Source organism: Macaca thibetana, chromosome X, assembly GCF_024542745.1.
Source record: "Macaca thibetana thibetana isolate TM-01 chromosome X, ASM2454274v1, whole genome shotgun sequence".
NCBI lineage: Eukaryota > Metazoa > Chordata > Mammalia > Primates > Cercopithecidae > Macaca > Macaca thibetana.
The window spans coordinates 12,854,384-12,926,472 of record NC_065598.1 but is presented as its reverse complement, the minus strand read 5'-3'; the positions used below and the strand labels follow the sequence as shown (position 1 = coordinate 12,926,472).

The following is a 72,089-nucleotide window of genomic DNA, read 5'->3' as shown; positions in this document are numbered from 1 at the left end:
AAGAAACTCATATTACCTTGAGAAAATATTAGTGGTACACATCAAAACTGGGGAAGGGGATCTGATGGAGATTGGGAAGGGAGATAAAGTTCACTCCTTTTTAGTGTTCCCACCGGCACCCGTGGCAGTGCTATTGAGTCCCTTGGATTCCTAACCCAAGTGATTTTGAGTAGGCCTAGAATTTGCCCAGATGTTTTGCAGTGGTAAGTTCTCATTTGAGTGAAGACTTGAATAGTGATGGAAGTAGAAAAAAAATATGCTACAGAGGGTAACAGGTGCCATTAGTAATTTTGCTCAGACTTTTCTAGAAGACTCACTTTTTGTTCTCTGCTTAGTCAAGGCCCATCTTTCCTACTCACTTGTGTCTTAACCTCAAAGCATTCCATAACTGCCCCAGGCCCCAGTAATTAGCCTTCTTCAGACCTTCATATTTGTTCCTTAAATGAAAACAGCTGCTCTATTTAGAGGTGCCATGAAGACACTGGCCTATGTATTCTGATTTTCCTCCTGGGATAATCCCTGAAGCACTTTCATGAAACTCCCAGGGCTCTAAAACAACAAATTTGAAAAATCTTTGACCCCTACCATTTTCCTAGTATGTAGCATAAGATACCTTGTGTTGTGTTTTATCTATTGATTTTCTATTTTACAGAAGTAGTATATATTTACCAGTATTTGGAAGATACAGGTATATGAAAAGAAAAAAATGAAAATGGTTGTCATCCCAGACTCTGAGATGAACACTAGCAACATTTTGGACTTTTCCATTTTGATCATTAATCTATGAATTTGTATGGGTATCTATGCTCATAAATATTGATTTAAAGCTAGCGTTTTATTTCAACCTAATACTTTAACATGAATAATTTTAATGTCATTAATTATTTTTATCCAAGGTTATTTTTCATCTTTAACAAACTTACTGAGGTATAATTGGCAAAAAGTAAGCCACACATAGTTAAGGGGTATATTTTGGTAAGTTTTAACCTATGCATATACCCATGAAACCAACACTGCAATCAAGATAATGAACATGTCCATCTCCCCTAAAAGTTTTCTTGTGCCTCTTTGTAATCCCACTTTCTTCTTTCTGTCTGCACCCACCCCAACCCCTACCCCAGGTAACCACTGAAATGCTTTCTGTCAGTATAGATTAGTTTTCATTAGAATTTTATATAAATGGGCCAGGCACAATGGCTCACGTCTGTAATCCCAGCACTATGGGAGGCCGAGGCAGGTGGATCACCTGAGATCAGCAGTTTGAGACCAACCTGGCCAACATGGTGACACCCTGTCTCTACTATAAATACAAAAATTAACTGGGCGTGGTGGCAGGTGCCTGTAATCCCAGCTACTCAGGAGGCTGAGGCAGGAGAACCACTTGAACCCAGGAAGTGGGGGTTGCAGTGAGTCGAGATTATGCCACTGCACTTCAGTCTGGGTGACACAGCAAGACTCCATCTTAAACAACAAAAAAGAATTTTATATAAATGGAATATTATACTAGGCATTCTTTGTGTCTGTATTCTTTCACTCAGCATACTTATTTGGAGGTTCATATTGTTGCCTGTATCAATAGTTCAATCCCTTTTATCACTGAAGAATATTCCATTGTATGGATATACCACAATTTATTTATCCACTCACATGCAAATAGGGACATTTGTATTGTTTCCAGTTTTGGGGGCTATTCGAAATACATCTTCTTTTAACATTTATGTACACATGTTTGTGAGGCCATATGCTTTCTTTTTCCTTGGATCTGAGGTAATTTTAATGGCTGCATTATATTCCATTGTATGAATGTACCCTTGTTAATCTAACCCCTATTTCTGATGTTTAGATTGACTCATGATTCCCTTGAAAGTAACGTCTGAGATCTAAGACAAGGATTTGCACGTAATTTATATGAGAGCAGTAGAAGAGAGGGGTGGGGAGAGTAAGTCAAGGAAAGGAGCAAAGCCACAAAGCTGTGTTAGTGAGCTACTGATCACTGTGGGGAACTGAAGCTCAATCCCATGGGGTCCCTTGGAGGAATCATGTAGAATAGTCCTCAAAATGGTCTCTGGATGGAGAGGTTGGAGCATTCATCCTCCATTTTTTTCTCTCATTGGTGGACTGTGGTCCCCTGGGAATATTAACTACCCCACTTTTCTGTGCCACATCCAACACAGGCAAAATGGCCTTCTGTGGCATCCAAGAAAACTCTGAAGCAGAAAAGCCTTGAGACAGCAAGGTAAGCCCACAGTGAAAGGCTGGGACCATGCATGAAACTGTCCACCATAGGTGTACTAAGAGCAAGGGACTGAGGGCAGTGGCGTGAAGAATCTATCTTGCTTCAGTGGTGTCGTATTTGCACTTAGACTTTTCTTTTTCTTTTCTTTTTTTTTTTTTTTTTTTTTTTGAGACAAGATCTCACTCTGTGTCTCCCAGGCTGAAATGCAGTGGTGCAATCACAACTCACTGCAGCCTTGACCTTCCGGGCTCAAGCACTCCTTCTGCCTCAGCCTGCTGAGTAGCTGGGACTATAGGTGTACGCTACCATGCCTGGCTAAATTTTTTTTTTTCCATGTGTTTTGTAGAGAGGCAGTCTCACTTTGTTGGCCAGGCTGGTCTCGATCTCCTGAGCTTAAGCAATCCTCCTCCTCAGCCTCCGAAAGTGTTGGGATTACAGCCGTGAGCCACCGCATCCAGCCTGCACTTAAACTATTATATATATGTTATGTTTATAGAAATGGAGTTGCTACATTAACAGATATGTGCGTTGAAAGGGTTTTAATTCTAGTCACCACATTACTCCTTGGAAAGGCCTCAGTTTACCTCTCATATGTTGTATACAACGACACCTGTTTCTCTGTTGTTTTGCCAATACTGAGCATTTTCATTAAATGAACAAAGAGAAACCTTGCTAATGGTCAAAATGATTTACTATTTTATATTCCACTTAATTACAGGCCCCCACATATCAAGAGACCACACCTTATTCATCAGACACTGGATTCACAAATGAGCATATTTAAAGCAACCATCAAAATTTGTCCATGGTGATGGGACTTTGGGCCTGTAAAAAGTAGCCTATGGACAGACTGTGTAACACCCTAGTTCCTGAGCTGTCTTTCCCAGTTAACCCCTTCTGATGTGACTTCTGGATTTGTCAGGTGATTTCTGCTCTGCTGCTGAACAGAACTGGGCCCTGCTCAGTGTCTCACTTAACCTGTGCCTTGCTGGTTTGATGCTGGGTGCATGCTTGCCCTCACAACTGACCTCTGTCCTTTATGTCTCTGCAAAAATACTGTGTCTCACCTAACAGCTTGTCTTCACTGGAGCCTGCCTTGTAGTTAGGACATGTGGGACTTTTTGACCTTTCATAATACTGGAAGTCAGGCCAACGACCCTGGCTGTAGACCTTATTATGTCTGATGGGACTCAAGAGGCTGCCCCAAGACCCCAAATCTTAACTAATTAAGATACATGAGGAAGAGATCTTTTGAGAATAGAGAGAGAGAAACACTTGCTGGCATTTCATTTTGGGCACAAGGCATGACTGTGCATCCCAGGCTGTGACCCAAATGTCTGCCTCAGAGCTTCTGGGCTCTTCTCTGTTTTGGGCTTTCGCCTGTTGGGTTGGCACTGCCTGTGGCCCCACACGTGGCTCCTTTCTGACAGCTGTGCTCCAGCAGGTGGTGTGAGCCACCCTCATCACCTGCTGTCTGCACTGACATTTGATCACTTGAAGCTGTTCCTTTGCTTCCATGTGCACATTTTGCTCTCCGTCAGCTTGCCAGCCAGCAGTACTTTTTAAATCTGTGACATGCATGTCCAACTTCCTAGGGCTGACCACAATCATCCCCCACTTCAACACCCACAGATGGCTGTATTTCAGGGCTTCATTTGACCTGCCATTTGGCTTAAGAGAAAGGGTGTGGAGAAAAGTCCCGGACAAAGGATTGGAACAGCGCCAAATCAGAAAGCCTCTGAAGAGACCGGACAGCATTATTGTTTGAGAGAATCAACAGTCCCGATATCAGAGACTGACCCTACGGGAATCTGAACAATTTCCTTTTCTAAATAACCTCGACTTAATGAACAGCAATTTTTCAGTTTTAAACTGTGTTTTGCTTTGTTTTATTTTGTTTTTGCTTTGTTTCATTTTGTTTTTTTGACCACCATACAGACTATGATGACAGGTCAACCGACTATGGACCATGATGTGCATTACTGACAGAATTGAAATTGTTTATAAAGGCATGTCCAGTAAATATGGTATTGCTGTGAGGAAATAATAGAAGAGAAAGAGGTATGGAGAAAGAGAAAATTGTATACCCTAAAAAACTACTATTAGCAATAAGAGAGTGCAAAAGAAAGACAACAATATAAAAAACTATAGCTGTATCATTAAACCAGCAGTGCCCAATAAGAAAATATTATGAAGCCTAGAGGAGAGGCCAATTCTTCACGCTCTCAACACTAAGAATTTATTGGGTAAAGTATAACAAAATTACTTCTGAAATAATAGAGGAGTTCAAATATAAGAATGTGACATCCACAGATACCAGAAAAAAAAGAAAAATCTCCAAGCCAATAAAAAATAGTACAAAGGATATAAGTAAGAAGAAGAAACCCAAATAACCAGTAAAGATACGGACATCATTACTAATCACAGAAATTCACATCAAAACAACAGTGAGAGTGTTTATCACCAACAGATTATAAAACAAACACTTTAGTTTTTGACAATATGAGCTAGAGGTGAGGATTTAGAAAAGAAAATGGAAACTCCCTTTGACTGCTCATGGAAGCAGTGCTTCCCAATTATTCATGGTGCAGAATCAGGTCCTTTTATTTTTTCTTCTGATAAGAAATTATTATATAACTGGTCATACCCCATATCCAGCTCCAAATGCACCATATTGTTTTCAACATCATATTTTAAAAATAACTTTTTTTTTCATTTATTCCTCATATGTCTTCTAAGACACTACTCCTAAAATATATTGATTTTCGCAGTGAAAAGCTTTTGGCATCACTTAACCCATATTGTCCAAATAGGCCTTTTCCACAATTTGTTTTAGCATTACTATTGTTGATTGTTGTTATTTTAAAATAATCAGGTTTTTTTTTTTTTTAGTCCGATGCTTTTGTAAAATATAAAAATCACGTTTGGATATCATAGAAATATCAAATTATGATAAATACTTCTAAACACTTAATCTTAATGTCTGTACTTATCATAGACCAATAAGTCATGGTTCATGGACCAGACTCTAAATTTTTATGGTCAAAGAATGAATTGAAAGTATGCTAAAATTAAGCTAAATTTAAAAAAAAAGTTTACCTTATACTTCGACAACCTACTTCTAGAAATCTATCCTAAATAAATGTTGGTTTAAGACACAAGGAAACAAACTAGAAATATATATTAATAGGAGAAAGGATGATTATAGTCTAGCCATATGGTGGCATATATAACTGTTAAAACGAATAAACAATATTTACATAAAATTGGAAAGAAGTTACACAAATGGGCTCACATTATTCAAACATGCATATGTTTGAAAAGCATAGAACACACATCTAGAAATGCATGTATTTATGTGTACAAGGGCGCATAAACACAAACCCTAAATTGTTAGTGGTGTTTACCTCTGGCGATGGGATTGGTGGGAAATTTGCATGTGCTATTTTATAACGAGTAAGTATTTCTGTTTAGAATCTCTTTATTTTCTGTTTAGAATCTCTCAGTTTGTCAATACTGGAACCCTACTGACATAATTGCTGCAATTTCCATTTATTCCTGAGTATGTGGTCAACAACAGACAGTAGCCTGTGAGGGAAACCCAAGTGTCTGCTCAAAGCTGGAATAGGAACCCCAGACTTCTAGGAGAGCAGATGTTTCTAAACACAAGGCCACATCCAGAAAGCAGCAGTGCAGATCTTTTAGGGCCTCCCAAGAATCTAGCATAAGACACATTCTTTCAGGCCCTAGTCAAGTTCCCTGCTGGGTGCCAGGAGCTGCAGAGACCAGACACAGAGTATCAAACATGTTAGAACAGGATGGGCTGTCTTCACAAGGAGCTTACCAGCTGCCTGGAGAATAATCCAGACAAAACACAAAGGAAGTCCTTTAATGAGCACCCACACTACAGGACAAAGAACCAAAATAGAAACAGGATCCCATAAAATCAGAAAGAAAACAAAGATCCTTACTGCCATTGTATTAGTTAATACAATTCTAAAACAGATATAGGGACATGGCTATTGGAAATGAGAAAACAAAAAGTATTATTAGAGATGATATAATTGCCTACTGAGAAGCCCCAAGATAATTAAAAAGTGGCTATCTTTATGGGAGTTTAGTAAAATGGCTGGTTAAAGATAAGTGAACAAAAGTAACCAGCTCTCCTGCTCTCCCTGAAGTAACTAACCAAGATACATGAGGTGTTGGGGGGAAACAACACTCCACCCTAAAATGTCTAGACATAATGTTAATTTTAAAACTGAATCTGTGTGAGGAAAATTACAAACTGCTACTGAGAGAGTTAAAAGAAAACATGAATAAATGAATATAGAATAAGATGATTGAATGAATACAGAATAAGAAGACTGAATATTATCGAGGTAAATTTTTCCCAAATTAGCATATTGGTTTAACACACTCCAAGAGTAATTAATTGAGCTGCTCTGATTAAAGCATAATATAAATTTTGAAAAATTATGTGAGAGGACCCTGGTTCAATACTTTTTATTTTTTTTAGAGATGCGACCTCAGGCGAGGTGTGGTGGCTCACGCCTGTAATCCCAGCATTTTGGGAGGCTGAGGCAGGCGGATTGTTTGAGGTCAGGAGTCCGAGACCAGCCTGGCCAACATGGTGAAACCCCGTTTCTACTAAAAATATAAAAATTAGCCAGGCATGGTGGTGCACCTGTAATCCCAGCTACTCAGAAGGCTGAGACAGGAGAATCGCTTGAACCTGGGAGGCGGAAGTTGCAGTGAGCAGAGATCACACCACTGCACTCCAGCCTGGGCAACAGAATGAGACTCAGGCTCAAAAAAAAAAAAAAAAAGAAAAGAAAAAGAAAAAAAAAGAAAGCATGAGATGGGACGTGAATGTGCTGAATGTGTTTCTCAGTTTGGAGTATAGTGGCTATTCACAGGTGCAATCATAGTAGCACACTGCAGTCTCAAACTCCTGGGCTCTCAAGCTTCCTGCCTCTTAATACTTCTTTTAGAAAGAGACACATTATTTCATTGTTCTACATTTTGTGTTTACGTATACACACACAAACACACACAGACACATTAAAAACTACAGAAATGAGATCATATACTGGCATGGAAATGAATATATATCATCAACGAAAAGAAAGTGATTGTAGAAAAAGAGTCCTGATATGTGAGAAGATAACAGATAATAAAGGAAGACTCACAAACCAATGGGTCAAGAGATTGTTGTCAAAGAGTTGAAAATAATTGACTCTGGGGGAAAGGGTTACATTCAGATCTCACATCATGCAAAGAATAAAATACAACTTTTAAGAATTAGGTATAAAACATAAAAGCAGGCTGGGCATGGTGGCTCACACCTGTTATCCCAGCACTTTGGGAGGCTGAGGCAGGCGGATCACCTGAGGTCGGGAGTTCGAGACCAGCCTGACCAACATGGAGAAACCCCGTCTCTACTAAAAATACAAAATTAGCTGGGTGTGTAATCCCAGCTATTCTGGAGGCTGAGGCAGGGGAATCGCTTGAACCCGGGAGGTGGAGGTTGTGGTGAGTCAAGATCGCGCCATTGCACTCCAGCCTGGGCAACAAGAGCGAAGCTGCATCTCAAAAAAAAAAAAAAAAAAAAAAAAAAGAATTAGGTATAAAACATAAAAGCAAAAATAGTGGAGAAAATGTTGATAGGCATAAAATAGTGGAGAAAATGTTGCTAGGCATAGAAAATATTTTAGAATAAAGTTCTCATTTACCATCGTTATATGATCTGTAATATGCCTAAGAATACATTTATACAAGGTATGCAAAATCTTTTATGGAGAAAAATACAAAAGAGTACTAAAAGATATGTAAGATGGCCTAAATATATGCAGAAATACAGCAAGTTCATGAAAGGAAAGAGAAGATCGGGAAGATGATGCTTTTCAAACTAATCTACAATTGCAATGTAATTCAAATCAAAATCTAGACAGGATTTTCTGTGGAAACTGATGAGCTGACCTTAACATTCATATAGATGAAAAAGAGACCATAATAGCTAAGACACATGAAACTTGCCCGACCAAATATCAAGACTTATTTTTTTAAATATAGTAATTTAGATAGCATGCTATTTGTGCAGAGTTGGACAAAACAGATCCAGGCATATATAGAGATTTGATGTGTGACAGAGAAGATCTTACAAATCAGTGGGGAAAGTATAAACCATTCAACAAACAAGTCTGGGAAATTAGTTATTGTTCTGAAAAGAAAATTAAGTCACTAGCTTATACCACACAAAGATAAATTCCAGACAAAGATTTAAATGTCAAAAGAAACCATGTAAACTTCTGGAATAAAATAAAGGAGAATATCTTTACAATCTTAACTCTTCCACAGACAAGCACAAGAAAACAAAACCCTTAATTAAGGAAAAGATATACAAATATAACTACACTAAAATTATAAACTTAAATACAAGAAAAAAGGACCTTAAAATTAAAAGGAATTATAGACAGGAAGAAGATATTTGCAATGCATATAATCAACAAATGGTAGTATCCAAAATATGTAAAAAAATGTTTACAATTCAGCAAGAAAAAGACAAATACCCCAAATGGGCAAAATACATGAAAAAGCAAATTCACAGAAGGAAACTTGAATGCTAAATAAATGGAATGTTGCTCTATTTCTCTAGTTTTTAGGAAATGCAAACTAAACAAGAATATGCCATTTCACAGACAACAGATTTGCAAAATGAAGGAAAAGAAACTTTCATACACTGGTGGTATAAGTTGATAAATCATGCTGGAATGAAATTTCTCACTCCACCTTTGTGAATCTGTAACCTACAGAGGTTATCTGACATGTGCACAGGGAATCACACACCAGATTGGTTTTTGCAGCATGTTTGTAATGGTGAAAAATGGAAGTAACTTAAATGTTCATCAACCGAACAATAGATATGTAGATTGTACTATATTCAGTGATGGAATATTACAGAGCAAATCAAACGAGGGAACTAGAGCAACATAGGTAAGATTCATCAAAACCAGTGAAAAGGCAAGCTCCTCATAATGCCTGATAGGATGCCATTTTCAAAACTAGAGTCTTACTGTGGATACATGCTTTTATGGTAATAGCGCAAAATATGGAGAAGATTGATCCAGATGGGGGTCATCTCTACAGCAAGAGGAAGCGTATAAACCAGGAAGAGGGACTGGGGAATGTCAAAATGTTAACATCTGATACATCTGAGTGTTGAGCACATGGTTATCTGTTATATCACTCTGTATGTTAATACGTTTAAAACATCTTACAATAAAAATGGGGAAATTGTTGATTGTACTTTATACATTTTATTTTTTTTAGAGACAGGGGTTTTGTTCTGTCACCCGGGTTGGAGTGTAGTGGCATGAACACAGCTCACTGCAGCTCAGACCTCCCTGGGCCCAGGTGATCCTCCCGCCACTGCCTCCCGAGTAGCTGGGACCACAGTAGCGTGTCACCACACCTGGGTAGTATTTTCTATTTTTTATAGAGATGAAGTTTCATCATGTTACCCAGGCTGGTCTCGAACTCCTGAGCTCAAGCGATCCACCCACCTGGCTTCCCAAAGTGCTAGGATTACAGGCATGAGCCACCATGCCCAGTCTCTATAAGCTGGTGGGAGGTTTATGTAGGAATCTTATTTCTCTTAGTACCTCTTCCATTACCTTTGCTCCATAGCAATAGCTATTCCCTGACTTCTTAGTCTATGATAAGGATGACTGGCATTTTTTCAATCTTACAGACAGTAAAAATTTTAAAAAATCTTTAGAAAATTTTGCTATTCTTTTTTACCATTATATAAATTCTAAACTAAAAACTGTGTATTTGCTGTGCAAACACAGTTTCAAATATGTGTGCCATCCCTTCCCCACCCCCTAGCTCCAAATATATTGTAGCTTCTAAGTCTATCCTGGATAGAAATTCTGAGGCCAGCAGTGTGCACAGCTTTCCAAACATCAAGGAGGCATGTGATTGGGAAGTTCTGGAGTTGCCCTTCTCCATCAATGGCCAGAATTATAAGTGGAGAACTATGAACTCAACAGTGCACGGAACAAAGCTATTCCATATATGTTGTGAGCATGAAACATCTTGGACATGGCTAATGTGTAGCTTCCATCTGGCATTTTCGGTATTATGTAAAATTGTTATGTCAGCAACAGATGGCAAAGCTAAGTGTTAGGAGATATTACTTATGCCCAGTTATCAGGTTTGCAAATCTGAACCTGAAACAGTTCATGGGTCTGTGGAAATGCATTGCAGTGCTAGATTTTCTTCTGTTGAGCTGCTTTTCAGAGTATTACTTTCTTGCCTGTTTCTCTTTTCCTCATTACTAACAAACCTTGATTTTGTTCTGATATCCTCATCAGAGCTCCTGAGGTGACTTCCCCACCGTTAGTCCATCAAGTCCTTGGCCCATGTTTTTTGCAAACTGAGGAAGGACTTACAACTTGCGTGTGGGTGAAATGTTTGTATCTCCTCTCTCTTGTGTGTAGCTTCTAGATGTGATTTCTTCCAGCAGCCATTTAGTGACCGTGAGGAAAACTGCTTTAGGGGGAAGCTGATGCTGAGGAAGGTAGAAAGGAGGGTCTGAGAAAGTCTGAGTTTTTGCCATTAATGAGCTGTTGATGGTCTATAGACTACTTGACCACTGGACATGGCGTTTTAGTAGATGAAATACATCCTTATTGCTCAAGTCTGTGTGAGAAAGGGTTTCTTTTTTCTTCTTTTCTTTTTTGTTGAGATGGAGTCTTGCTCTGTTGCCCAGGCTGGAGTGCAGTGGTGTGATCTTGGCTCACTGCAACCTCTGTCTCCCAGTTTCAAGCAATTCTCCTGTCAGCCTCCTAAGTAGCTGGGATTACAGGCGCCTGCGACCACACCAGTCTAATTTTTGCATTTTTAGCATAGATGGGGTTTCGCCATGTTGGCCAGGCTGGTCTCGAACTCCCGACCTCAGGTGATCCACCCTCCTTGGCCTCCCAGTGTTGGGATTACAGGCAAGAGCCACTGTGCCCAGCTGAGCCAGGGTTTCTTTTACTTAGAGACCAAAGTATCTTGACAGAAGGAGAAACTTCAATATTTGTTAATGTGAAAGTCTCCTTCTATAAAGTTTATGGAATATGATGAAAAGGAACCACAGACAGCAATCAAGAGCATTTGACTTCCTGTTTCCCCACTTGGAGGTAACGCTATTCATGTTTGACAAGGCAGGAGCTCTGAAATCCAGTTCAGCCAGGAAAGCACACTGATTACATATCTTACATTTGTTTAACACTTTACAGTTTAAAAAAATATACACATATATGTAAGAGTATGTATGTGTGTGTGTATATATATATATTTATATATTTCCCATTTAATTGTCTCATCAACCACGTGAGGTGAGCTGTTTTGGCGTTTTTTAAAAAACTGGAAGTTCAGAGACATTATCAAAGGCAAGCAGGTTAGAAACAGGTCTCCTAAATTTAGGACCACTGAATTTTCTGCTGAGTTCTGATTACTTTTCAAATACTCTGTATTATGAATAGATGTTTTCTGTAGAAATACCGTATCAATACTTAATTATGAGATGATAAATGTTTTGGAAATTGTAATGGTCAGGCTGGCACAGGTTATCCTCTGGTAAAAAATGCCCCCAAATCTTAGTGCTTTTAAAACAGCAAAGGGCTATTTCCAATCATGGGGTGGCAACAGCTCTCCTCCATATTTTCCTCACTCCAGGCCCCAGGCTGATGAAGCTATTTCTGTTTGAACCATGGTTGGTCATGATAGCAGAGGGAAATGCTCATGGTGAACCATGTGCTGGCTCAAAATCTTCTGCCTAGAAGTCCCACACGTCGTGTCCACTCTCATATTTTGGCCAAAGCAAGTCATGTAGCCAAATCAAACATCAATAGAGTGGGGAAGAATGATCCTCCCCTAGAGAGTACTAGTGACAAGCTGGGTACAGGGGCTTATACCTGTAATCCCAGCACCTTAGAAGGCCAAGGAGGAAGGATTGCTTGAGCCTAGGAACTCGAGACCAGCCTGGGCAACATAATGAGATCTCCATCTCTACCAAAAAAAAAAAAAATTAGCTAGGCATGGTGGCACACATCTGTAGTCCCAGCTACTAGGGAAGATTGTTTGAGCCCAGGAGTTCAAGGCTGCAGTGAGCTATGATCGTGGCACTGGACTCCAGCCTGGGAGACAGAGCAAGACACTGTCTCAAAAAGCAACAAAAACCAACAATAATAATGACAACAACAAAACCAAAAAAGAGAACATTAGTGACTATTTATGAGCACGAGATACGTTCCATATTTCAATTGAGCTTCTATTCTAATTCTGTGTCCCTAGATGCAATACCACTCAGCCTTGAGAATGACCAGGTTAAGGGGCTGTGGTATCACTTACGATTGAATGTAACCCACAGTTGACCTAGGAAAGTTTCTCAAAGCATGTCCTCAAGAATACTAGCTGTGTCAAACATCCCTAAAAATGGGTTATGTGGTCTTTCGATTTGCGAAAGTGCTATATCCCAAACTCTTGAATTGCAGTGATAATAATACATTCATGTCTCCAAGAAGTCCTGTAAAATACTGGACTTTGTTTAATTGGAAACTTTCCAAATTTTTTTGATCCTGAAGCCTTTAATGTCTTCCATAATTTTATTTATTATTTGCTTTGCATAACACTTATTGGCATCCCACAGTACCACTGTTCCCTGATCACAGTTTGGGCCAATTTGCTGCAGTAAGACTGGGCTTGCGGTCAGGTCCCTAGGGTTTTAGCTTCACCTCTTTCACCAAATAGTGTGAACTTGGTATATCATTCATAATTCTGTTTTAATTTCTACATTTCTTAAACAGAATTAGTGTTATCCTCTGAGCTCCTAATGAGATCATTAATGTGAAGACGACTTAAATAATATAGTGCTTTATATATGCAAAGAATCAGCCTTGGACAAATATTTCAAAAAGACCCACCTTTTTATCAGAGTCCTGACTCTTCTCCTTGCACTTCCCACAAGCCCGGGTTTTTGGGCCTGTGTCAGAATAGGATGAACTGACAAATATGCTTGACCTGAACTCATCTTCATGGCTGAGCGGTAAACATGGAACCCTCCTCTCTTTGATGTTTCACAGCCAGCTGGGCTCTGGCTTGAAAAAGTAAAACTAATCACTGCAGGCTGTTGGTACAGCAGTAATAGTATTTTGGTCTTCTAGATGTGCCTGGATGAATGGGACTACTGAGGTGAAGGGAGACTTGAGGGACCATACATCTACCATAGGTGGGGCAGAGACAGAGCCTGAATTCTCATTTCCCATAGTAAATGCACCAGGGCCATGCAATGAAGATTAGGGGAGGTCCCAAGACCCTCGCCCACCCTCCTCAGCTTATTCTACACATGCGGAAATTGAGCTCTTGGAAGAATTCCCTTGCTGTGAGTCCACAGAAAGTTGGTGACGTGGTAGAACTAGCAGTCTGGATTTCTCCCTTGCAGCAGACTTCTTGTTCTAGCCACTTCCTTTCCCTGTTCACTGTGCATGAGGATAGCTTGTAACAAGATTTCCTACTTCTGAAAGATTTATTTGAATATACTTGTAGTGGATCAGGAATTTTCCACAAGTTGAAATGACCTATATGTCATTTTGCCGATAAACACAAAATGAAACAAAAAAACTGTAATCTACTGTGGAATTAGGAATACTGTCTCCAAGGCATCTGTGGAAACCAGTTCTTTGGGAGTGGGGCTTGGTTAAGAGTCTACGGGAGTCTACGGAGCAGTTAGAGGGTCTAGAATGAAGGAAGGAGGAAGGCGAGAGAAGGGAAATAATTCAGGGTGATGGGATTCTCTGGCAATGTGCAGAGCCCTGGGGAGATAGATGTGCTGTTGATGAAGTTTGTGAAATGGTAAGATGTGAGCTGTCTCTACACATCAGTGAGTTCTGACTGGCATGGAGTGCATAGTAAGACAATCCATGACCTTAGAGATTTAGCTTCAAGCCCTGGATTTTTTGGCAGCCAGATTCAGCTTTCCCAAATAAGATTTTGTAGGTGATCTCTGTTAAAGCCAGAGAGAAAAGCAACAGCAGTTCTGTAACTGTTGATAGGGAGGCTTTGTGCTTCGGTCTTTCTCCTTCTATCTGCATCTCCCCAAGTGGATATAAAAGGAAGCCTGGCTGGGCAAGGTGGCTCATGCCTGTAATCCCAGCACTTTGGGAGGCCAAGGCGGGCGGATCACAAGGTCAGGAGATCGAGACTATCCCGGTTAACACGGTGAAACCGTCTCAACTAAAAACACAAAAAATTAGCCTAGCCTGGTGGCATGCCCCTGCAGTCCCAGCTACTCGGGAGGTTGAAGCAGAATTGCTTGAACCCGGGAGGCGGAGATTGCAGTGAGCCAAGATCGCACCACTGCATTTCAGCCTGGGCGATAGAGCAACACTCTGTCTCAAAAAAAAAAAAAAAAAAAAAGGTGTGAATGTGTGCTTTGAAAGGGAACATGTATCTTTTTATGAATAATGTCACCTAATTCTTAAGCTACTTGGGGAGCATAATACACTATCTGATCAATTTGTGCATTCAGGACTAAGTCCTTTATAAGGGTGGTGGTAAATTTGCTTTCAGATGTATTCCATTGAGGATATAATTAGCCTTTGATAATGAATGGAAAAATCCATTCAAAATAAAGATATCACTCAGAAGGGTTCCAACATATGGCCTGAACTTCACATACTTAAATTAATCTACCTCAACCTGCATTTCTAAGGTCTTCCTCTCCCTCTCTTCCCTCTTCACTTTTGGCTATAGTCATGTGACTTTTCAAATATACACAAAGATATTACCAAATATGTTCCCAGACATGTAGAGGCAGCATGTTGTAGTAATTAAGACTACGAACTCTGGACCTAGGCTCTTGGATTCAAAGCCCAGCTTTGACAATTACTGTTCCTTTGGGCAAGTTACTATTTCTGTGCCTCAATTTATCTGCAAAATAAAGATGGCATTAATAGTATTTATCTCACAGGGATGTTGTTAGGATAAAATGAAGTAATATTTATACAACTCTTGGAACATTGCCTCATAGATGGTAAGTCCTGTGGGCATATTAAACAAAATGTCTCTATTTCTTTGCATGTGCTTTTCCTTCTGCTCAGAATGCTTATCTACCACTTCTTTAGCCCTCACTGTACTCCCAACACTTTTTAAACAGCTCTACGGAGGTATCATTGACACACAGTAAACTGCACATATTTAAAGTTTTGACATATGTACACATTCATGAACACATCACTCACAAAAGGTTTCTCATGTCCCTTATACTTCTTTTCTCCCTCTGTGTCCTCCCACTTGGCAATCACTGATCTGCTTTCTGTCACTGTAGACTTCTTTGAATTATCTGGATTTTTATATAAATGCAATCATACAATATGTAGTCTTTGGTGTCACTCTTTTCACTTAGCATAAACTTTTTGAGTTTCATCCATGTTGTATGTATCAGTAATTAGTTCTTTTTTATTGCTGAATAATATTCCATTCTATGGATATACTACAATTTGCTTATTCAATTACCTGTTGATAGATATTGGGACTTTATCTATTTTGTTACAGTTGTTTTCCTAGTGCCTCAAACAGTGCCTGACATGTAGTAAGTACTCAATAAATAGTACTTTAAAATAAGTGAATTAAAGAATTCCTTCTGGTGTGCTTCACCTTGTCCTTAAAACAATTATTGTTGCTATGAACAATATGCAGCCATTACAAACCATGCCTTCAAAGAATACTGTATCATATGTAAGAACACAAATTGTTGCAGATAATAGGTCAGGTGAAAAAGACAAAGCCCTAGAGCATATAAAGGCCTAGAATGCATGGAGCAGTCTATTATATATATATATATAAAATAAACATAAGTAATCTCTTTGACTTTATTTTTACTACTTCCCATAGTTTCCACATTTTTGACAATGAAAGATTAAACTTTTTTTTTTTTTCAAAAATGCAATTATATTTTTAAGAACAATCTGGCTGGGTCCAGTGGCTGATGCCTATAATGCCTGTAATGCCAGCAATTTGGGAGGTCAAGGCGGGAGGACTGTTTGAGCCCAGGAGTTCAAGACCAGCCTAGGCAACATGGTGAAACCCCGTCTCTGCAAAAAAATACAAATACTATCCAGGTGTGGTGTCCCATGCCTGTAGTCCCCTTTATCCTGCACAGGTGTTTCTCCCAATACATCTCTAGCACACCCAATTTCTCTCTCTTCTCTTTTTTTAAATTTTTTTGAGACAGGGTCTCAGTCTGTTGCCCAGGCTGGAGTGCAGTGGTACAATCATGGCTCACTGCAGCCTTGATCTCCTGGGCTGAAGTGATTCTCCCATCTTAGCCTCTTGAGTAGCTGGAATGACAGGCATGCACCACCACACCCAGCTAACTGTGTGTGTGTTTTGTTTTTATAGAGACAGGGTTTTGCTATGTTGCCCAGGTTAGTCTTCAAATCCTAGGCTCATGTGTTCCTCCCACCTCGGCCTCCCATTGTGCTGGGATTACAGGTGTGAGCCACTGAGCCCAGCTGCACGTTCAATTTCTAGTTTCATCTTGGTGTCTGCTTCTTGGAGCCAGACTGAGACACTGAAAATTAAGTGCCTAGTAGAGTGCCTAAGAAAAAGTAGAAACTCAATACATTTTGTTTTTAAAAGATTATTTCTCTTATTTACTCAAGATCTTTAACGTGTATCTCATCTATAGCTGTTGTCACACTTCACAGATAGTTGAAGGTTTTCTGATTTTAGAAATTGTGATAAAATATGTGCAACATAAAACTTGTGATTTTAACCATTTTTAAGTGTACAACTCAGTGGCCTTAGTTACATTCACAAAGTTGTAAAACCATCACCATGATCTGTTTCCAAAGCTTTTTCATCACCCCAAATACTCTATTACTAAGCAATAACTCTTCCCCCCTCTTCCAGTCCCTGGTAACCTTCATTATACTTCCTGTCTGAGTTGTTTTATTACTTATTTCCCATGGTTAACTGAACTCAAAGGCAGCACTTTTGTCCTAGTTGTCTTTGTATTTTAGGTTGTGTACTAAATCTTAATGGAAATGAAATGAAAAATACAAACAGGGATGTACACTACTCAAGTGATGAATGCACCAGATCGTTTAACTTGATTGTAATTTTTATTGAAGTTACTATCTCTCAATATTTTTGCTTCATAGTAAAACTTGTAAAGAAAAAAGGGGGTTTCTATGCATGCAGTTTAAGTTATATCTATCTTTTTTCCCTGGTGACCCCTTTCTCTCCTCTACTGCATTTTCTAAAGATCACCACACATGATCATTTAAGCAGAACGCAGGTTGTAGGTCAACAGATGATTTTGTAACAAGGGGCAAAGGAAAAAATGCAAAGCTTCCCCTTTCTCAACATTAGTTAGCATGGGAAAGTTAACATGATATGCTTCAGAGGGTTCATTAGAGGGGGCTTTCCTTTATGCGGCATTTGACTTTGTTTCTACTCAAATAAAATGAACTGGCAAAATATTTGAGCAGAAACGTATATGCCTTTCTGAATAAAAGGAGCCTGGAGGTTGCCGTTTCACCTTGTTGACTGTTTCGTTTGCTGTGCAGAAGCTTTTTAGTTTGATGTGGTCTCACGTGTTCATTGCTTATGTTGCTTGTGTTTTGGGGGTCTTATCTAAAAATATCGCTGCCAATGTCAAGGAAGGCTTTCGCTGTGTTTTCTTCTAGGAGTATTACGGTTTTAGGTCTTTAATCCATTTTGAGTTATTTTTTTGCATATAATGTGAGATAAAAGCCCAGTTTCATTCTTTGCATGAGGGTATCTAGTTTTCCCAAAACCATTTATTAAAGAGATTGTTCTGTTCCCATCATGTATTCTTGGCACCCTTATCAAAGACTAGTTGACTGTACATGTGTGGGTTTCTGGGCTTTTTATTCTGTTCCACTGATCTATGTGTCTGCTATTACAATGAAATCAGTATCTCCAAGAGATACTTGAGCCTCCATGTTCATTGCAACATTATTCATAATAGCCAAAATATGGACACAACCTAAGTATCTGTCAATGGATGAATGAATAAAGAAAACGTGGTATGTAAATACAATGAGGCCAGGTGTGGTGGCTCACTCATGTAATCCCAACACTTTGGGAGGTCGAGGCAGGCAGATCATATGAGGCCAGGAGTTCGAGACCAGCCTGGCCAACATGGCGAAACCCTGTCTCTACTAAAAATGCAAAAATTAGCCAGGCATGGTGGCGGGCACCTGTAATCCCAGCTACTCGGGAGGCTAAGGCACAAGAATTGCTTGAACCTGAGAGGCAGAGGTTGCAGTCAGCCGAGATTGCACCACTGCAGTCCAGCCTGGGTGACAGAGTGAGACTTTGTGTCAATAAACAAATAAATAAAATAAAAACAATGAAATACTATTTGATCATAAAAAAGAAGAAAATCCTGCCATTCATATGGGAAACATTATAAGTGAAATAAACTAGACACAAACAGTTACTGTATGATCTGAAAGAAACCAAAATATCTCACAACAAAATATTATGCATCTCTATTGCTCACCATATAAGAAAATTAACTCAAGATGGATTAATAGCTTGACCCGGTGCAGTGGCTCATGCCTGTAATCTTAGCACTTTGGGAGGCCAAGGTAGCCGGATCGCTTGAGCCCATGAGTTCAAGGCCAGCCTGGGAAACATGGCAAAATCCTGTCTCTACTAAAAATACAAAAACTGAGGTGGGAGGATCACCTGAGCTTGGGAAGGTCGAGGCTACAGTGAATGTGATTGTGCCATTGCACTCCAGCCTGGGCAACAGAGTGAGACCCTGTCTCAAAAATAACAAACAAAGATGGATTAAAAGCTTAAATCTAAGGCCTGAAACCATACAAATTCTAGAAGAAAACCTAGGCAAAATTATTCTGGACACTGGCCTAGGCAAAGAATTTATGACTAAGACCCCAAAAGCAAATGCAACAAAAACAAATAGGACCTAATTAAACAAAAAAGCTTCTGCACAGCAAAAGAAAAAATTATCAGATTAAACAGAGAAGCTACAGAATGGGAGAAAATATTTGCAAATCATGCATCCTGCAAAGGAACGATATCCAGAATCTACAAGGAACTCAAAGAAATCAGCAAGAAAAAGCAAATAATCCATTAAAAAGTGGGCAAATGACACAAATAGATATTTATCAAAAGACGATATACAAATGACAAACAAACATCAAAAAATGCTCGGCCAGGTACAGTGGCTCCCACCTGTAATCCTAGCACTTTGGGAGGCCGTGGTGGGTGGATCACCTGAGGTCAGGAGTTCAAGACCAGCCTGGTCAACATGGTGAAACCCTGACTCTACTAAAATACAAAAATTAGCTGGGCATGATGGCGGGTGCCTGTAATCCCAGCTACTTGGGAGGCTGAGACAGGAGAATCTCTTGAACCCGGGAGACGGTGGTTGCAGTGAGCCGAGATAGTGCCTCTGTACTCCAGCCTGGGCGGCTGAGCGAGACTCTGTTTCAAAAAAAGAAAAGAAAAACTGCTCAACATCAGTAATCATCAAGGAAACACAAATCGAAACCACAGTGAGATACCACCTTACCCCAGCCAGAATGGACATTATTAAAAACTCAAAAAAACTATAGATGTTGGCATGGATGTGGTAGAAAGGGAATGCTTATGCACTGCTGGTGGGAATGTAAATTAGCACAACCTCTAATGGAAAAAGGTATGGAGAGTTCTCAAAGAACTAAAAGATCTACCATTCAATCCAGCAATCCCACTACTGAGTATCTTTCCAAAGGGAAAAAAGTCACTATATAAAAAAGACACCTGCACACATATGTTTTTTGCAGCACAATTCACAATTGCAAAGGAATGAAATCAGCCTAAGTGCCCATCAACCAATGAGTGGAAAAAGAATATGTGATATATATATGTATATATACTTGAGTGGAAGTGGAGACCATTATTCTAAGAGAGGTTAACTAAGGAATGGAAAACAAAATTCTCAATTATATGTAGAAGCTAAGCTACGGGTATGCAAAGGCATACAGGTATAAAGGACATTGGAGACTCAGAAGGGAGGTAGGAGGAGGATGAGGAATGAAAAACTACAAATTGGATACAATGTACACTACTCAAGTGATGAATGCACTGAAATCCCAGACTACCACCATGCAATTCATCCATTTAGCTGAAAACCACTTGTACCCCTAAAGGTACTGAAATTTAAAAAAAATTAATATATGTACTTTGACATATTTTGAGGTGGCTGTTCAGAGGGCCTGCCGACAGAGGTGGCCTGCAAAACTATCTTGTGTGAAGGTGATTTGCAACTGTAGAGGGAGTAAAGTGAAGTAAACAACAGATGGCTATCAGGTATTCTTTGAAACACCACCCCACTTTCTGCCCCTGGATCTAGGAAGGATCACCTGGGAGTCTGACACTTTAAAGGCCCTGTAGAAACATTTATCACAGGCTCCCATCTCTTCTCTCTGAGGGCCTATTCCTGTAAGATTTCATCTGCATAACAAGACCACCTTTACTAGCCAGGCCTCCTCTTCTCTCAGTTCCATAACCTGTCTTGCCACCATAACCCATTTTGCTATAATCCAAGCCCTCATTCTTGCTGTAACCTCAAGATGGTATAAAAGTGTCAACCCTCTGGCCATTTCTTTGAGTTTTTATAATTTGTATGACTTCCATACACATGTGCACACAACAAAATCTGTATGCCTGTTTTTCCTGATAATCTATTATCAGTTTGTTTTATAAACTCAAATGATTGAAACTTCAGGGGAAAAATTTAAACTTTCCTACATTCTCACTTATATGTGGAATCTAAAAAAAAGTCAAGCTCATAGAAGCAGAGTAGTATGCCAGGGGCTGGGAGGTGAGGAAAATGGGGAGATGTTGGTCAAAGGGTACAAACTTTCGGTTATAAAATGAGTAAGTTCTGGTGATCTAACATACAGCATGGTGATCATAGTTAATAATACATTCTTGTTTACTTGAAATCTGCTAAAAGTAGATCTTAAGTGTCCTCACCACACACACACACACACACACACACACAAATGATAACTAGATATGGCGACGGACGTGTTAATTTGTGATAAACACTTGACAGTGTATGCCTATATCAAATCATCACATTGTAAAGCTTGAATATATTTTTGTTTGTCAATTACACCTCAATGAACTAGAAGAAAAAGTAAAAGGATCCTGGATCACTTCAAAATATAAGCATGGCCATGATTGTGTGAGAAAATCAATAATGCAGCTAGGTACATGTTTGAGTTTAGAGTCTGTGCACAGGTTGGGTCTCCAGGCCTAATGAAGGTATCCTAGAGCAAGTAGTGGGAAACATCACCATGTTGAGCCTGCTTGGAGTTGGGTGGGTTGGAGTCAACTGTGTGGATGACATACCACAAACTCCGGCTTGATTTGGAGACACATCTCTGACAAGGTAATGATTTAGAATAGGGTTCCTCAACCTTGGCACCATTGCCAGAGCATTCTTTGTGATGGGAGCTATCCTGTGCATTGTACAATGTTTATAGCAGCATCCTTATCCTCTACCCACTAGATGCCGGTATCACTCCACTTGCCCACCCTTACGCCGCCTCCCCAAGTGGTGACAACGGAAAATGTCTAGGCATTGTAAAACGATGTCCTGGGGGCGGGGCGGGCAAAACAGCACCTGGTTGAGAACCATTGATTTAGATGAGAATGACCATGAATAAATTTCGCCATTGTATTATGCCTGTATTTCTGCATTTTGAAAGTGGAGATACTATTTTTCCAGGTGTTTCTTCTAAAGATTTTGTTTGGATTTCTGCATCAGAAAAAGGAAATGAAAAGAATGCCTTTAAGAATCTCCTATTCTCTCATATCCTTCCTTCTTCTTACTCATGCTTACTAGTTTTTTTTCCCTCTTCCTACTGAGAAATAAGTAATGTTTTATTGAATTGGTTTAGGTTTGCAGTTTCTATTTTCCTGCTTCACTAAGTATTTATCAATAGATACACACTTTGCCACAACAATAAACAAAAAATACTTTCTGACAGGTGATTTATACTAGGCTGGACTTCATTTTACAAAGCATTCCAAGGGGGCTGGGTGCGGTGGCTCACGCGTGTAATCCCAGCACTTTGGGAGGCTGAGGTGGGCAGATTACCTGAGGTCAGGAGTTCAAGACCAGCCTGTCCAACATGATGAAACCCCGTCTCAACCAAAAACACAAAAAATCAGCTGGGTGTGGTGATGGGTGCCTGTAATCCCAGCTACTTGGGAGGCTGAGGCAGGAGAATCGCTTGAACCCAGGAGGCAGAGGTTGCAGTGAGCCGAGATCGCACTACTGCACTTCAGCCTGGGTATGACAGAGCGAGACTCCGTCAAAAAAAACAAAACAAAACAAACCCCCTCCCCCCAAAAAAACCCAAAGCATTCCAAGGGATTTCATTTTATGAAGCATCACGAAGACTTCATTTTCTGAGCATCAGGCAAGTTTTAAAGGTATGTTAAGTCCTCTTCAAGCAAAGGACTGTTGGGCTGAAGTCCCAGGCCTTCTGGTTCCGTGAGGACTTTCTGTGGCTTGGAGGAAAAGCGGAAACTCTCTCTCTCTGGGCATTCTCTCTGCCTAAGCCCATCAGGGAGCTACATAAGCTTAATTAATGTTTGTAAAACATTTTTGAGATGAAAAACACCATTAGCTCAAACCACTGCTATGAAAAGTATTGTTTTCGAAACTGCATCCATACATTAGCTGTCTTAACTAGTCCTGAGGGAGACAGAAAGAACCAAAAGTACCAAATGGTGACAGAGATGATGGAGGCCCCAGTGGGACTCCTGGCTCCAAGGAGGAGCAGTGCTGGATGGATTCATTCCTATGTGTGCTGTATGTGTCCTGCTTTCCAGAGCAGCCTCCAGCAACTGATTATTTACGTGGGTAAATAATGAAAAATGTTTTATGCCCCGGATGTTGCTGAAACAAGAAATCAACACAGGCTCATATCCAGGGTGAGAACCAGGAGACAGAATTGGCTAGCTGGTGAGTGTGCATCTGCTAAGAGATTTAGACAGTAAAGGATGACTGGTCAGAGGCCATAAAGCCCAGGAAATGTCCTAAACACAGGACTGCTGAGCACAAAGCCTTTGTGTCGTATAGAAAAGAATCCCCTCTGGGCACAGACCTTTCCCAGAGCCATGGTGAGACAGCCAGGTGGGAAGGGCTCCCTGGCAGAGCCTCTGACCTACCTGCACACTGGAAGGAGTGTGGGGTGGAGCCACAGAAGTTCCAGCTTTTGCAGGGAAGAGGAGTCTTGCCCCTCCTCTTCCTTGGTGGTACCTGGGAAGCCCACGGGCAGGAAGCACACTCTCCTGCTTTGCTAGGTGTCTCTCCTTTTCTTCCTTTTCACCCAATAAAACCCTGCCCTACTCACCCTTCAAATCATCTGCAAGCCTAAATTTTTGTGGCAGTATGACAAGGACCCTGTCTTCAGCTGAACTAAGGAAAAGTCCCCAAACAATGGGAAGAAAGGCAGGGAGTAGACATCCATGTTCCTGGCGTGGATTGTGGAGGGGTACCATGGTTCTGACCAGATGTGTATCAGGAGCTTAGAATTCATAAGCAGAGAGGTAAAGCAGAGCTGAATTGAGGAGGTGTCCCTTCCTTTGAGCTGGCATGGTTTGGTGAGCAGGGTGTGACCTGGAATTCGGCCCTTGATCTAGCTTCTACAGCCTGGCATCCTGGTGTGGTGCATAACCTGTGCGGCCAAGTGCTGGGGCCTTAGAAGACCAAGCCTAGCAGGATAGAGTTGCACTTCTGAGCTGCATCTCTTTAAATTGCCTCAGAAAGAATCTGGAAGCTGCTGGAATACCTACTACCAAGGTCCTCCACCAGATTTCTGGCATCTTGCCCTTCCCTCCCTCTTCAGTTAGTTAGTCCCAAATCGCTACTCCCTTGTCTGGAGACTTGTCCCAACTACCTTTAAACTGTATAGTCCTTCACTAACGTCACTGATGACAAGAGGAGAGCTTGATAAAACTCATAAAGCCTTGCATTTATTTGTGAGTCTGTTATAAAGTTCTAAAATTCAGCACTTTATCTTTCAATACTTTAGGGGAAAAAGTTATAAATACGTCTGCTTCTGAGAACTTTAAGCTTCATGTTAAGCTTGAAGTCATGTAATAATTTATCATTCATTCCAGTGTTGGTAAAAAACATACTTTTCCATAGAGTCCTGGTGTCTGTGGCTTTATTAGAGGAGCCACAGTATTTTTAAATATGAGAGCTTCATCAGAGAGTGATTTGCTGGCCTATGGGTTTGAATACATTTGGCACAGACAAGTGAGTGAGGTCACTTTGCTGTCTTTTAAAGACTGTCCATTGCATTTCAAAGGAAACCCAAGCTCCTCCTCACAACAGGCAGGGCCTTAAAAACCTAGCTTTTGCCTCCCCTTGGGCCACTTTCATCCCTGCACACTGCCCTTCACCCATACTGCCTCTCTCTGTCCTCTGGACATGTTGCTTCCCCTTGCTGTTCTTACAATGCTTACCCCTTCACTCTTCATCCGACTGGCTCCTTCTTTTCATTCATTCCTTCCTCCCCTTAGAGAGAACTGCCCTGACCACCCAAATGAAAGAAGTCCTTTTCCCAAATTACTGTCACCTTACTTTAGGGTATTTATTTTTAATTTAAATAAATTCAAATTTCTATTTTTTCATCTTCAGTGTCCAGCTGGAAAGGATATTTTTATAGCACTTATTACTCTGTAGTTAATATATGTCCTCACCTCTATATTCTCTATTATGTCCAGGGTAACTATGTAATGTATTATCCAAACTGAGACACCCTTGAGAGTGAGAGCTATTAATAATTATAATGAGACAACGAAATAAGGTGAGACTCTCCCAGGGACACAAGAATGTATGGATCATTGGAGCTGAACCCATTAGAGAATGTAATCTTCCTCAGGGCATGAACTTTGTGTGGCTTCTTCACTGTTGATCATCAAAGCAGGGAACTGTACCTACTACCTATAGGTACTTACTGTTAAATGAACAAATGACTTCTATATGCATAGATTTACACGTTTAAATTTTCCTTGTCATTTTTGCATTTTTCCATATATTAAATATGAGTGTATATATTTACAATGTCATTTTAAGGGAAAGAAATCAGAAAATTATATGAACCTTATGTTCCCTAGATGATATGTATAAATGTGGGTAATGACTGATAACAGGGAAAAATAAAGTGTTTATATATTTTAGAGATGGTATAATGGTTGGTTTTTTCTTTTTCAATTTGTTTTATCCCTGTGACATTATATGTAAAATTTTCAAAAATTAAAAGGCAAAAATGGAAAAATGAAAGAATGTTTTCTTTAACATATCTGACCCTAAGCTACATCTCTAGCTCTGACTTGCCTCTGTTTTATGAATTCCAAGCTCCTCAAACATATCTAGCCAGAACCATGGTACCCCTGCCATAATCCATGCCAGTAAAATATATGTCCACTCCCCTGCCTTTCTACCCATGGCTTAGTTCCAATAGAGGTTACATGTGAACATCTGATGGTGGAACCTAAATCATGCTCACACAGGAAGTCTAAGGAATGAAGCTGATAGCTTTCTTTCCATCGCACACTGAAAGAAAGAATGGTCGTTGAATGAGCCAATCCATAAAGAAGCATTCATTTACTTCGACACATATTGAGTGCCTACTATGTGGATGGCCCAGAGGTGAGAGCAACTTGTTGAAAGTTTTTTAAACCCTCATTTCTGTAACCTTCTTTTTCCATAATTATCTTAATCTACTATTACAGGTCAACCCCTTTAACTTCTCTTTTCCAGCAGAATTATACTATATGGGTCTTGGTCTGACATATTTTCAATGGTGTTGAAATACAAAGCAGTGATTCCACACCCAGATGAATAATAGTTGTGAAATGGATCCTAGAAGAATGGTAAAATCAGAGGAGAATGGAAGGTCATGGGTTTCCCACTTGGCTGAATTAAAATTCAGACTAGGCTGCTTCCCTTCCCCTTTGTTGGAGACATTTATAGCTGGGGGTTTAAGACTGAGACCCAGGCTTCCTTAAAGAAAGTTTTACTTTGAATTTCAACAAAAAAGCAAAGTGCATGATGGGGAGTCTGACCAATTGGATATATATTTCCTGAAATGTATTGATTTAAAGAAGCTCTTGAACACTTGTTTTATTGCTTTTCAATTGGTCTCAGGTTTTCAATAAAGAAAATAGAGGCCGGGCGTGGTGGCTCACGCCTGTAATCCCAGCACTTTGGGAGGCTGAGGCGGGTGGATCACGAGGTCAGGAGATTGAGACCATCCTGGTCAACATGGTGAAAACCCTTCTCTACTGAAATACAAAAACTTAATTGGGCATGGTGGCACGTGCCTGTAGTCCCAGCTACTCAGGAGGCTGAGGCAGGGGAATTGCTTGAACCCAGGAGGTGGAGGTTGCAGTGAGCCGAGATGGCGACACTGCACTCCAGCATGGCAACAGAACAAGACTCCGTCTCAAAAAAAAAAAAAAAAAAAAAGAAAGTAGGATAGTGGAAAGAGTACTCGTCACTGCAACTTGTGACCGTGATTAACCTCTCTGCATGCAGGCTCTCATTCACGCTGGTGTTGCACTAGCTGATCATCAAGTTCTTATCCAGCTCTTATTTGCTATGTTCAATGGTGTAATTTAAATAATAACCAAATTAATAATTGAATAAGAGCTATTCGAGTCCCTCATTAATCTACACTGAGTTTCACATATTTTTTCTAACATATCACCTAGTATCTATTTATATCAGAAGGGTGACAGTACAAATGTTTTTATCCATAGTATGCACACCAGTATTCCTCTTCCTTGGCTCCTTTAACCCTCTAACTGATGACTGTATCTACAGCCTAGTTTTCTTTAGGAAAAACCACATTTTACATAATGTATGTCTATATTGGTAACTCTTAGATGTTAAAATATTTAATAAACATGAGCTTAAGACTCCGAGTACAAATGTCATTGCATAGAAATCAAACAGAAAGAAATGGATATAATCAAACATGACTGTGGGCCGGGCACAGTGGCTCATGCCTGTAATCCCAGAACTCTGGGAGGCTGATGAGGATGAATTGCTTGAGCCTAGGAGTTCAAGGCCAGCCTGAGCAATGTGATGAAACTCTGTCTCTACAAAAAATACAACAATTAGCTGGGTATAGTGGTGTACACTTGTGGTCCCAGCCACTCAGGAAGCTGAGGTGAGATGATTGCTTGAGCCTAGGGGGTCGAGGCTGCAGTGAGCCATGATTGAGTCACTGCACTCCAGCCTGGGTGACAGAGCGAGACCCTGTCTCAAAAAAAAAAAAAAAAAAAGGACTGAATAGTATGTAATATTAATGTTAGAATTAATTTAATAAAATATAGAGTTGACAAAAAATTCCATTTTTCTTTCATTCCCATGGACCCCAACATTGATAGAGACACCATCATCTCTTGGCTGGGTATCTGCAAAGCCTACGGTCAATAAATGTTAGGAACACCATTATCCCTTTCCAGAATACCTAAATAAATCTGAGGATAAAAAACAGAATTGTGGATACATAATTTCTTGTTAGGATGGCTGCAAAACCACATGGTCAATACTGAAGCTAGTGAAACACTATCTGTATCCCGGAAAATTGCAAAAATTCATGGTCAGTACCATGGTTAGGGCCACTATCATCTCTTAACTGGACACATGCAATATCGCATGGTAACTAATGTTGTTAAGGACACGTCGCTCTTTACCTGGACAACTAAAATATCCTAAGACCACTAACATGGTAAGGGACAGAACAACTTTTATCTGGATACATGCAAAATTCAGAGGTCAGCACTGTATATACAGACACCATCATCTTCTAATTAGATACTTGCAAAAACCTCATGGTTGCTAATGTATTAGATAAACACCATCTCTAACTTGATCACCTAAAAGGGCCAAAATAAACATCACAGTAGGGGCACATCATTCCTTGCCTAACTGCAAAATCCCGTGGTCATGATCTTGATTAGGGACACCATCAACTCTTATCTGGATGCCTGCGCATTTCCGAGGAAAACACCTTAGTTACAGGCATCTTCATAGCTTAATAGGATATCTGCAAAATTTCCCTGGTCGCTATGGTGGTTAGTCAACATAACTTACAAGAATACTAGCAAACAAATTTGGTCACTATGTTGGCTTAAGAACACGTGTATTGCTTACCTGGATATCAGCTTTGGTACTAACATCATCTTGTATTTGGATGCAAGCAAAATCTTGCCTTCAGTACCATAGGGAGGCTTTCAATAATCTTTTAATTGGAATTTACAAAAACCCAAAGAGACAACAGTGCTTAAGGACAAACCTATAACCTGGACACCTGAAAATTCTATGGGCACTATAAACTTAAAAAAAAAACATAAAATCTACCTAGATACTAGCAAGTATCTAGGATCAACACTGTAGTTAGAGACACCAGTAACTCTTGAGTGGACATCTGCAAAAACAGCAATCAAGAGATGATGGATCAACTAACAATAATATTTCATTTGTGATTTTGCTGGAATCAGTTAAGAGATGATATGGGCCTTAACCACAGTAGAGAAAGCACCATCATCTCTTAATCGAATCTTTAAAAAAATCATGATAAAAATTGTGTTAAGAATGCATGTACTATACGAACACCTGCAAAATTATATGGTTACTTGATAATTATGGGGCCCTTCAAATCTACCTGGAAACATTCAGGTGTTCCAAGTCGACAACCTAGTTAGAGGCATATTCTCGTCTTGACAAGATAACTGCAAAAAAAAGTCATGGTCAATATATAGGTGTTGGACAAAATTGTAACTTACTTGGATACCTGAATATATTGTAGTCACTACTAAGGTTAAACACATACCTAAACTCAAACAGAAAGGCTTATTGCTTCAGAGTGTTTATTGGGACGCTATCATTTCTTACTTGAATACCTGCAAAAAACCTCTGATAACACAAATGTTAGGGATACCATGTATACTCACCAAGATATCTGAAGATCCCATGATCTGTAGGATGCTTAAGGCCCACATAATCACTTGTCTACAAGCAAAGCCCCCATTAACGGTCATTATGAAGTTCAACATGATCTTCTGGCTGGAACCTGAAAAACGCATTGTGACAAATGTGATACAGACACACCTTTTCAACTTGGACAATTGCAAATAATCTTATTCACTTCCATCATTGCAGGATACATCTCTACCTGGAAACTTGCTGTAATACGAGGTCTATACCATGGTTAAAGACACCATCGTTTTCTGACTGCACACCTTTAAAAATACCATGGAAATACTGTGATGCAGAACATATGAAAATTACCTGGATGCCTGCAACTCATAAAACACCCACAGTATAAAAAATAAATTTTCTCTAAAACACAGAACAATAGGGTAACATGGTTACTAGAATTGTTTTTTAAAAAATCACATGGTAAACAAGTTTAGGCAAACAAACATCACTTATCTAGATATGTAAAGACCAGATGATCTGTGATGTTAAGGTGCACATCATCACTAACCTGGATACCAAAACAGCTCCTGATAATGACCATTGTTAGGTTTGTTATAATCTCTTGACAGGAACCTGAAAAACACATTATGATATATATACACACACGTATAAAGGGATATAATGTGTTCTATCTATAGCAATGCTTGCAAATAACTTTATATGTATACACACACACACACACACACACACACATATAAAGGGATACAATGTGTTCTATCTATAGGGATGCTTACAAATAACTTTGGTCACTTCCATCACTATGAAAACATCAACTCTACCTGGATACTTGTAGTAATACAAGGTCAAGACCATTGTTGGATAAGACAACATTTGTTTTAGGCCACCTGTAAAAATCCCATGGTTACTATTGTGACTAGTAATTATAATTACCTGGTATGTCCAATTCCTTATCACTCAAAGAGTTAAACAAATGTTTTCTTAAAATATAAAAAGGGCAAATTCATGGTTTTGAGAATTGGTAAAGACTCTATAATTTCCTATCTGAATATTTAAAAAGAAATCATGGTAACATCAAGTGTTAGGGACACAACCATCAATTATACCTATATGAAGATCAGATAACCTGTGCTCTGGTTTAGGTCTCTCCATCATCATTTACCTCAAAACCAGCAATATCACATATTAATTACCATAGATAGGCTCACCATGATCTCTGGACATACCCTGGAAAACACGTTGTGGGAAATGGGTTTGGTACTAGTCTAATTCTACTTGTAGAACTACAAATTCCCTTGGTCTCTTGAATCTTTTGGGGCCCATAAACACTAGATAAGGGCAGAACTACAAAGTCAAACTATAGAAAGAGGCACCGTCCACTCTTTGACAGATACCTCCAAAAATCCCATGGCCAATAATGTGGTGATGAGCAATATGATAAAATACCAAGATACCTGTATATATGTCTATCAGTACAAGTGTTATATACACATTATCTCAAAAGAAAAATACATTAAAAACTCATGGTTCCTGTTACTATTAGGGATACTTTGATTTTTAAACTGCATACACGCCATAAACAAGGTTTATATAACGGTCCTGAAAACACCATTCATTACTTACATAACTGAAAAGACGAAGGCATCTAATGAACTAGAGTCACACCACCTCATGCCTGTATACTACCAAACAACTTTTGGGAAGCCTGAAAAAGACAAACACAGTAACACTGTGTTAGAGGGACCATACTCACTTACCTAAAAATCTGAACAACAGGTGGTCTGTAGTGTGGTAAGACCCAATTTATCACTGACCTGGTTACTACCAAGAACCCATAAATGACCATTGTTAGGTTCACTATGATTTCATGACTACTGGTACCTGAAGAAACATATTCAACAATGAATATGTTTAATGAAACACGCTGTTTTACCTGCAAAAAAGGAGGGGGCACCTGCAACTTGTATCAGTCATTTTCCTCATTAGAGGAACCACCAACACTACCTTGATCTTAGTAGAACTTTGAGATCAACACCAATGTTAGAGAAACCATTATCGCTTGACTTAGAAATCTCATTGGTCATACTATAATGTGGAAAAGTAGGATAACTCACCTGGATACCGGCATAGCCCTCCTTAGAGACTAATGTTAAACACACATTATATATTTTTTATTTTTTTAAGAGACAGGGTTTTGTCCTGTCACCCAAGTTGGAGTGCAGTGGTGTGATCACGGCTCACTGCAGCCTCGACCTCCTGGGCTCAAGTGATCTTCCTGCGTCAGCCTCCAGAGTAGCTCATACTATAGGCACATGCAACTATGCCCAGCTTGGTTAGGTACTACACATGATATCTAAATTCTAAAATAATAAGGGCTAATGCTTACTAGCCTTGGTGGGGAAAACATTTCTTAACTGAATGCCTGCAAAAAAACCATGGTAACACAAAAGGTAGAGGCACTATCCACACTTAATTATACATCTGATGATTAGATTGTTTTCTGAGTGCTTGCTTAAGGCCTACATCATTACTTACCTGGATGCAAGCAAAGTCTCGTTCTTGATCATGATGAGATTTACCATGACTTCTTGACAGGATCCTAAAAACACATTATGACAAATGTGTGTAGACACAGCTTTTTTTCTAGAACCCTGCAATTAAGCTTACTCACTACCACCATTGCAAGAACCATCAAGTATACCTGAAATCTTGCAGTACTCCAAGGTCTATAGCACTGTTAGAGATACCATTTTCTCTTTACTACTTACCTGCAAACAAACCCACAATTGCTACTATGACATGCAACTCCATGGTTAATTCCTTGGATAGCAAATAGCTCAACAATCACAAAGTTAAACATACATTTTCTCTAAAATATAAAGCAGCAGGATAACATGGTTGCTACAGTTGGTAAAGACTATCATTTCTTACCTGAGTACCTACGGAAAAAATCACATGCTAAAAAAGTTTAGGTAAATGTATACCACTTACTTAGATATATGAAGATCTGGCCAGGCGCGGTGGTGCACACCTGTAATTACAGTACTTTGGGAGACCAAGGTGGGTGGATTGCTTGAGGCCAGGAGTTCGAGACCAGCTTGGCCAACGTGCCAAAATCCCATCTCTAAAAATACAAAAATTAGCAGGACGTGGTGGTGCACACCTGTAATCCCAGCTATTCAGGATGCAGAGGCACGAGAATCGCTTGAACTTGGGAGGTGGAGGCTGCAGTGAGCCGAGATTACCCCACTGCATTCCAGCCTGGGCGACAAAGCAAGACTCTGTCAAAAAAAAAAAAAAAAAAAAAAAAAGATATATGAAGATCTGATGGTCTATGATGTGGTTAAAGAACACATCATCACTTGCCTGCATAACAGAAATGTCTGCCGTACCAACCATTGTTAGGTTTATCAGGGTCTCACTACAGAAACCTGAAATACACATTGTGAAATATGTGCTAAAGGACACAAACATTTCCACCAAGACGACATCTGAAAATAACCTTGGTCACTCCATCATTACGGAACACATAACTCTACCTGGATACTTGTAATAATGCAAGATCAATACCACTGTGATCTACAGATATGTAGGTTTTCCCAATTTTTGTGTTGCCATATTTTGTTCAGGTATTTAGTTAAGGAATTATATTTTCCCAACCAATGCTGGTAAGCATTAGTCATTATTTTTAGAGTTTAGTTATAATGTGTTTAGTCTTATAGTGAGGGAGGGATATGCAGGTATGCAGAAAAACAGCAGATAAACTTAGCCACTTCCACAATTATGGGACATATCAAATCTATCTGCACAATTTCAGTGATACAGGGTCAAAATCTATGCAGAAATCCATTATTTCTTGACTGGACACTGGGAGAAATCCTATTGGCAGAACAGGGGTGGGGAACACAGTGATAGATACCTGGTTGGTTACCTGCAATCCCTCAACACTCTCAGGGTTCCACATATACTTTTGGTGAAACAGAAAATGGGAAAACTCGGCCTATCTGGGATTGGTAAGGACTCAATCATTTATCTCCCGAATACCTGGGAAAGAAATCATGATGGGAAGACATGTAGGGATACATCATTACTGAACTAGGTCTCTATGACAGTTCCACGCTGCAGGCTGTGGCACTTACCTCACCCAGCAATGCCCACATTACCTAGGATTGAAAGGCCTGCTGTGATGCCCTGACACACATCTGAAAGACATATTGTGGTTGATCCACAACCTGTGCTACAAGGACAATCACAAATACTCTTGTTCACTGGCATCATTTCACGACTCATCAAAGTTACCTGGATAACACAAGAACTCTGAGGCTACAGCCTACAAGGGATACCTGCAGAAACACCACAGTCCACATCGGCGTGACAGACAATATGATCAACTACCTGGGCATTGGCATATCTGTCTATTGTGTGGAGTGTGAAATTTGCAAAAAACAAACAAACAAACAAACAAAAGCCTTACCTCTGAATAAGCAAACAGTAAAATCTCATGCTTACTGGCATTGGGAATCACTACTTATTTTTTCCCAATGACACATATGCCAAACACAAGGTTACTCTACCAGACTCAAAACCACCATTAATTTTACCTACATGCAGGAAACACAGAATGTCTTTCATGAGATAATGTCACAACATCTCTTACCTCTCTACAGGAAGAGAACTTTACGGGACCCCTGCAGGAAACCATGGGAAAAACACTGTGTCAAGGAGAGCGTCCTCTTTGTCCAGGAAAACTGAAGTTTCAGGTGGTCTATATTGGCACAGGACTCATGTGATCAATTACCTGGTTACAATCCAGGGCCCCTGAATGGTCATTCTCAGGCCGGCCTTGATTTCATGTCTAGCAGCAGCAGAAGAAATGCATCTGACAGGTATTTTCCGGGATGCCACTTGGTGTACCTGAAAGATGAAAAAGACACGCACTACACAGCCTGGTCACTGCCGTCATCTGGGAACCGTCGACCTTACCTAGATCCCGGCAGAACTCCAACTTCCACCCCACTGCTGGCACCATTACTGACTCCAGACTGAGGATGTGTCAGAACTATCATTCCATCCTGTGATCTGGTAGAGTAGGATAATTTACCTGGACACCCACATCTCCCTCAGTCAACATGGACTCAGGTTCAAGGCACATTTCCTAAAGTTGAACACAGCAAGGACTAATGCTTACCAGTCTTGGTTGGCAAAGCATCATTTCTTAACTGAATAACTGCAGAAAATAAAGAATAGAAAATGAGCTGAGGAAACCATGGCAGGACAGGGACAAGAGCCGGAAAGTCATCTGTATTTATCGGTGTATGGGAAGATTGGATAGTCCATGGCCTGCTTAGGCCCATGCCGTCACCCACCTAAATACAGGCACAGTCCTCTGCTCAAGCACAAAGAGGTTTCCTGTGACCTTTCCAAGGGAACCTAAAACCACATATGTGACCAATGTGTCTATGGACACAGTCATCATTGTGGAAGCCAAAATTGTACCTGGATGTTTGCAAGCCCTCCAAGGTCTAGGCCATTGTAGGACATGCCATTTTCTCTGGCCCGCTTCTCTGCAAATCCACCGCGGTTACTCCTGTGATGCACAGTGCCATGTGAATTCCCTGGCACGTGTCAATCAATCAGCACTCACAGGGTACATACCTCATACGTTCTCTCCTGGACTGAAAACAACAGGATCACACGGCAAGGAGAATGGGGAGCTACTACCCTTTCTTACCGGAATACCCATAAACCCATCACATGGTAAACCGTTCAGCGAAAGGAACCTCACTGACCTAATACGTTAAGATCAAATGGTCTGTGGTGAGTTTACAGCACACACCATCACTTACCCAGATAGCAGACATGTCCCCTGATCATGTCTCTGGTTAGTCAGGATTTCCTCCCAGGAACCTGGAAAGCATACACTGAGATATATGCCTCAGAAACACATAAACTGTTCTACCAGGACACCTACAAATCACGCTGCTTACATCCATCACTGAAAGACTCTTACCTGTAGGCTGACAGTGTCCCCAAGCTCAGGGCCATGATCCCAGAAGACAGCATTTCTCTCCACAGGACACCTGCAAAATGTCCATGGTCACTGCTGTGGCTGGGAAAGCCGGATCATTACCTGGTATTTGTTGTCCCACTGCACTCACAGGTTAGTCACATGCAGAGGGAAAACTCACGGTTTAGTACGCCAGGGAGTCTTACCATTTTTTCCTAGGACAACTGAAGCGAAATCTTGGGAACAACAGGAAGGATGGACCCATCATCACTTTCCTAGACAGCTGAACCTCACGTGGCCCATGCGTTGCTTTTAGCCCTCATCAGTGCTGACCTCCAGACCTGTTACCATATTCATTGTGATGTCATGGTAGGGGGCTGAAATAGGCACGAAGATATATATGTAGAAGGACACGGGGTTTTCCACCAGGACTCCAGCAAAGAACCTTGAGTTCTTCCAGCTTTATGGGACACACCACTAGACCTGGATACTTGCAGTAATCCTACGTTGACCCTGACAGCTGAAAACCACCATTTCACAACTGGACACCTCCACAAATCCTAGGGGCAGCAGTGGGGGTGGGAAATACAGTGATAAATACCTGGTTACCTGCAATCCCTCAACACTCACAGGGTCAGCATATACTTTCAGTGAAAGAGAAAATTAGAAAACCCAGCCTATCTGAGACTGGTTAGGACTCAATCACTTCTCACCTGATACCTGGGAAAAAGTCACGGCAGGAAGACGTGTAGGGACACGTCATCAGTGAACTAGTCTCTGTGACGCTGTAGTTTAGGCCCGCATCAGCACTTACCTCCGCCAATAATGTCCCATGTTACCTAGTTTTGATAGGCTTATTATGATATGTTAATGTAAATCTGAAATATATATTGTGAATAGTGTGACTGGTACACATATCATTCTACCTATATACCTCCAATCTTTTCTGGTCACTTTTATTATTTTTGTATTCATCAAATGTACCTCAATACTTGTAGAAATTAGAGGAAAACTCCTTTTAAGAATCCTTGTACTTTCTTGATTAGATCCCTGCATAATTCCTGTTGTTAATTTCATGATGTTGCACAATACGGTTAATCTAGATGCCTGTGGATTTGTGTAGCCCTGTAAGTGTTCATTACTCATTATCTGTCAAGACATGCAATAAATTCTCTTGATTATTTGTATTACTAGAGGCGTATTTATTTTTAACTGCATAAATGTGAAAAACAAGTTTAAGTTAATATTGTGTAAAACATTAATAAAGTTGATATCCGAAAATACCAAGGTGTTTTACATGTTAATACAACCTTACCTGGTCTCTATAAACTAGCCCAAAAACCTGAATGGATTACCTACAAAATACACAGTAGCTTAAGCATCAGGGATCCCTTTTTACATACCTAGAAAATCCAATGCTCTGCATTGTGTAATTACCCCCATTACAGGAAGCAAACAGTTATCACTACCTGTTTACAAGCAATGTTTCATTACTGAGCATTATGTGACTCACCTCATAGTTTTGACAAGAACCTGAAAAATCATATAAGACAAATGTGCTTCAGGTCACAACTTGTTCTCCCCGGGCACTTGCCTACAACCTTGTAATGCTTCCATTATTTTGGAATACACATCAACTCTACCTAGACACTTGCTTTAATTCAAGGTCAACACATCTTTGTTAGAGACACCATCATGGGTGGTGATAACTGCACAGCTGATAATATCCCATGGTTGCTACTCTGATGGGGAGCTACAAGATATTTTCAAGGACACATGGAAATCATTGACCACTCACCTGGTTAAATGTAAATTTTCTGTGAAATACAAACTCTGTGATAACATGCCTGCTAGAATTAACAAAATACTATCATGTTTTGCCTGAATACGTACCAAAAATCAAATGGTAAAACTTACCTAGATATAAAAAAATCAGATGACTCATGATGGGTTAGGGTGTGCATCATCACTTACTTAGACCAGAAATGTCTTTACTGACATCCACTTTTAGTTTCGTAACATTTACTTCACAGGAACCTGAAACACAATGTGAATATGTGTTGAAGGATGTAATGCTTTCCAGAAGGACACCTGCAAATAACCTTGCAGAGTTCCATCCGTATGAGACAAATCAACTCTACCTGGACATTTGCAGTATTGCAAGGACAACACTGTTGTCATATCAAACCATCATTTCTTGAGAGGAAACCTATAAAATCACGTGGTTTCCACTGTAGTGAAAATCACCATGATCATTGCCTGGATACATGCAATCCCTCAAACTCAGAGGGTTTGCCATACATTTTCCCTAATACATGAAAAGCGAAGACTCATGGTTTCTAGAATTGATACAGGTTCTATGATTTCTTTCCTGAACCCCTGCAAAAAAATCATGGAAAGGGCGATAAAGAGGTGCTTGAGGCACTGTCATCACTTACCTATGCACATGATGATCAGATGTGCTGTGCTGTGCTTTTGTCCCACACCAGCTTTGCCTTGATGCCAGCAATGTCCCACCTTTTACAAACTCCTTGATTACCTTTCACAGACTCACTATGATGCCTTGACTTGGATCAGAAAAACACACTGTGGAAAATGCATTTGATATTGTGGAAAATGCGTTTGGTAAATATCTTCAGATAATTGGACACCTGCAAAGTCCTTTGGTCACTTGTATCATTTCAGGACCCATCCATGCTACCTGGATGCCTGCTCAATTCCAACTTGAAACCAAGGTAAGAAACTCCTTCATCTCTTGAAGGCATACCTGCAAAATGACCAATAACCTGGTGATAGATAAGACTATAAATTACCTGGATACCTGCATATTCATCTGTTGCTCTGAGTGATGAATATGCGTTATCTCTAAATAAGAATACAGGAGAATCTTATGTTTACTAGTATTGTTAAGAACTAATTCTCTAACTACACACATGCCAAAAACAATGTTAATATATGTGTCTTAAGGATATCATTAACTGCTCAGATATCTGAAAATCAGAAGGTCTCTCATGAGTCAATGTCCTATCATCACTTACCTGGATACCAGCAACGTCTCCTGTTAACAAACATATTTAGGTCCTTTGCGATCTCTGGACAGGCATCTGAAAAGCATAATTTGAGATACATGTCGAAGAACACAACCTTTTCTATCAGGATGCCTGAAAATAACCTTGATCACTGCCATCATGCAGAAACCATCAACTCTATCTGAATATCTGAAGTACTCCAAGGAAGTGCCATTGTCAGATAAGAACATCGTTTCCTGACTACACTCTTAAAATTCCCATGAATTCTACTGGAGGAGGACCACCACGATAGTTGTCTAGATATGTGCAGTTCTTCGTCACTGTACATTCTCTACAGAAGAAAAAAGTGAAAATTCATGATTCCTCAAATTGTTAAGGGCTATCTCGTGCTTAGCTGAATAGTTGCAATAAACACATAGTCAAAAAAATGTGACACCATCATCACCTATATACATGAAGATCAGATGGCCTAAGATCAGATGGCCTGTGCTGTGGTTTAGGCTCATATCAGCACTTACCTGGGCACCAGGTGAATTCCTGTGAATGACCATTTTGAAGTTCATCATGTTCTCTGGACTGAAACCTGAAGAACAAATTGCTACCAATGTTCCTATGCACACAATTTTTTCCTCCTGAACAGCTAAGGACAACGTTGGCGGCTTCCTCCATGGCAGGACCCATCAACTCTACCTGATTACTTGTAGCATTCTACGGTCTGCACTGCTGTTAGTGAAAACACATTCTGTTCGCTGCACACTTCCAGAAGTCCCGGGGTTACATCTGAGAAGCAGGACATCATAAGAATTACGTAGATACCTGCAAATCCAACACTCACTAGGCTGAACATAAGTTTACATTAATATATAAAACAAACTTAACATAGTTAATAGTAATAGTAAGGAGATTATCATTTCGTACCTGAATACTTTAAAAAATCCAAAAACTGACAACAATAAGTAGAGGCCAACACCACCACTATGGCTCACATCATCACTTACCTGGACACCAGCAATGTCCCATGTTAACCACCATCTTTAGGTTCCCCGTGCTCTCTTGACAGGAACCTGAAAAAAACTTTAGAAAATACATGTTAAAGGACACAATTTATTTCCTATGAGGATGCTGTCAACTAACCTTAGTTACTTCCAGTATTACTGGATGCACTGACTCTACTTGAATATTTGTAGTACACCAAGGTAAACACCATTTTAGAAAAGACCATAATTTCTTGATTGGATAACTGCAAAGATTCCATGGTTACGAATGTGGTGGGAAGCACAATGAGAATTACTGTGACAATCCCTCAATACTCACAAAGTTATACAAATTTCCCCTAAAATGTGAAAAGAAAGAATTCAAGGATTCTATTACTAGTAAGAACTTTTCATCACTGAATACATAAAGAAAAAAGAAACAAACACAGTAACGAGTATTTGGGACATCATTAATCACTTACCTAGATACAGAAAATCAAGTAGATGTGCTGGGATTTAAACTTACCACATCAGTTACCTATATTCCAGCAGTCCCACATCAACTACCATTATTGGGCTCACCATAATCTCCTGACAGAATCCTGAAACACACATTATGAAAAATGTTATATTTGATATACATCCGATTATACCTGGTCACCTGCACATTCCCCTGGTCATTTCTGTCATTTTGGGATCCATCAACATTACTTGAACACTTGCAGAACTCCAGTGTCAAAATCTAGTAAGAGACACTTCCCTCTCTTAAATGGATACCTGCAGAAATCCCATGGTCATTCTGTGGTGATGAAAAATATGATAAATTAGCTGGATACCTACAGGTCCATCTAACACTATGATTATTAAATACACATTAGCTCTACATAAGAATACAGTAAAATCACTCATGCTTATTTGTACTGTTAGACAAAATTAATTTCTTCTATGCAAACCAGCCAAAAAATAAGATTAGTATCAGAGTTGTCAACACCATCATTAATTACCTGTATATCTGAAAATAGGAAGGTCTCTACCATATAAAAGTCGCATTAGTTCTTACTTCTATACTAGTAAAGCCATTGCCTGATAGCTGAAAATAAAAACATGGTAATACTAGTACTAGGGACAGCATCATCACTGACCTAGGTATGTGAAGATTAGATGTTCTGTAGTGTGAAAAACCCACATTAACACCTACCATGTTAATAGCCATTGTTAGGTTCACCACCATCTCTTGACAGGAATTTGAAAAACACATTTCGAAATATGTGTGAAAAGACACTTTTTACAGCATGATGCTTGCCAATAACTTTTGTCACTTCCATCATTATGGGACATATACACTCTAGCTGGACATTTGTAGTACTCCAGGTCAACAATGTTGCCAGATGAAACCATTCTTTCTTGACTGGATATCTGCAAAAATCCGATGGTTACTACTGTGGTGAGGAACACCATGAAAATTATCTGGATACGGCAATGACTCAGTATCCACAGGATTAAAGATAAATTTTCCAAAATATGTAAAACTAAGAACTCATGGTTCCTAACATTGGTAAGGACTATGGTTTCTTATCTCAGTATCTTCAAAATAAACAAGCAAGCAAAAGTGTTAGGGGCACTTTGATCACTTACCTTCTTATATGAAGGTCAAATGTTTTCACTGTGCATTAAGCACACCTCATCACTTACCAGACACTCATAATGTCCACCATTAATGGCCATTGTTAAGCTCACTATAATCTCATGAAAGGAGCCTGAAAAGCATATTGTGAAAAACGTGTTTAACACATCTCTTATACTACCTGGACACCTGCAAATACCCTTGATCACTTCTTTTTGTGACTCATCAATGCTACCTGGATAGTTTCAAAGATGTGAAGTTAAACCCTAATAAAGACACCTCTCTCCTTTGAAGAAATACCTGCCAAAATCCAGTGGTCACTAGTGAGGTGATAGACAGTGTGATATCTTACCTGGATACCTGCAGGTTTCTCGACTGCTACTAGGGTTAAGTACAAATTAGCACTAAACAAGAATACAGAAAGTCGCACGCTTATTCTTATTAGTGGAGCAAGTTCATTTCTTCCCTGCAAAACTATACCAAACCAGGTAACTATTACAGGTATGATCACCATCATCAATTTCCTAGATATCTGAAATTTGGGTCTCTAGTGTATAAATGCCACATCATTTCTCACCTTTATATTAGTACTGTGCTTACCTGAATGCCTGTTTATAAAAACAACATTCTTGTAACCACAGTATTACAGGCACCATCAACGCTTACCTAGATAACTGAAATCTGAAGCTCTCTAAAGTGTAAAGGCTCACACCATCTTTTCCCTCTCTTTTAGCTAAGTCCATGTTCACTATCACTGTTAGTTGCAGCATCATCCACTGACAGCACCTAAAAAAAACCCCATGAAGGCAGCCATGGTTAGAGATACGTCTTTTTCTACCTAGACCATGCAACATCTCATGAGAATCACTAGCAGTAGGAGAACCATCAACTTTACCTTGATACTTGCAGAATATCAAGGTCAAAACCATGGATATATCATAATCACTTGACTCGGTACCTGTAAAAATACCATGGTCAATACTGAGATGAGAAACACTATGAAAATTGACTTGGAAACTTACAAATCCCTCAGTCTTAGCCAGATTTCAAAACATTACCTCTGAACTAGTAAGCAGTAAGGGTGTATTCTTAAATGGGAATTATGGGAACATTATAATTTCTTACCTGAATATCTGCAAAACCCCAAAAAACACAGTAACACAAATGTTAGAGGTATCATCATCACTTATGTAAATTTCTGAAGGTCAGAATGTCTTCTGTGTGATAAGACTGACATCATCAGTTGCCTGGATACCAGCAAAGCTTCATGTTAATCCCATTGTTAGGGTTACCTTGATCTTTAGATTGAAACCTGAAAAAACACATTGTGCCAGATGTGTTTAAGAATGTAACTTTTTCTAGCAGAACATCTGCAAATTAACTTTTGTCACTTCTATCTTTACAAACTCATTAATGCTACCTGGATAATGGCAGAACCTGAAGATCAACACATTGGTACAGGCACCATCATTTATTGTCTGGGCATCGATAAAAATCTCATGGTCATTACTGTTTTGACGAAAGTTATGATCACTTGCCAGATCATGGCAATGAGAATTGAAAATTTCTCATTCACTCCTAAGGTTAAATACACAATATCTCTAAACCAGAAAACTGGTTAAGCTAAGTCTCATGGATTCCAATACTTACTGGTAGAGCCAGTATCTTTTTTTTTTTTTTACCCGAATACCTGCAAAACACACGATACCAACACACGTTGAGGATATCATCATCACTTACCGAGATGTCTGAAGAGCAGATGGTCTGTACTATGTTTAAGGTCCACATAATCACTTAGCTAGATTCCATGAATGCCTACAAAAATGACCAATATGAGTTTCACCATTATCTCTTGATAGGAGCCTGCAAAACCATATGGCAGCAGTGGTGGTTAGGGATACATCTTCTACATGGACCTCAAAAAATCCCACGGTGACTAGTATTGTTAGGGGAACCATGAACTCTACCTGAATCCTAAGGTTCTGAGGCCAATGCTGTAGTTAGAGACACCATTATCTCTTGACTACCTGCTGAGAAATCATATGGTGGTAACCCTGGTCAGGATGCATGTCCTTCCATCTGGCCCCCTGCTCATTCCGTCCATACACTCACTACGATCATTAGGGCATCACTAAGTGTACTTGGACACTTAGAGAAGTCCAAGGTCAACACAGTAGTTTCACACACTGTCTGTTCACTGGACACCTGCAAAAATCCTATAGTTACTACTGTGGTAAGGAACTCTGTGATATCCTACCTGGATGTCTGCTACATCTTTGTCACTACTAAGTTTGAGAGAGATTGTCTCTGAACTAGAAAACAGTAAAATCTAATGGTTACTACTTTTGTTGGGCACACACATTTCTTATCTGAACACCTATAAAAACACATGGATATGAAGAGTTCAGGACATCTTCATCAGTTTTCTAGATGTCTGAAGATCATTTGGTCACTAATGTTTTTAAGGCCCACATCATCTCTAACTAGGATACCAGCAAAGTCCCATCTTCATTGCTACCGTGAGTTTTATTGTCATCTATTGAGTGGAACCTTCAAAATTCCATGGCTATTACTGTGGTCAGTGACATCATAACTTACCCAGAGACTTCCAAAATCCCATGATGCCCGTTTGGTTAAAGCCCATGTTATTTCTTTCCCAGTTACCTGCCAAATCTTCTGTTTACTACTGTGGTAAATTTCACCTTTATTCACTTACTAAAACCATGCTGACAACCATAATTAAAGAGACATTATATTTTATAGGACATCTGAAAATCAATGGGCACTGCCATGGTTCAAGTCACCATTATCCCCTATGGGATGACTCCAAAACCCCATATTCACTTTAGGTTTACCATCAGGTCTTGACTAGATACTGGCAAAACCACCTTGGTCACAATAGTGCTTTGTGACATATCATCTCTTACTTAAATACCTACAGAAACCCATGGTCTTCATAAGGTTTGAAAACCTAACACCTATTTCATGGCTATCTACAAACTGCCCAGATAACTGCCATAGCTGGGCATATAACATGTTCCCGCATATATACAAAAACTCACGGTTAGAATCAACATGGATTTCATCTTTCATGAAAAACAAGAAGGCTTCCTTTGTGCTCAGCACTGCCTGAATAATCTGCTGCAAGGAGAATATTTCAGTCCTGTGGAATTAGCTTCAATTGCACATCAGCTAGATGAAGAAGAGAGGATGAGAATGGCAGAAGGAGGAGTCACTAGTGAAGACTATCGTGCATTTTTACAGCAGCCTTCAGAAAACATGGATGATAGCGGCTTCTTCTCCATCCAGGTAATATGCAATGCCTTGAAGTTCTGGGGTTTAGAGGTCATCCATTTCAATAATCCTGAATATCAGAAGCTCGGGATTGATCCTATAAATGAAAGATCTTTTATATGTAATTATAAACAACACTGGTTTACTATCAGAAAATTCGGAAAACACTGGTTTAACTTGAATTCTCTCTTGGCGGGTCCAGAATTAATATCAGATACATGCCTTGCAAATTTCTTGACTCAACTGCAACAGGAAGCATATTCTGTATTTGTTGTTAAGGGGGATCTGCCAGACTGTGAAGCTGACCAACTGCTGCAAATCATCAGTGTTGAAGAGATGGATAGACCAAAACTTAATGGAAAAAAATTAGCCAAAGAAAAAGACCACAGAGTCTACAAAACAATTCTTGAAAAAGTGTCAGAAGAAAGTGATGAGTCTGGAACATCAGACCAAGAAGAGCAGGATTTTCAGAGGGCCCTGGAACTAAGCCGCCAAGAAACCAATAAAGAAGATGAAGATCTCCGCAGGGCTATTGAACTAAGTATGCAAGGTAGTTCCAGAAACACATCGCAAGATCTTCCAAAGACATCATGTGGAACTCCTGCTTCGGAAGAGCCAAAGAAAATAAAAGACTATTTTGAAAAGCATCAGCAGGAACAGAAGCAGCAGCAACAACAGTCAGATCCGCCAGGTCACAGTTCATATCTACACGAAAGGCCAACAACAAGTTCAAGAGCAATTGAGAGTGATCTCAGTGATGACGTCAATGAAGACATGGTACAGGCCGCTGTCGACACTGTTTTAGAAATTATGAGAAAGAATCTGAAAATCAAAGGAGAAAAATAATGCCGTTAAAAATAATTTAGTCATACTTTCCAAGATTATCCTGTGTGATCATATTGTAGGACCCATTTTGGTCATCTGTCAAATAGATGAGGAAATAAGGCTTTTAGATGGTCTGCAAACAAAATGGTGAGAGATATGTGGGACTAAATAATGATTGTTCAACTAGTAGCCAAGGAGACATTCAGCAATTAATTAAATTTAAAATAGCTTTCAAAATGTTCCTTTGTTTTTTTTTGGTTTTTTTTTTTTTTTTAGTGTGCAATATCTAACGTGTCTAAAGTTGAGGCATTTTTCGTGAATCTTTTTGTATACTAACTAGTTAGCTCTTGCCATAGAACTTTTTCCATATGGTCTCTTCTATTGTAGATAATGTGGCTCATTTTGGTTGCTTTTATTTCTCATGAACCAATTTAACCTTTCAGGAAAGTGTCTCTTGTCTGTGTTGATCACAGTAATGGTTTTAGAAGGATAAACAGTTTGCCTTCCAACTATGTACTGTGCACTTAAGTATATTCTTATGTTATTTCTTCTGATCACAATTTCTGCTACCTGGTCCTTAATTATTTTCCACAAGTCTTTTGAAATATGGTAATACTTTCTGAGGTTTTGCTTTTTATGCCCTATGTGCTAAGATCGTTATTTCATGACTCTGGTGCATTACTCTTTCTTTCTTTGGGGAGCGTGGTGAGGGGGGCAAAGACTTGCTCTATTGCCCAGTCTGGACTGCAGTGGCCCAACCTCGGCTCACTGCAACATCTGCCTTCTAGATTCAAATGATTCTCGTGCCTCAGCCACCTGAGTAGCTGGGACTACAGGCATATGCGAGGACGCCCAGCTAAATTTTGTACTTTTAGTAGAGACGGGGTTTCACTATGATGGCAAGGCTGGTCTCGAACTCCTGCCCTCAAGTGATCTGCCCGCCTTGGCCTCCCAAAGTGTAGAGATTAAGGCGTGAGCCACTGGGCTGGCTGCTGGTGCATTCCTATACTCTGAAATCAGCCTTGCACAAATATTTGAGAATGAGCAACTTTTTAAGTCTGAACAAAAGGTAACATCAAGATTTCAGGACATATTATTGCTATCTAGATATCTAAAAAATCATATGGTCTGTAATACGTTTAAGGACCACATCATGTCTTACCTGGGTATCAAGAAATCCCATGTTTGCGCCTATTGTTAAATTCATCATCGCCTGTTGACTACAACCTGCAAAATCCCGTGGTTAGGGACACCATGATCACTTATTTAGAAATCCCTAAAATCTAATCATGTCCACTTGGTTAAAGACCACATTATTTCTTTTTTTTTTTTTTTTTTTTTTTTTTTGAGACGGAGTCATGCTCTGTCGCCCAGGCTGGAGTGCAGTGGCCGGATCTCAGCTCACTGCAAGCTCCGCCTCCCGGGTACACGCCATTCTCCTGCCTCAGCCTCCCAAGTAGTTGGGACTACAGGCGCCCGCCACTTTGCCCGGCTAGTTTTTTGTATTTTTTAGTAGAGACGGGGTTTCACCGTGTTAGCCAGGATGGTCTTGATCTCCTGACCTCGTGATCCGCCCGTCTCGGCCTCCCAAAGTGCTGGGATTACAGGCTTGAGCCACCGCGCCCGGCCTATTTCTTTCCTCAATTCCTGCTAAATCCTCTGTTCATAAGAGTGGTTAAGATTGTCTTCATTATATTGCTGGAATTTGCAAAAAAAGCCATGGTGACAACCATAATTAGACACACACCACCTGTTACCAAGATATGGGCACTACTTGTGGGCATTACCACAGCTTAGGCCAACATCATTCCCTACTGGGTATCTTCAAAAACTTATATTCACCAGAGCTTTAAGTGAGATACTTGTAAAATACCTTGGCACTTGGTTACAATTTGTGACACATCATCTCTCATGTGGATACCTACAGAAGATCATGAGATCGACCAGATATAGAAATACCTACCAGACATGGATACCTACAAATTACTCAAATAAAATGCCATTGCTAAGGACACATCCTTTATTTCCTGGGTAACTGTAAAATACCTTGGGACTACCATTTCTAGTAACATATTACTCCTTGATTGGATATCCTCAAAATCCCATGGTCACCACATTTTTAGAGACACCATTATCTCTTACCTGGTGATTTGCAAAATTCATTGTTCATTGGAGGGGTAGGGTCACCGTCACCTCTTAATTACTGATCGAATAATTTGCATCATAACCTTCACGGTTAAGGGGACCATCTTTTCTTTACTAGGCCCCTGACAAACCTCATAGTCATTTTGGGGTTAGGTTTGCCACCATATCCGGAATACAAAATGTCATGTTCACTCATATGGGAAGGGACATCATCAGCTCCTACGTGCCTACCTGAGGAAACCCAATTTTGATACTCGAGTTAGGGTCACCATCCACTCTTATATGGATATGTAGAAAATACCATGGTCTCCCACAGGATTAGGTTTATCATTATTTCTTACTTTTATACCTTCAGTATCCTATGTTCACTTCCTAAGTAGAAACTCTCATTTCTTACCTGGATATATACAAAATTCCACAGAAATTACCATAGATATGGCCACTGTCATCTTTTCACCCTATAGCTACAAAATCCCATGGGCATTACCACGGTTAGGGACATGTCCATCATCTGTTTCTCGTATTCCTTCAAAATACTATGGTCACAATGTTGAGAGTCATGATCATCTCACACCTGAATCCCTACCAAATATGATAATCAGTGAATCTTGTGGACAGATCTCAAGGCTGTCCTCTGCCTGCCTGAGCCTGAAACTACATATGTGACCAATGTGTCTATGGACACTGCTTTTAATACCAGAACCCTGCAAGCCACCTGCTCACTATCATCACTGTAAGAGCCAAAAATCTACCAGGATGCTTGTGGGCCCTCCAAGTTCTAGGCCATTGTAGGACACGCCACTTTCCCTGGCCGGCTTCCCTGTAACTCCACCGAAGTTACTTCTGTGATGCACAGTGCCATGTGGGTTCCCTGGGTACGTGCCAATCAATCCACACTCACAGAGTACATACATCTTATATTCTTTCTAGGACAGAAATCGACAGGATCATATGGCGAGGAGAACAGGGAGTCACTACTCTTCCTTTCCATAATAGCCGTTAGCCCATCACATGGTAAACTGTTCAGGCAAAGGAACCTCACGTACCTAGATAGGTGGAGATCGCCTGGTCTGTGGTGAGTTTACTGCGAACACCATCACTAACCAGACAGCAGACATGTCCCCTGATGGTGATTCCTTTTTGTCAGGATTTCCTCCAGGGAACCTGAAAAACATATACAGACATATGCCTCAGAAACACACAAGATGCCGTACCAGGACACCTGCAAATCATGATGCTCACATCCATCATTCAATGACTCTTACCAGGATGCTGGTGGGGCCATCCGGCTCAGGGCCGTGGCTCCAGAAGATAGCATTTCTCTCTACAGAACACCTGTAAAATGTCCACAGTCACTGCTGTGGCTGGGAACGCTGGATCATTACCTGGTATTTGCAGTCCCGCCGTGTTCACATGGTTAGGCACTGTCTCTGAAATACGCAGAGGAAAAACTCACAGTTTCTAGGGTGCCAGGTACCCTTATCAATCCCAACTGGGACACCTGAAGTGAAATCATGGGAACGACAGGGAGGCCTGACACCATCATCACTTATCTAGACAACTGAACCTCGCGTGGCCCGTGTGATGCTTTTGGTCCTCATCAGCACTGACGTGCAGAGCAGCCGAACTTCCCATTAAGGTCTTGTGTCAGATTTATTGTGATGTCATGGTAGGAAGCTGAAAGAGGCACGAAGAAGTATGTGTAGAGGGACATGGGGTTTGCTGCCAGCACTCCTGCAAAGAATCTTGATTATTTCCATCTTTACAGGACACACCCACTTGACTTGGATACTTGCAGTAATCCCAGGTCGACCCTGATAGCACAAAAACACCATTTCTCGACACCTGTAGCCATCCTAGGGGCAGCATGGGGGCAGGGAATGCAGAGATAAATACCTGGCATCCTGCAGCCCCTCAACACTCACAGGGTTCAGCATACACTTTCGTTGAAACGGAAAACGGGAAAACCTGGCCGATCTGGGATTAGTAAGGACTCAATCATTTCTCAGCTGAGTACCTGTGAAAGAAATCACGGCAGGAAGACGTGTGGGGACACCTCATCACTGAACCAGGTCTCTGGGACAGTCCCACGGTGCATGCTGTGGTTTATGCGTGCATCAGCACTTACCTCAGGCAGACTCTCTCAAAAAAAAAAGAAATACTGTGCTTAGGATACCGTCATCTCTGAACTACTGACGAAAAAATTACATCATAACCGTCACAGTTAAGGAGACCATAATCCCTTTACAAGACTCCTGACAATCTCATGGTCACTTTTGTGGTTTGGTTCGACATCATATCTGGAATACCACAAAATGCAATGTACACTAATATGGGAAGAAACACCATCAGCTTCTTAGTGCCTACCTGAGGAAATCCAACTTTGATACTCAAGTTAGGACCACCATTCACACTTATCTGGATATCTAAAAAGTAGCATGGTCACCCACACCATTAGGTTTATTATCATTTCTTACCATTATAATTTCAGTATCCCATGTTCCCTTCCTAAGTAGAAACACTCATTTCTTACCTGGATATTTACAAAATCCCATGGACATTACCAGAGCAATGGCCACTTTCATCTTTTCACTCTTTAGCTATAAAATCCCATGGGCCCTACCATGGTTAGGGACAGGCCCATCAACTGTTTCTTGGATTCCTTCAAAATACCATGGTCACCACAATGATGAGAGCCATGATCATCTCATACCCGAATCCCTAGAAAACGCTATGGACCCTGAATCTCCTGGAGAGATCTCAAGGCTGCCTACACACACTCTCACTACTGCCTGCCTGAACCTGAAACCAAATGTGTGACCAATGTGTCTATGGACACAGCTTTTCCACTAGGACCCTACAAACTGCCTGCTTGCTATCATCATTACGGGAGCCAATAATGTACCTGGATACTTGCAGGCCCTCCAAGGTCTAGGCCACTGTAGGACACGCCATTTTCCCTGGCCAGCTTCCCTGCAAATCCACCACAGTCACTCCTGTGATACATAATGCCACATGAGTTCCCTGGGTACATACCAATCAATCAGCACTCACAAAGCACACAGATCATACTTTCTCTCCAGGACAGAAATGAAAAGGATCACATGGCAAGGAGAACTGGGAGCCACCTCCCTTTCTTTCCATAATAGCTGTTAACCCACCACATGGTAAAGTGTTCAGGCAAAGGAACTCACTTAACTAGATATGTTGAGATCACCTGGTCTGTGGTGAGTTTACCATGCACACCATCACTTACCCAGATAGCAGACATGTCCCCTGATCGTGACTCCTGTTTGTCGAGATTTCATCGTGGGAATCTGGAAAACATACACTGAGATAAATGCCTCAGAAATACACCAGGGACCAGGCATGGTGGCTCATACTTGCAATCCCAGCCGTGTAGGAGGCCGAGGAAGGTGGATCACCAGAGGTCTGAAGTTCGAGACCAGCCTGCCCAACATGGTGAAACTGTCTCTACTAGTAATACAAAACTTAGCGGGGGATGGCGGTGCACATCTGTAATCCCAGCAACTCGGAAGACTGAGGCAGGCGAATCTCTAGAACACAGGAGGCAGGGGTTGCAGTGAACCGAGGTCACGCTATTGCCCTCCAGCCTGGGCGACAACAGCAAAACTCTATCAAAAAAAAAAAGAGAAACACACAAGTTCAGGTGTTCCAGCAGCACACCTGCAAATCACGATGCTCACATCCATAATTCAATGACTCTTATCTAGATGCTGGTGGGACACCCAAGCTCAGGTCCATGATCACAGCAGACTGCGTTTCTCTCTACAGGACACCTGCAAAATGTCCATGGTCACTGCTGTGGCTGAGAACGCCGGATCATTACCTGGTATTTGCAGTCCCACCATGCTCACAGGGTTAGGTGTTGTCTCTGAAATATGCAGAGGGACCACTCACGGTTTCTAGAAAGCCAGGTACTCTTATCATTTCCTACGGGATACCTGAAGCGAACAACAGGGAGACTTGACACTATCATCACTTACCTAGACAGCTGGGCCTCACGTGGCCCGTGCGATGGTTTTGGTCCTCATCAGTGCTGACCTGCAGAGCAGCCAAGCTTCCCATTAAGGTCCCGTGTTGGATTCATTGTGATGTCACGGTAGGAATCTGAAAGAAGCAGGAAGACGTATGTGTAGAAGGGCACGGGGTTTGCTGCCAGCACTCCTGCAAAGAACCTTGATTATTTCCATTGTTATGGGACACACTCACTCGACCTGGATACTTGCAGTAATCCCAGGTCGACGCTGATAGCAGAAAGCCACTGTTTCTAGACTGGACATCTGTAGTCATCCTAGGAGCAGCATGCGGGCGGGAAATACAGTGATAAATACCTGGCTCCTTGCAGTCCCTCAACACACACAGGGTTTAGCATACACTTTCTGTGAAGCAGAAAATGGAAAACCTGGCCAATCTGGGATTGGTAAGGAGTCCATTATTTCTCACCTGAGTACATGTGAAAGAAATCATGGCGGGAAGGCATGTAGGGACACATATCTTCACTGAACTGGGTCTCTCTGACTGTCCCATGGTGTGGGCTGTGGTTTAGACCTGCAGCAGCACTTACCTCACCCAGACGCTGTCTCAAAAAAAGAAAAAAAATAGATAACCTGATAGTCTTACATCCAACAAACATATAAAGCCAGAGCTCTTAGCTGGATACTTATAAAATACTTTGGTTACAGTAGCGGCAGTTACTTACAATTTGTGACACATCATCTCTCATGTGGATACCTACAGAAGGCCAGAAGATCTACCAGATTTGGAAAAACCTACCATACATGGAGATCGACAAATAACCCAGATTAAATACCACTGCTAGGAACACATCATTTCTTTCGTGGCTAACTGTTGAATACCTTGGTACTACCATTTCTAGTAACACATTATTCCTTGATTGAAATCTGCAAAATCCCACGGTCACCACATTTTTAGAGACACAATCATCTCTTACCTGGTGACTTGCAAATCCCTTGTTCAGTATCACGGTTAGGATCTCTGTCATCTCTTAATTACTGACCTACAAAATTTCATCATAAACTTCATGGTTAAGGGGACCATCTTCTCTTTACTGGATCTCTGACAAATCTCATGGTCATGTTTGTGGTTAGATTTGCCATCATATCCGGAATACCACAAAATGCCATGTTCACTAACATGGTATAAAACATCATCAGCTCCTATGTGCCTACCTGAGGAAACCCAACTTTGATACTCGAGTTAGGGCCATCATCCTCTGTTATCTGGATATCTAGAAAATACCATGCTCACCCACACGATTAGGTTTATCATTTCTTACCTTTATAACTTCAGTAACCCATGTTCACTTCCTAAGTAGGAACACTCATATCTTATCTGGATATTTACAAAAATCACATGGACATTCTCAGGTATATGGCCACTGTCATCTTTTCACTCTGTAGTTACAAAATCCCATGGGTACTACCATGGTTAGTATGAGACAGGCCCATCATCTGTTTCTTGGATTCCTTCAAAATACCATGGTGATGAGGGCCATCATCATCTCATACCTGAATCCGTACCAAATCCTATGGACCCTGAATCTCCTGGAGAGACCTCAAGGCTGTCCTCACACTCTGACTTCTGCCTGCCTGAATCTGAAACCAACAGGTGACCAACGGGTCTATGGACACAGCTCCTCCACCAATACCCTACAAACTGCCTGCATGCTAACATAATTATGGGAACCAGAAATGTACCTGCATGCTTGTGGCCCCTCCAAGGTCTAGGCCATCATAGGACATGCCATTTTCCCTGGCCGGCTTCCCTGCAAATCCACTGCAGTCACTTTTGTGATGCACAATGCCACGTGAGTTCCCTGGGCTCCTGCCAATCAATCAGCACTTACAAAGCACATACATTATACATTCTCACCGGGACAGAAATGAAAAGGATCACATGGCGAGGAGAACGGGAAGCCGCTTCCCTTTCTTATAATAACAGCTGTTACCCATCACATGGTAAACCATTCAGGCAAAGGAACCTCACTAACCTAGATACATGGAGATCACCTGGTCTGTGGTGAGTTTACCGCACACACCATCATTTACCGTAAGAAATCACGGCAGGAAGATGTGCAGGGACACATCATCACTGAACTAAGCCTCTGTGACAGTACGACACTGTGGGCTGCAGTTTAGGCCTGTGTCAGCACTTACCTCAGCCAGCAATGCCCCACGTTACCCAGCTTTGAAAGGCCTGCTGTGATGCCCTGACATTCATCTGAAAGACATATTGGGGAAACTCTGCTTGGTCCACAACCTATGCTACGAGGACACCCACAAATATACTTGTTCATTGGTATCATTTCACAACTCATCCAGGTTACCCAGATAACTGAAGATATCTAAGCCAGAGCCTACGAGGCATACCTGGAGAAACAGCACGGTCCACATCGGGGTGACAGACAATATGATCAACTACCTGAGCACTGGCATATCCGTTTATCACATGGAGGGTCAAATTTGCACACACACACACACACACACAAACCCTTACCTTTGAATAAGCAAACAGTAAAATCTCATGCTTACTGGCATTGGGAATCACTAATTATCTTTTCCCAATGACACATATGCCAAACACAAGGTTACTCTACCAGACTCAAACCATCATTAATTATCTACATGCAGGAAATTCAGAGTGCCTTTCATGAGGTAATGCCACAACATCTCCTACCTCTCTACAGGAAGAGGACTTTATGGGACACCTGCAGGAAACCATGGGAAAACACCGTGTCAAGGACAGTGCCCTCTTTGTCCAGGAAATCTGAAGTTCAGGTGGTCTGTATTGGCATAGCACTCGTGTCATCCATTACCCGGTTACTATCCAGGGCCTCCGAATGGCCATTCTCAGACCCACCTTGATCTCATGACTAGCAGCAGCAGAAGAAACGCATCTGACAGGTGTTTTCCAGGATGCCACTTGGCATACCTGAAAGACGAAAAAGACACGCACCACACAGGCTGGTCACTGCCGTCATCTAGGAACCTTACCTAGATCCTGGCAGAACTCCAACTTCCACCCCACTGTTGGCACCACTATCAGCTCTGGACTGATGATGTGTCAGAACTATCATTCCATCCTGTGGTCTGGTAGAGTAGGATAATTCACCTGGACACCCGCATCTACCGCAGTCAACACGGACTCAGGTTCAAGGCACATTATCCTCAAGTCGAACATAGCAAGGACTAATGCTTATTAGCCTTGGTTGGCAAAGCATTGTTTCTTAACTGAATTACTGCAGAAAATAAAGAACAGAAAATGAGCCAAGAAAACCCACGGCAGGACAGGAAAAATAGCAGGAATGCCATTGGTGATTACCTGTGTATCAGAAGATTGGATCGTCCATGGCCTGCTTATGCCCATACTATCTCCCCTCTGGATACAGGCAGAGTTCCCCTGCTCAGGCATAATGAGGGTTCCCTTGACCTCTGGAAGGGAATGTGAAATCTGCCTACAGACAGCTTTTCCAGCAGAACCCAGAAAACCACCCGCTCACTAACATCATTGTGGGGGCCAAAAATCTACCTGGATGCTCGTGGTCCCTCCAAGGGGTAGGCCATCGTAGGACACTTCATTTTCTCTGGTTGTCTTCCCTGCAAATCCACCTTAGTTACTCCTGTGATGCACAGTGCCACTGGAGTTCCCTGGGTACGTGCCAATCAATCAGCACTCACAGGGTACATACCTCATACGTTCTCTCCAGGACAGAAAACAATGGGATCACATGGCAATGAGAACAAGGAGCCGCCACCCTTTCTTACCGGAATACCCCTAAACTCATCATGTGGTAAACTGTTCAGAGAAAGGAACCTCACTGACCTACCAATGTGAAGATCAGGTTGTCTGTGATGAGTTTATGGTGCACACAATCACTTACCCAGACAGCAGACACGTCCCCTGTTCATGAGTCCCGTTCTTCAGGATTTTCTTCTGAGAACCTGGAAAACATATACTGAGATATATGCCTCAGAAACACACAAGGTGTTCTACCAGAACACCTGCAAATCATGATGCTCATATCCATCACTGAAGGACTCTTATCCGAATGCTAGTGAGGAACCCCAAGCTCAGGGCCGTGGTTCCAGAAGACAACAGTTCTCTCTACAGGACACCTACAAAATGTCCACGGTCACTGCTGTGGGAAGGAACACCGGATAATTACCAGGTATTTACGGTTCCACTGCGAACACGGGGTTAGGCATTGTTTCTGAAATATGCAGAAGGAAAACTCACAGTTTCTAGTATGCCAGGGAGTCATACCATTTCTTTCTAGGACAAATGAAGTGAAATCACGGGAACAACAGGAAGGATGGACACCCATCACCACTTTCCTAGACAGCTGAATGTCATGGGGCTAGTACGACGCTTTCGTTCTTCATCTGCACTGTCCTGCAGACCGGTGTCAGATTTTGAGATGTCACAGTAGGAGTCTGAAGTAGGCTCCAAGACATATGTGTAGAAGGACACAGGGTTTCCGCCAGACTCCTGCAAAGAACCTTGATTACTTCCAGCTTTATGGAACACACTCCCTCGACCTGGATACTTGCAGTAATCCTAGGTCAACCCTGATAGCAGAAAACCACCATTTCTCGACTAGATACCTCTACAAATCCTAGGGGCAGCACGGGGTGGGAAATACAGTGATAAACGTCTGGTTACCTGCAATCCCTCAACACTCAGAGGGTCAGAACACACTTTGGATGAAAGAGAAAATGGGAAAAGCCGGTGTATCTGAGATTGGTTAGGACTCAATCATTTCTCACCTGAATACCTGGGAAAAAGTCATGGTGGGATGCCGTGTAGGGACACGTCATCAGTGAATTAGTCTCTGTGACAGTCCCACGCTGTGGGCTGTAGTTTAGGCCCGCATCAGCACTTACCTCCGCCAATAATGTCCCATGTTACCTAGTTTTGATAGGCTTATTGTGATATGTTAATGTAAATCTGAAATATATATTGTGAATAGTGTGACTGGTACACATATCATTCTACCTATATACCTCCAATGTTTTCTGGTCATTTTTATTTTTGTATTCATCAAATGTACCTCGATACTTGTAGAAATTTGAGGAAAACTCCTTTTAAGAATCCTTGTACTTTCTTGATTAGATCCCTGCATAATTCCAGTTGTTAATATCATGGTGTTGTACAACACAATCAATTACCTAGATGCCTGTGGATTTGTGTAGCCCTGTAAGTGTTCAATACTCATTATCTGTCAAGACATGCAATAAATTCTCTTGATTATTCGTTATTACTAGAGGCGTATTTATTTTTAACTGCATAAATGTGAAACACAAGTTTAAGTTAATACTGTGAAAAACATTAATAAAAGTTGATATCTGAAAATATCAAGCTGTTTTACATGTTAATACAACCTTACCTGGTCTCTATAAACTAGCCCAAAAACCTGAATGGATTACCTACAAAATACACAGTAGCTTAAGCATCAGGGATCCCTTTTTACGTACCTAGAAAATCCAATGCTCTGCATTGTGTAATTACCCCCATTACAGGAAGCAAACAGTTATCACTACCTGTTTACAAGCAATGTTTCATTACTGAGCATTATGTGACTCACCTCATAGTTTTGACAAGAACCTGAAAAATCATATAAGACAAATGTGCTTCAGGTCACAACTTGTTCTCCCCCCGGGCACTTGCCTACAACCTTGTAATGCTTCCATTATTTTGGAATACACATCAACTCTACCTAGACACTTGCTTTAATTCAAGGTCAACACATCTTTGTTAGAGACACCATCATGGGTGGTGATAACTGCACAGCTGATAATATCCCATGGTTGCTACTCTGATGGGGAGCTACAAGATATTTTCAAGGACACATGGAAATCATTGACCACTCACCTGGTTAAATGTAAATTTTCTGTGAAATACAAACTCTGTGATAACATGCCTGCTAGAATTAACAAAATACTATCATGTTTTGCCTGAATACGTACCAAAAATCAAATGGTAAAACTTACCTAGATATAAAAAAATCAGATGACTCATGATGGGTTAGGGTGTGCATCATCACTTACTTAGACCAGAAATGTCTTTACTGACATCCACTTTTAGTTTCGTAACATTTACTTCACAGGAACCTGAAACACAATGTGAATATGTGTTGAAGGATGTAATGCTTTCCAGAAGGACACTTGCAAATAACCTTGCAGAGTTCCATCCATATGAGACAAATCAACTCTACCTGGACATTTGTAGTATTGCAAGGACAACACTGTTGTCATATCAAACCATCATTTCTTGAGAGGAAACCTATAAAATCACGTGGTTTCCACTGTAGTGAAAATCACCATGATCATTGCCTGGATACATGCAATCCCTCAAACTCAGAGGGTTTGCCATACATTTTCCCTAATACATGAAAAGCGAAGACTCATGGTTTCTAGAATTGATACAGGTTCTATGATTTCTTTCCTGAACCCCTGCAAAAAAATCATGGAAAGGGCAATAAAGAGGTGCTTGGGGCACTGTCATCACTTACCTATGCACATGATGATCAGATGTGCTGTGCTGTGCTTTTGTCCCACACCAGCTCTTGTCTTGATGCCAGCAATGTCCCACCTTTTACAGACTCCCTGATTACCTTTCACAGACTCACTACGATGCCTTGACTTGGATCAGAAAAACACATTGTGGAAAATGCATTTGATATTGTGGAAAATGCATTTGGTAAATATCTTCAGATACTTGGACGCCTGCAAAGTCCTTTGGTCACTTGTATCATTTCAGGACCCATCTATGCTACCTGGATGCCTGCTCAATTCCAAGTTCAAACTATGGTAAGAAAATCCTTCCTTTCTTGAAGGCATACCTGCAAAAGGACCAATAACCTGGTGACAGATAAGACCATAAATTACCTGGATACTTGCATATTCATCTATTGCTCTGAGTGATAAATATGCATTATGTCTAAATAAGAATGGCGGAGAATCTCATATTTACTAGTATTGATAGAGACTAATTCTCTAACTGCACACATGCCAAATAAATGTTAGTATATGTATCTTAAGGATATCATTTACTCAGGTATCTGAAAACCAAAAGGTCTCTCATGAGTCAATGTCATATCATCACTTACCTGGACACCAGCAATCTCTCCTGTTAATAAACATTTTTAGGTCCATTGTGATCTCTGGATAGGCACCTAAGAGCATAATTTGAGATATGTGTCAAAGAACACAACCTTTTCTATCAGGATGCCTGAAAATAACCTTGATCACTGCCATCATGCAGAAACCATTAACTACCTGAATATCTGAAGTACTCCAAGGAAGTGCCGTTGTCAGATAAGAACATCGTTTCCCGACCACACTCTCAAAATTCCCATGGATACTACTGGAGGAGGAACACCACGATAGTTATCTAGATATGTGCAGTTCTTCGTCACTGTACATTCTCTACAGAAGAAAAAAGTGAAAATTCATGATTCCTCAAATTGTTAAGGGCTATCTCGTGCTTAGCTGAATAGTTGCAATAAACACATAGTCAAAAAAATGTGACACCATCATCACCTATATACATGAAGATCAGATGGCCTAAGATCAGATGGCCTGTGCTGTGGTTTAGGCTCATATCAGCACTTACCTGGGCACCAGGTGAATTCCTGTGAATGACCATTTTGAAGTTCATCATGTTCTCTGGACTGAAACCTGAAGAACAAATTGTTACAAATGTTCCTATGCACACAATTTTTTGCACCTAAACGTCTATGGTAAAGTTGGTGGCTTCCTCCATGGCAGGACCCAACAACTCTGATTACTTGTAGCATTCTATGGTCTGCACTACTGTTAGTGAAAACACATTCTGTTCGCTGCACACTTCCAGAAGTTCCGGGGTTACATCTGAGAAGCAAGACATAAGAATTACGTAGATACCTGCAAATCCAACACTCACTAGGCTAAACATAAGTTTACATTAATATATAAAACAAACTTAACATAGTTAATAGTAATAGTAAGGAGATTATTTCGTACCTGAATACTTTAAAAAATCCAAAAACTGACAACAGTGAGTAGAGGCCAATGTGGGGAAAAGAAAGAGAGATTAGCCTGTTACTGTGTCTATATAGAAAGAAGTAGACATAAGAGACTCCATTTGGTTCTGTATTTGAGATGCTGTTAATCTGTGACCCTACCCCCAACCTTATCCTTGCAAGAGACAGGTGCCGTGGTGATTCAAGGTTTAATGGATTTTGGGCTGTGCAGGATGTGTCTTTGTTAAACAAGTGCCTGAAGGCAGCTTGCTGGTTAAAAATCCTGCCAGTCCCTGGGCAATGGAACATCTCAGTGTAAAAACCCGATTGTATGCTCTGTTCACTGAGATAGGAAAAAACTGCCATACGGCATAAGGTGGGACTTGCTGGTGGGACTTGCTGGCGGGACTTGCTGGCATAATGCTGCTAAGAGGTTTATGGAGATGTTTGCATATGCATATCAAGGCACAGCGTTTTCCTTTGAAATTATTCATGTCACAGAGATCTTTATCCATATGTCTTACTGCTAATTTTCTCCCTTCAATGATCCTATTGTCCTGCCACTCCCTTATCTTTAAGACGGTAAAGATAATTATCAATAAATACTAAGGGAACTCAAGAGACCGGTGCTGGCGTGGGTCCTCTGTATGCTGAGTGCCAGTCCCCTGGGCCCACTTTTTTCTTTCTCTATACTTTGTCTCTGTGTCTCATTTCTTTTCTCAAGTCTCTCCTTCCACCTAAAGAGAAACGACCAAAGGTGTGGAGGGGTAGGCCACCCCTTCAGGCCAACACCACCACTATGGCTCACATCATCACTTACCTGGACACCAGCAATGTCCCATGTTAACCACCATCTTTAGGTTTCCCGTGCTCTCTTGACAGGAACCCGAAAAATACTTTAGAAAATACATGTTAAAGGACACAATTTATTTTCTATGACGATGCTGTCAACTAACCTTAGTTACTTCCAATATTACTGGATGCATCAACTCTACTTGAATATTTGTAGTACACCAAGGTAAACACCATTTTAGAAAAGATCATAATTTCTTGATTGGATAACTGCAAAGATTCCATGATTATGAATGTAGTGGGAAACACAATGAGAATTACTGTGACAATCCCTCAATACTCACAAAGTTATACAAATTTCCCCTAAAATGTGAAAAGAAAGAACTCAAGGATTCTATTACTAGTAAGAACTTTTCATCACTGAATACATAAAGAAAAAAGAAACAAACACAGTAATGAGTATTTGGGACATCATTAATCACTTACCTAGATACAAGAAAATCAAGTAGACGTGCTGGGACTTAAACTTACCACATCAGTTACCTATATTCCAGCAGTGTCCCACATCAACTACCATTATTGGGCTCACCATAATCTTCTGACAGAATCCTGAAAAACACATTATGAAAAATGTTATATTTGATATACATCTCATTATACCTGTCCACCATTAATGGCCATTGTTAAGCTCACTATAATCTTATGAAAGGAGCCTGAAAAGCGTATTGTGAAAAATGTGTTTAATATACCTCTTATACTACCTGGACACCTGCAAATACCCTTGATCACTTCTTTTTGTGACTCATCAATGCTACCTGGATAGTTCCAAAGGTGTGAAGTTAAACCCTAATAAAGACACCTCTCTCCTTTGAAGAAATATATGCCAAAATCCCATGGTCACTAGTGGGGTGATAGTGTGATATCTTACCTGGATACCTGCAGGTTTCTCGACTGCTACTAGGGTTAAGTACAAATTAGCACTAAACGAGAATACAAAAAATCGCATGCTTACTCTTACTAGTGGAGCCAGTTCATTTCTTCCCTGCAAACCTGTACCAAACCAGGTAACTATTACAGGTATGATCACCATCAGTTTCCTAGATACCTGAAATTCGGGTCTCTAGTGTATAAATGCCACATCACTTCTCACCTTTATATTAGCACTGCCCTTACCTGAATGCCTGTTTATAAAAACAACATTCTTGTAACCACAGTAGTACAGGCACCATCAACACTTACCTAGATAACTGAAATCTGAAGCTCTCTAATGTGTAAAGGTTCACACCATCCTTTCCCTCTCTTTAGCTAAGTCCATGTTCACTATCATTGTTAGTTTCAGCATCATCCATGAAGGCAGCCATGGTTAGAGATATGCCTTTTCCCACCTAGACCATGCAACATCTCATGAGAATCACTAGCAGTAGGAGAACCATCAACTTTACCTTGATACTTGCAGAATATCAAAGTCAAAACCATGGATATGTCATAATCACTTGACTAGGTACATGTAAAATACCATGGTCAATACTGAGATGAGAAACACTATGAAAATTGACTTGGAAACTTACAAATCCCTCAGTCTTAGCCAGATTTCAAAACATTATCTCTGAACTAGTAAGCAGTAAGGGTGTACTCTTCAATAGGAATTATGGGAACATTACAATTTCTTGCCTGAATATCTGCAAAAAAAACAAAAAACACGGTAACACAAATGTTAGAGGTATCATCATCACTTACGTAAATTTCTGAAGGTCTGAATGTCTTCTGTGTGATAAGACCGACATCATCAGTTGCCTGGATACCAGCAAAGCTTCATGTTAATCCCATTGTTAGGGTTACCTTGATCTTTAGATTGAAACCGGAAAAAACACATTGCGCCAGATGTGTTTAAGAATGCAACTTTTTCTAGCAGAACATCTGCAAATTAACTTTTGTCACTTCCATCTTTACAAACTCATTAATGCTACCTGGATAATGGCAGAACCTGAAGATCAACACATTGGTACAGGCACCATCATTTATTGTCTGGGCATCGACAAAAATCTCATGGTCATTACTGTTTTGACGAAAGTTATGATGACTTGCCAGATACCTGAAAATTCTTCATTCACTCCTAAGGTTAAACAGACAATATCTCTAAACCAGAAAACTGGTTAAGCTAAGTCTCATGGATTCCAATACTTATTGGTAGAGCCAGTATCTTTTTTTTTTTTTTTTACCCGAAAACCTGCAAAACACACGATACCAACACACGTTGAGGATATCATCATCACTTACCGAGATGTCTGAAGAGCAGATGGTCTGTACTATGTTTAAGGTCCACATAATCACTTAGCTAGATTCCATGAATGCCTACAAAAATGACCAATATGAGTTTCACCATTATCTCTTGATAGGAGCCTGCAAAACCATATGGCAGCAGTGGTGGTTAGGGATACATCTTCTACATGGACCTCAAAAAATCCCACGGTGACTAGTATTGTTAGGGGAACCATGAACTCTACCTGAATCCTAAGGTTCTGAGGCCAATGCTGTAGTTAGAGACACCATTATCTCTTGACTACCTGCTGAGAAAACATATGATGGTAACCCTGGTCAGGATGCATGTCCTTCCATCTGGGCCCCTGCTCATTCCGTCCATACACTCACTACGATCATTAGGGCATCACTAAGTGTACTTGGACACTTAGAGAAGTCCAAGGTCAACACAGTAGTTTCACACACTGTCTGTTCACTGGACACCTGCAAAAATCCTATAGTTACTACTGTGGTAAGGAACTCTGTGATATCCTACCTGGATTCTGCTATATCTTTGTCACTACTAAGTTTGAGAGAGATTGTCTCTGAACTAGAAAACAGTAAAATCTAATGGTTACTACTTTTGTTGGGCACACACATTTCTTATCTGAACACCTATAAAAACACATGGATATGAAAAGAGTTCAGGACATCTTCATCAGTTTTCTAGATGTCTGAAGATCATTTGGTCACTAATGTTTTTAAGGCTCATATCATCTCTAACTAGGATACCAGCAAAGTCCCATCTTCATTGCTACCGTGAGTTTTATTGTCATCTATTGAGTGGAACCTTCAAAATTCCATGGCTATTACTGTGGTCAGTGACATCATAACTTACCCAGAGACTTCCAAAATCCCATGATGCCCGTTTGGTTAAAGCCCATGTTATTTCTTTCCCAGTTACCTGCCAAATCTTCTGTTTACTACTGTGGTAAATTTCACCTTTATTCACTTACTAAAACCATGCTGACAACCATAATTAAAGAGACATTATATTTTATAGGACATCTGAAAATCAATGGGCACTGCCATGGTTCAAGTCACCATTATCCCCTATGGGATGACTCCAAAACCCCATATTCACTTTAGGTTTACCATCAGGTCTTGACTAGATACTGGCAAAACCACCTTGGTCACAATAGTGCTTTGTGACATATCATCTCTTACTTAAATACCTACAGAAACCCATGGTCTTCATAAGGTTTGAAAACCTAACACCTATTTCATGGCTATCTACAAACTGCCCAGATAACTGCCATAGCTGGGCATATAACATGTTCCCGCATATATACAAAAACTCACGGTTAGAATCAACATGGATTTCATCTTTCATGAAAAACAAGAAGGCTTCCTTTGTGCTCAGCACTGCCTGAATAATCTGCTGCAAGGAGAATATTTCAGTCCTGTGGAATTAGCTTCAATTGCACATCAGCTAGATGAAGAAGAGAGGATGAGAATGGCAGAAGGAGGAGTCACTAGTGAAGACTATCGTGCATTTTTACAGCAGCCTTCAGAAAACATGGATGATAGCGGCTTCTTCTCCATCCAGGTAATATGCAATGCCTTGAAGTTCTGGGGTTTAGAGGTCATCCATTTCAATAATCCTGAATATCAGAAGCTCGGGATTGATCCTATAAATGAAAGATCTTTTATATGTAATTATAAACAACACTGGTTTACTATCAGAAAATTCGGAAAACACTGGTTTAACTTGAATTCTCTCTTGGCGGGTCCAGAATTAATATCAGATACATGCCTTGCAAATTTCTTGACTCAACTGCAACAGGAAGCATATTCTGTATTTGTTGTTAAGGGGGATCTGCCAGACTGTGAAGCTGACCAACTGCTGCAAAATCATCAGTGTTGAAGAGATGGATAGACCAAAACTTAATGGAAAAAAATTAGCCAAAGAAAAAGACCACAGAGTCTACAAAACAATTCTTGAAAAAGTGTCAGAAGAAAGTGATGAGTCTGGAACATCAGACCAAGAAGAGCAGGATTTTCAGAGGGCCCTGGAACTAAGCCGCCAAGAAACCAATAAAGAAGATGAAGATCTCCGCAGGGCTATTGAACTAAGTATGCAAGGTAGTTCCAGAAACACATCGCAAGATCTTCCAAAGACATCATGTGGAACTCCTGCTTCGGAAGAGCCAAAGAAAATAAAAGACTATTTTGAAAAGCATCAGCAGGAACAGAAGCAGCAGCAACAACAGTCAGATCCGCCAGGTCACAGTTCATATCTACACGAAAGGCCAACAACAAGTTCAAGAGCAATTGAGAGTGATCTCAGTGATGACGTCAATGAAGACATGGTACAGGCCGCTGTCGACACTGTTTTAGAAATTATGAGAAAGAATCTGAAAATCAAAGGAGAAAAATAATGCCGTTAAAAATAATTTAGTCATACTTTCCAAGATTATCCTGTGTGATCATATTGTAGGACCCATTTTGGTCATCTGTCAAATAGATGAGGAAATAAGGCTTTTAGATGGTCTGCAAACAAAATGGTGAGAGATATGTGGGACTAAATAATGATTGTTCAACTAGTAGCCAAGGAGACATTCAGCAATTAATTAAATTTAAAATAGCTTTCAAAATGTTCCTTTGTTTTTTTTTGGTTTTTTTTTTTTTTAGTGTGCAATATCTAACGTGTCTAAAGTTGAGGCATTTTTCGTGAATCTTTTTGTATACTAACTAGTTAGCTCTTGCCATAGAACTTTTTCCATATGGTCTCTTCTACTGTAGATAATGTGGCTCATTTTGGTTGCTTTTATTTCTCATGAACCAATTTAACCTTTCAGGAAAGTGTCTCTTGTCTGTGTTGATCACAGTAATGGTTTTAGAAGGATAAACAGTTTGCCTTCCAACTATGTACTGTGCACTTAAGTATATTCTTATGTTATTTCTTCTGATCACAATTTCTGCTACCTGGTCCTTAATTATTTTCCACAAGTCTTTTGAAATATGGTAATATTTTCCGAGGTTTCGTTTTTTATGCCCTCTGTGGTAAGATCGTTATTTCATGACTCTGGTGCCTTACTTTTTGTGGGGGGGATGGGGGGCGGGGGGTAAAGAACTGCTCTGTCGCCCAGTCTGGACTGCAGTGGCCCAACCTTGGCTCACTGCAACATCTGCCTTCTGGGTTCTAGCAATTCTCGTGCCTCAGCCTCTCATGTAGCTGGGACTATGGGCATGTGCCAGGACGCCTGGCTAAGTTGTGTATTTTTAATAGAGACAGCGTTTCACTATGTTGGCCAGGCTGGTCTCGAACTCCTGACCTCAAGTGATCTGTCCGCCTCGGCCTCCCAAAGTACAGGGATTAAGGCATGAGCCATCGGGCCGGCTGCTGGTGCATTCCTATACCCTGAAATCAGCCCTGCACAAATATTTGAGAATGAGCAACTTTTTAAATGTGAAAAAAAAAAATGGTTACATCAAGATTTCAGGACATATTGTTTATGTAGATATCTAAAAAATAATATGGTCTGTAATATGTTTAAGGACCACATCATGTCTTATCTAGGTATCAATAATTCCCATGTTTGCGCCTACTGTTAAATTCATCATCACCTGTTGACTACAACCTGCAAAATCCCATTGTTAGGGACACCATGATCACTTATTTAGAAATCCCTAAAATCTAATCACGTCCATTTGGTTAAAGCCCACATTATTTCTTTCCTCAATTCCTGCCAAATCTTCTGTTCATAAGAGTGGTTAAGATTGTCTTCACTATATTGCTGGAATTTGAAAAAAAAAAAAAAAAAAGCCATAGGGACAACCATAATCAGACACACACCACCTATTACCAAGATATGGGCACTACCAGTGGGCATTACCACGGCTTAGGCCAACATCATTCCCCACTGGGTATCTTCAAAAACTTATATTCGGGCCGGGCGTGGTGGCTCAAGCCTGTAATCCCAGCACTTTGGGAGGCCGAGACGGGTGGATCACGAGGTCAGGAGATCGAGACCATCCTGGCTAACACGGTGAAACCCCGTCTCTACTAAAAATACAAAAAAACTAGCCGGGCGAGGTGGCGGGCGCCTGTAGTCCCAGCTACTCCGGAGGCTGAGGCAGGAGAATGGCAGAAACCCGGGAGGCGGAGCTTGCAGTGAGCTGAGATCCGGCCACTGTACTCCAGCCCGGGCTACAGAGCAAGACTCCGTCTCAAAAAAAAAAAAAAAAAAAAAAAAAAACTTATATTCACTGGAGCTTTAAGTGAGATACTTGTAAAATACCTTGGCACTTGGTTACAACTTGTGACACATCATCTCTCATGTGGATACCTACAGAATACTATGAGATTGACCAGATATAGAAATACCTACCAGACATGGAGACCTACAAATTACCCAAATTAAATGCCTTTACTAAGGACACATCATTTATTTCCTGGGTAACTGTAAAATGCCTTGGGACTACCATTTCTAGTTTTGCAAATAACTTAATTGGTTATCTGCAAAAACTCGTGGTCACCACATTTTTAGAGACACCATCGTATCTTCTCTGGCAGCTTGCAAAATCAGATGTGTAGAAGACACATGTGTAGAAGGACACAGGGTTTTCCACAGCACTCCTACAAAGAACCTTGATGATTTCCATCTTTTCGGGACATACCCACTTGACCTGGATACTTGTAGTAATCTCAGGTCGACCGTGATAGCAGAAAACCACCGTTTCCCGACTGCACACCTGTAGACATCCTGGGGCAGCACGGGGGCAGGGAATACAGTGATAAACACCTGGCTCCCTGCAATCCCTCAACACTCACGGATTTCAGCATACACTTTTGTTGAAACAGAAAATGGGAAAACCTGGCCTATCTGGGAATGGTAAGGACTCAGTCACTTGTCACCTGAGTACCTGTGAAAGAAATCACAGTGGGAAGATGTGTAGGGACACACCACTACTGAACTGGGTCTCTGTGACAGTCCCACGGTGAGGGTTGTGGTTTAGGCCTGCATCAGCACTTACCTCAGCCAGACACTATCTCAAAAAAAAGAAAAAAATAGACAACATGATAGTCTAACATGCAACACATAGATAAAGCCAAACCTCTTAGCTGGATACTTATAAAATACCCTGGCTACAGTAGTGGCAGTACTTACACTTTGTGACATGTCATCTCTCATGTGGATACCTACAGAAGGCCATGTGTTCTACCAGATTTGGAAAAACCTACCATACATGGGGACCTACAAATTACTCAGATTAAATGCCATTGCTAGGGACACATCATTTCTTTCGTGGCTAACTGCTGAGTACCTTGGTACTATCATTTCTAGTAACACATTATTCCTTGATTGGATATCCTCAAAATCTGACAGTCACCACATTTTTAGAGACACCATCATCTCTTACCTGGTGACTTGCAAAATTCCTTATTCACTGGAGTGGCAGGGTCACCATCATCTCTTAATTACTGACTGACAAAATGACATCATAACTTTCATGGTTAAGGGGACCGTCTTCTCTTTACTAGGACCCTGACAAACCTCATGGTCATTTTGGGGTTAGGTTTGCCACCACATCCAGAATACCACAAAATGCCATGTTCACTCACATGGGAAGGGACATCATCAGCTCCTAGGTGCCTACCTCACAAAATCCAATTTTGATACTCGAATTAGGGTCACCATCCAGCCTTATCTGGATGTGTAGAAAATACCATGGTCACCCACACAATCAGGTTTACCATTTCTTACCTTTATAACTTCAGTATCCCATGTTCACTTCTTAAGTAGAAACACTTATTTCTTACCTGGATATTTATAAAATCCCACAGACATTACCATGGATATGGCCACTGTTATCTTTTCATTCTATAGCTACAAAATCCCATGGGCACTATCATGGTTATGAACACGTCCATCATCTGTTTCTTGGATTCCTTGAAAATACCACAGTCACTGCAATGATAAGAGCCATGATCATCTCATACCTCAATTCCTACCAAATACAATAATCCGTGAATCTCGTGGAGAGACCTTAAGGCTGTCCTCATGCTCTGACTTCTGCCTGCCTGATCTGAAATCACGTATGTGACCAATGTGTCTATGGACACTGCTTTTAATACCAGAACCCTGCAAGCCACCTGCTCACTATCATCACTGTAAGAGCCAAAAATCTACCAGGATGCTTGTGGGCCCTCCAAGGTCTAGGCCATTGTAGGACACGCCACTTTCCCTGGTTGGCTTCCCTGTAACTCCACCGAAGAAACTCCTGTGATGCACAGTGCCACATGGGTTCCCTGGGTATGTGCCAATCAATCCGCACTCACACAGCACATACATCTTACATTCTCTCTAGGACAGTTATCAATAAGGTCACATGGTGAGGAGAACGGGGAGTCACTACTCTTCCTTTCCATAACGGCCATTAACCCATCACATGGTAAACTGTTCAGGCAAAGGAACCTCACTTACCTAGATAGGTGGAGATCGCCTGGTCTGTGGTGAGTTTACTGCGAACACCATCACTAACCAGACAGCAGACATGTCCCCTGATGGTGATTCCTTTTTGTCAGGATTTCCTCCAGGGAACCTGAAAAACATATACAGACATATGCCTCAGAAACACACAAGATGCCGTACCAGGACACCTGCAAATCATGATGCTCACATCCATCATTCAATGACTCTTACCAGGATGCTGGTGGGGCCCATCTGGCTCAGGGCCGTGGCTCCAGAAGATAGCATTTCTCTCTACAGAACACCTGTAAAATGTCCACAGTCACTGCTGTGGCTGGGAACGCTGGATCATTACCTGGTATTTGCAGTCCCGCCGTGTTCACATGGTTAGGCACTGTCTCTGAAATACGCAGAGGAAAAACTCACAGTTTCTAGGGTGCCAGGTACCCTTATCAATCCCAACTGGGACACCTGAAGTGAAATCATGGGAACGACAGGGAGGCCTGACACCATCATCACTTATCTAGACAACTGAACCTCGCGTGGCCCGTGTGATGCTTTTGGTCCTCATCAGCACTGACGTGCAGAGCAGCCGAACTTCCCATTAAGGTCTTGTGTCAGATTTATTGTGATGTCATGGTAGGAACCTGAAAGAGGCACGAAGAAGTATGTGTAGAGGGACATGGGGTTTGCTGCCAGCACTCCTGCAAAGAATCTTGATTATTTCCATCTTTACAGGACACACCCACTTGACTTGGATACTTGCAGTAATCCCAGGTTGACCCTGATAGCACAAAAACACCATTTCTCGACACCTGTAGCCATCCTAGGGGCAGCATGGGGGCGGGGAATGCAGAGATAAATACCTGGCATCCTGCAGCCCCTCAACACTCACAGGGTTCAGCATACACTTTCGTTGAAACGGAAAACGGGAAAACCTGGCCGATCTGGGATTAGTAAGGACTCAATCATTTCTCAGCTGAGTACCTGTGAAAGAAATCACGGCAGGAAGACGTGTGGGGACACCTCATCACTGAACCAGGTCTCTGGGACAGTCCCACGGTGCGTGCTGTGGTTTATGCACGCATCAGCACTTACCTCAGCCAGACTCTCTCAAGAAAAGAAAAAAATACTATAAAAACACACACAAAAAAGTCATAAATCTAACAAATACATAAAGCCAGAGCTCTTAGCTGGATACTTATAAAATACCTTGGTAACAATAGTGGCCGTTGTTTACAATTCGTGACACATCATCTCTCATGTGGATACCTATAGAAGCCCATGAGATCTACCAGATTTAGATAAATCTACCATCCATGGAGACCTAAAATTAACCAGGTTAAATGCCATTGCTGGGGACACATCATTTCTTTCCTGGGTAACTGTAAAATACCTTGGTACTACCATTTCTAGTAACACATTATTGCTTAGGTAGATATCTGCAAAATCCCACGGTCACCACATTTTTAGAGACACGATCATCTCTTACCTGGTGACTTGCAAAATCCCTTATTCACTACGTGGTTAGGATCACCACCATCTCTTAATTATTGTCCTACAAAATTTCATCATAACCTTGACGGTTAAGGGGACCATCATCTGTTTACTAGACCCCTGACAAATCTCATGGTCATTTTGTGGTTTGGTTTTGCCAACACGTGTGGAGTGGAATACCACCAAATGCCGTGTTCACTAATATGGAAAGAAACATCAGCAGCAGCTACGTACCTAACTGAGGCAATCCAATTTTGATACTCCAGTTAGGGCCACCATCCACTCTTATTTGGATATCTAGAAAATACCATGGTCACCTGCACTGTTGGGTTTATCATCATTTCTTACCTTTATAACTTCAGTATCCCATGTTCACTTCTTAAGTAGAAACACTCATTTCTTACCTGGATATTTACAAAATCCCATGGATATTACCTGGGATATGGCCACTGTCATATTTTCACTCTATAGCTACAAAATTCCATGGGCACTACCATGGTTAGGGACATGTCCATCATCTGTTTCTTGGATTCCTTCAAAATACCACAGTCACTGCAATGATGAGAGCCATGATCATCTCGTACTTGAATCCGTACCAAATCCGATGGTCCCTGAATCTCCTGGAGAGACCTCAAGGTTGTCCTCATGCTCTGACTACCGCCTGCCTGAATGTGAAACCAAATGCATGACCAGCATGTCTATGGACACAGCTTTTCCACTAGGACCCTACAAACTGCCTGCTCACTATCATCATTATGGGAGCCAAAAATGTACCTGGATGCTTGAGGGCCCTCCAAGGTCTAGGCCATGGTAGGATATGCCATTTTCCCTGGCCAGCTTCCCCTGGAAATCCACCGCAGTCACTCCTGTGATGCACAATGCCATGTGAGTTCCCTGGGTACATGCCAATCAATCAGCACTCACAAAGCACATAGAGCACACTTTCTCTCCAGGACAGAAATGAAAAGGATCGCATGGCAAGGAGAACAAGGAGCCATTTCCCTTTCTTTCCATACTAGCCATTAACCCATCACATGGTAAACTGTTCAGGCAAAGGAACCTCGCTTACCTGGAGATCACTTGGTCTGTGGTGAGTTTACCAAGCACACCATTACTTACCCAGATAGCAGAATGTCCCGATCGTGGTTCCTGTTTGTCAGGATTTCCTCGGGGGAACCTGGAAAACATACACTGAGATACATGCCTCAGAAACACATGAGGCGCCGGGCATGGTGGCTCACACTTGTAATCCCAGCACTTTGGGAGGCCGAGGCAGGTGGATCACCAGAAGTCCAGAGTTCAAGACCAGCCTGCCCAACACAGTGAAACTTCGTCTCTATTAGTAATACAAAAATTAGTGGGCGGTGGTGGCACACATCTGTAATCCCAGCAACTTGGGAGAATCACTCGAACACAGGAAGGGGAGGGTGCAGTCAGCTGAGATTCTACCATTGCACCCAGCCTGAGCGACAAGAGCAAAACTCTATCCCAAAAAGAAAGAAAGAGAGAAAGAGAGAAAGAGAGAAAGAGAGAGAAAGAAAGAAAGAAAGAAAGAAAGAAAGAAAGAAAGAAAGAAAGAAAGAAAGAAAGAAAGAAAGAAAGAAAGAAAGAAAGAAAGAAAGAAAGAAACACACACACAAGGTGTTGTACCAGGAAACCTGCAAATCACGATGCTCACATTCATCATTAAATGACTCTTACCTGGATGCTGGCGGGGCCCCCCGAGCTCAGGTCCGTGGTCACAGAAGAGAGCATTTCTCTCTAGAGGACACCTGCAAAATGTCCATAGTCACTCTTGTGGCTGGGAATGCCAGATCATTATCTGGTATTTCC

At 40.9% G+C, this 72,089-nt stretch overlaps 2 protein-coding genes and 1 long non-coding RNA gene across 18 annotated transcripts; 2 read left to right on the top strand and 1 right to left on the bottom strand.

Moving 5' to 3' along the window:
- Positions 1-19,503: 19,503 nt before the first annotated feature.
- On the bottom strand, positions 19,504-63,741 carry LOC126945338 (uncharacterized). 16 transcript variants are annotated; one of them, XR_007722414.1, is made up of 13 exons: positions 44,006-44,065; positions 42,911-42,970; positions 42,069-42,758; positions 41,839-41,901; positions 39,344-41,729; positions 39,036-39,125; positions 38,864-38,928; positions 38,355-38,420; positions 35,320-38,083; positions 31,845-35,216; positions 30,933-31,014; positions 29,860-29,924; positions 27,302-29,442 (listed from the first exon to the last, which is right to left on the bottom strand). It is a non-coding gene; the product is annotated as an uncharacterized LOC126945338 (long non-coding RNA). The 16 variants fall into 16 exon arrangements; XR_007722410.1 differs by adding an exon at positions 19,504-19,771 and having other exon boundaries at positions 29,324-29,442; positions 39,344-42,758; XR_007722412.1 differs by having other exon boundaries at positions 31,845-33,997; positions 34,108-35,216; positions 39,344-42,758.
- Positions 43,552-45,299, top strand: LOC126945336 (ataxin-3-like protein). Its single transcript, XM_050775244.1, has 2 exons — positions 43,552-44,252; positions 44,517-45,299. Exons 1-2 carry the CDS (start codon positions 44,019-44,021, stop codon positions 45,081-45,083), a joined length of 801 nt encoding a protein of 266 aa, XP_050631201.1. The 5' UTR covers positions 43,552-44,018; the 3' UTR covers positions 45,084-45,299.
- Positions 63,192-64,938, top strand: ATXN3L (ataxin 3 like). The gene is given in 3 exon segments (XM_050775245.1): positions 63,192-63,892; positions 64,157-64,195; positions 64,197-64,938. Coding segments are annotated over 3 exon segments (801 nt in total). The 5' UTR covers positions 63,192-63,658; the 3' UTR covers positions 64,725-64,938.
- The last annotated feature ends 7,151 nt before the right edge of the window (positions 64,939-72,089 follow it).

Bases quoted from the DNA above. Each gene is read 5' to 3' on its own strand.
- LOC126945336 (XM_050775244.1), top strand. From the start codon at position 44,019: ATGGATTTCATCTTTCATGAAAAACAAGAAGGCTTCCTTTGTGCTCAG. The intron at 44,253-44,516 runs GTAATATGCAAT...TTTGTTGTTAAG, and splicing joins GCGGCTTCTTCTCCATCCAG to GGGGATCTGCCAGACTGTGA.